This window comes from Phocoena phocoena, chromosome 8 (assembly GCF_963924675.1).
Source record: "Phocoena phocoena chromosome 8, mPhoPho1.1, whole genome shotgun sequence".
NCBI classification, from domain to species: Eukaryota; Metazoa; Chordata; class Mammalia; order Artiodactyla; family Phocoenidae; genus Phocoena; species Phocoena phocoena.
In genome coordinates, this window is record NC_089226.1 from 99,977,560 (window position 1) to 100,037,009 (window position 59,450).

At 48.6% G+C, this 59,450-nt stretch overlaps 2 protein-coding genes across 2 annotated transcripts; both read left to right on the top strand.

Moving 5' to 3' along the window:
- Positions 1 to 16,437: 16,437 nt before the first annotated feature.
- Positions 16,438 to 25,061, top strand: LOC136126354 (pregnancy-associated glycoprotein 2-like). Its single transcript, XM_065881428.1, has 9 exons — positions 16,438 to 16,508; positions 17,619 to 17,769; positions 18,737 to 18,854; positions 18,949 to 19,067; positions 20,272 to 20,465; positions 21,600 to 21,716; positions 23,189 to 23,330; positions 23,418 to 23,516; positions 24,909 to 25,061. The coding sequence occupies exons 1-9, from the start codon at positions 16,456 to 16,458 to the stop codon at positions 25,059 to 25,061; spliced, it is 1,146 nt and encodes a 381-aa protein (XP_065737500.1). The 5' UTR covers positions 16,438 to 16,455.
- A 5,751-nt stretch (positions 25,062 to 30,812) lies between these two features.
- On the top strand, positions 30,813 to 39,494 carry LOC136127656 (pregnancy-associated glycoprotein 2-like). The gene is made up of 9 exons (XM_065883300.1): positions 30,813 to 30,913; positions 32,023 to 32,173; positions 33,141 to 33,258; positions 33,352 to 33,470; positions 34,691 to 34,884; positions 36,020 to 36,136; positions 37,608 to 37,749; positions 37,850 to 37,948; positions 39,342 to 39,494. The coding sequence occupies exons 1-9, from the start codon at positions 30,813 to 30,815 to the stop codon at positions 39,492 to 39,494; spliced, it is 1,194 nt and encodes a 397-aa protein (XP_065739372.1).
- Positions 39,495 to 59,450: the final 19,956 nt, after the last annotated feature.

Consider the following 59,450-nt stretch of genomic DNA (forward strand, 5'->3'; position numbering starts at 1 on the left):
TCCTGAAAAGTAAGCTGTTTCCCGAGGCCCTAGGTTACATTTAGTCCATTCTGTATGGGTAGTGCTTTAAAAATAACAGATGGCCTTAAACATCCTCACGCGCAGAATCAGGAGGGTGGCGCCTTGAAGCAAGGCCCTGATGCTAGCGCTCTCTTCTCTAGGCAGTTTGTACTGGACAACCAGGCCTAGAGATGAAGCCCATTCCCTGTTTGCCTCTCAGCAGCGTCCATAAATTGCAGCTTTGTAAAAATGGGACCCCAGAACGAGAGCTTCTTAGACCAAGGAAACCGTGCCACCCAAATTCAAAACCTTATTTGGATGTTGAATTAAGACCATCGTCTCTAGTAACAGAAACCCAACTCAAACAGCTTCTGCAAAATGAAAATTATTGGGTCACGTAACAATAAAATCCACGGGTGGTGATAGTGCCAGGAACAGCAATATTCTAGGTCTCATTCTTCTTATTTGACTCTGTTCTTTATTCTTTGTGTTAACACTCTTTCAGTAGTCTCAAATTTCTATTTCAAATTCTAGAGAGAGTGGATCTGATTGGCTAAGATAATCACCGTTGCCCCTATTGGGCAGAGTTTACTCTTTCTTGCCTCCTCATAGGCTGCCAGGCCTCCTAAGAATTAACAGCCATTGGGTCAGGTGATCACCCTTCTCCAACGAGAGGTCACCTGTTAGACCACGGAAGGGATCAGTGGGGAAAGCAGTCTCAAGGTACTAACCCTTCTGAGACACCAATAACTCTTTTGAGGGTTGCCATGGCTGGTTTTACAATCATTGCACTTTGAACATAATGTCAGAGTGGCTCCCATTGAGAGCAGCTGCCAGAAAGCTGGGCTGAAACTGTTTCTAGAGGAAGGGGAGGGCCAGGGCAGATGACTTTAACCTTTTGTTATAAACCCTTTTGTGCTATATAATTTTTAATCCTGTATTTGTATTACTTTGTGGGTAAAAAATTAGAAGACCTGCTGATGGATTAGCTTGAGTTTATATTCAGCAGTCCTTTCAATTACTGGTACTATGTTGGACCATGGAATGTGGGTGCAATGGCTGGAGCTAGAGTAGTCATCTTGAACCACGAGGCAACCATGAGACGAGAGGCCATACCTGAGCACACAACAAAATAGAAGGAGCTTGAGTCCTGACACCATGGAACCCCATGCCCCACAACACTGCTGGATGCCCACCTCTGGATTTTTATAGGAAAGGGAAATAAACCACCTTTGTAAGCCACTGTTGTTTTAGGTTTCCAATCACTCACATCCTTTAGGTCTTAGACTCCACTTTTGGAAAGCCTCTCTTGTACCCCCGAGACTAGGTAAGTGTCCGCCCTTGTATGTTCTTCAAACACCCAACATTTTTTTCCTTTCTTAGTATTTGCTACATTTTTCTGTAATTGAACATTCACTCCCTCTAGATAGCAACTTCTATAAGGACAGGCAAAGACTATTTTATACACCTCTTTATGCAGATCCTAGAAACTCCTAAAACAATGAAAATAATAACTTGTGAATGTGACAGACAAAGTGATTCCACTGAGGGTGTTGAGAGGAAATGACAAACTGCTCTCTGAATCAACGGGGTCACTGCCAAGTCATCTTAGGGTGGGGCAGGGGGAGGGTGATGCTGTCCCTTCTGAATAACTAAAGATAGAGAATTAGGGCAAAGGAGGGGGATGGGGGGAATGTGCCAGGAGATTCAAGTCATCTGAGGCAGGTGGCATTAGAAAAAGTTGCTTTTCCTACCTTGTTTCTTCCTATTTTCCACTTCTGGCTCTTTTCAGCTTCCCATGGCTCTAGCCCCACCCCCTTTGATCCTGGTCCCCTATCACTTGCACCTATGTCCCCATATACCATGCCTCGATTATACCCAATGTCATTCATAATTCAGAGTGGCCCTCATACATGCAATAAACGAGAGAGAGAGAAAGAGAAGGCAGCTCCTTACTCTCTTGTTCATTCATTCCACATACATTCACTGAATACCTGTACTGCTAAGACCTGTGGATACAAAAGTAAACACACCATCTCCAGCATCAAGGAAGTTACATTCTTGGTTGGGATTTTAGAGGAAACAAGGGATCTCACTATTCCAAGACATCTCAGTCCTTCAGATGACCTTGATCAGGAACAAAAACTGTTAAAGTAGAAATGGTCATTGTGTTTCTACCCACTTCTAAAAAGTGTTTGTTTAGCTCCTCAGTACTGGATTTTGTTATGCTGGTGGACTGGATGGAGAAGTGATGTGAACAAAAGTAAGGGTGGCAGACAGGTAGGTCAGAATGTGAGGTAACAAAAACAAGATATTTAAGAAGCTAAGATATTGAGAGAGATTTGGGAACTGAGTTGGAAAAGCAGTTTTCGAAAGAAGTTTGGCCATGTGGTATGTATAACCCCCAGTTCAGTCTTTAGCCATTTTTTGGTTTTCCTTAAGAGTCTAATGTATTTTGTTATATAGCAATGTGTCCAGTAGCTTAAAGACTGCACTTCCCAATCTCCTTTGCTGTTAGTCATGACTAGTGACTTTGTGATATTAGCAGATGTATAAGAGGGGTTTCTTGGAAGGCTGCTTTAAAGGAGCTGATTCAGCTGGGAGATGAGTCTCTTTGACTTCCCCGCCTTCTTCTTAAACAGCTGTCTGGATTTCAGATGCGATGGCTGGAACCCCTGCAGTTGTGTTGGACCATGAAGTGACCTTGGAGGTGGAAACCAGTCAAGTTCTGGATGGCCCACCTCCAGATTTGTTTAAGTGGGAGAAAAAAAAAAATCAAGTTTTATCTTGTTAAAGTTATGGTTCTTTTAGGTTTTTTGTAACGTGCATCCAAACTTAAACCTGATACTACTATGTGGTTACTCTGGTACAGTTTTATTATTATTATTTTGTTGGGTTTGATAAATGAAATTATATTTTAAATTTTTCTTTCCTTTATTATTTTATTAAATTTATGCATAAACCACACATACACCTAATCTTGTATAAATGCAGAATTGTGATTACAAACATGCTTTCTTATAGTTTTTGGACTTTTTTTTTTCTTTCTTTCTTGGCTTGGTTTCCCCACTAATTAACAGCCTAGTATATGTCCTCTCATATAATCTCATCCAAATCCGTATCTACAGACCAAAAGAGGCTGAGGAGCAGGGTGGGGAGAAGCAAAGAAGAACAAAATATAGGCACAAGAATGAAGGGTGGTGGCCATTGTTACTTATCATAAATATTCTGATCACACTGCCCCTGCCCTTCCATGTACCCACCACCCCCAGCTTTACCATGACCATGGAATTTACTTTGGCCAATGGAATGTGAGTAGAGGTGATACGTCACTTCCAAGTGGAAGCCTTTAAGAACCAGAGTCCAATATGCCACACACTCACTTCCCCTGCATCCAGAGGGAGCCTCCATCTGCTTTCCTCCCCAAGAGACTGCGATGAGCAGGGTTCCCTGCCCACCCACCCGAGATGTGAGTGAGAAATAAACCTTAGTTATGTTGAGCCATTGAGATTTGGGGGTTTTATGTCTTCATAGTGTAACTCAGCTTATCTTCACTGAAACGGGAGGGTATAACAGGCACTCCTAATTGTCTCCTTCTTCATTTGGTAATTAAACCCCTAGTCTAGGGCCACCCAGCTAAAAAGTCCATTTACTAGCCTCTCTTTCACCTAAAAGTGCCACTGTGACTTCATTGTAGCCAATGACAAATGAGTGGAAGTAATTTTATAACCTCTGGTTGTGCCGTTTAAGGAAAGGGGCACATCCTGCTTCCCCTTCTCTGTCCTGCTAGCTGGAATGCAGATGTAATGACAGGAGCCGGAGCAGCCATATTAGACCAGAGGTGAACATCACATGTTGAAGATGGCAAAGCAACAGGAAAGAACCGGGTCCCCATCACTGTGGAGCGACCTGTACTATTATTACATGAAGGAGAAATGAAATTATATTTAAGACAGTGTTATTTAGACTTTGATTACAGCAGTTGAACCTGTAACCTAATACCCATAACCTAATAACTAACCTGTGTGTTAGCCTTGTTTTGACAATTGGAGTCTGGTGGATAGAGACAAGATCTACTTACATGGACTTACAAGTGAGTCAGGTGAGATTCCTGCCCTCTGAAACACGTGGTCCAGTGTGGGTTTCAGAAAATCAAGCAAGGGCAAAGCCACACGGTAGGGACAGCTTCAAGATGCTCTAGGAACACTTGGGAGGGGAACCTGTATGAGCTGGGGTCTCAGTGGGTTGCCTGAAGAAGGGACCATCTTAGGTCAGCCTCCCAAAGAGCAGTCAAAGGGGCCACTAGAAGCAAAAGCACACCAAAGCTGGGGAGAATGCAATCTCAGATAACGTCAAGGTGTTCTGCACCCACTCTGCCCTCTCCAGCATCACATCAGGAATCCCTCGAGGGGAAAGAGCCCCTTCTGGTCTCTAGAGGAAATCTTTACTTTTTTATTTTTCTAATTAATTAATTAATTTTATTTAGTTTTGGCTGCTTTTGGTCTTCGTTGCTGCGCGCAGGCTTTCTCTAGTTGCAGTGAGCGGGGGCTACTCTTCGTTGCAGTGCGTGGGCTTCTCATTGCGGTGGCTTCTCTTGTAGAGCACAGGCTCTAGGGCGCGCGGGCTTCAGTAGTTGTGGCACGTGGGCTCAGTAGTTGTGGCTCGTGGGCTCCAGAGCGCAGGCTCAGTAGTTGTGGCACACGGGGTTAGTTGCTCCGCAGCATGTGGGATCTTCCTGGACCAGGGCTTGAACCCGTGTCCCCTGCATTGGCAGGCGGATTCTTAACCACTGCGCCACCAGGGAAGCCTTTTCTTTTTCTTAAATTGAATTTTTATTTTATATTGGAGTATAGTTGAGTTACAATATTGTGTTAGTTTCAGATGTACAGCAAAGTGATTCAGTTATACATATACATGTACCCATTCTTTTTTAGATTCTTTTCCTGTAGAGGTTATTACAGAATATTGAGTGTAGTTCCCTGTGCTATACAGTAGGTCCTTGTTGATTATCTATTTTATATATAGTAGTGTGTATATGTTAATCCCAAACTCTCTATTTATCCTCCCCCCACCACCACCTTTCCTCTTTGGTAACCGTAAATTTGTTTTCGAAGACTGTGAATCTGTTTCTGTTTCGAGGAAACCATTTCTGATGAACCAGGGTGAGCCACCAGCTGGAGCAGTGGTGCATTTCACCCCAGTGGAGAGCATCTCACCATGGCATTTAAATCCCTGCCCACCCCACCCCATCCCAACACACACACACACGCACAAGGTTTTTAAGAGCAAGATGCAGGAACTGGTGTGATTGTTGATAAAGCGCTTAGTCAAGACAGGCCAGGCTCCATCTCTAGTTTGGGTCCCCTTTGGTGTCACACCACAGCTGCCCCCCACTTTCATCCCCATTGACCTTGGCATCAGCTGTGATAAGGCTCCAGGAGGTCAGACAAAGCTCCCCAACCCCTCAGGCCAGCTAGATGTCAGAAGGAAAAAACGGCCTTTCCTCCAAGCAGCCTCCAGACCAGCTGGAGGTTAGACAGCCTCCGCTGGCTCCCACTCAGGCCTGGAGGCCCACAAAGCAGCCCATTCATCCCATAGCTGGACAGCCCCGCACAGCGATCCCACAGCCGGCAAGAGGCTGACTCACGACTCCAACTTGCCTGAGCTCCAGTCCCTGTTTTGTCACTAAATTCCTTGGCCTAGAGTGACTTTGGCCAAGTTCCTTCTGCTCTCTAGGCCTTGATTCCTCACCTGCAAAGCCAGAGCTGGAACCAGATGTTCCCTCAAGTCATTACATGACACTGAGGCAGCTGCTAAATCCCGGACGAACTCCCCACATAAAGCAGGTATAACAGGTACGAATTTGAGTCCAAAATACATGCTTACCTTTGCCAACTAAAAATTGTCACTCGCCATCTGGCACTACAAGGATGGCGTCACTAGCCACTGAAGACGTTGACCTTCAACACACCCTGAAAGGAGTTCAGGGTGGAGCTCGGGAATGAGGCCCTCTGTGCTCTGGGAAAATTGACAGAACAAGCCTTCAGATAAATACTTTCGGGAAAAGATCGTACGAGCCCTATTTCTTGCATCTTCCCATGTCTAGAAAAGCACTAAAACCATTCACGGAGACACCTGCTCCTCGTGACAGGCAGCGAGTCTCTGCCAAAATGTGTGCTTGACGGCACGTACCCCCTTCGCCAAAATCACGTATATGCTACCTCCTCCCCCCACACGCGTCTTCGGCAAAATTCCTCAGAGCTCTCTGAGAGGCTGTCTCCCAGGCTGTAGCCCTCACTTTGCCCCCAATAAAACTTAACTCACAACTCTCACATCATGCTTTTTTTCTTCAGTCAACAACTTTATATAAAACTCATATAGCACTTACCATGAATCGAAGCACCCTACACATATTAACTCATTTGGTTCTGTTATTATCCCCTATTTAAATATGGGGAAAGTAAGGCACAGACAGAGTAAGTAACTTGTCAAGGTCACACAGCTAGTAGATGGCCAAGCTGGGGTTTAAACCCAGGCCATCGGGCTGCAGCACTGCATTCTTTTTTTTTTTTTTTTTTTCGGTACGCGGGCCTCTCACTGTTGTGGCCTCTCCCATTGCGGAGCACAGGCTCCGGACGCGCAGGCTCAGCGGCCACGGCTCACGGGCCCAGCTGCTCCGCGGCACGTGGGATCTTCCCGGACCGGGGCACGAACCCGCGTCCCCTGCATCGGCAGGCGGACTCTCAACCGCTGCGCCCCCGGGGAAGCCCAGCACTGCATTCTTAAGTGCTATGTTCTGCTTTTAACGACCACCCTCCTCCTGGCCTAGAGTATTACCTTTCCATTCCTTCTTTCCTGCCCTGTGAGAACAGGAAGGAAATGAACATTTCCAAACATCACACACACACCCCTATCTCTGCAAGGTGCTTGGCAAACCGTTGGAATAACAATGGTAACTTAAAGACGGAAGTTGTTATCAAATTAAAGTTAAATCTGCCTTCTTCCCATTTAACCTTTGTCCTTGTTCTACTCTGAAAGTTCACCATAGAGTAAGTCTAGTCCTTTGTTTTCATGAAAAACTAAAGAGTCTTGAGGTGGTTCCTTATGCCCCCACCAAAGCCTTGACTCTCCAGCACAAACAACCCTCCAAAGTATCTGTCTATGCTCCTTCTTCCCACCAAAATGGAGGGTTGGAAGCTAGCAGCCATGACCTTCACTCAGTGTCCAAATGCTCTCCCTGCCCCATTTCTACAGCTTCTGGGTTTTTTTTTAATGTACTTCCTTCCTCTTAACGTCTTTCATCTCTTGTATCCCTCTGATGTTTTAGTCTCTCTTTCCTTTTTTCTCCTCCATTCTCTGTAGTCTAACATTTCACCCACCTACTCAAAGATCCCCATCGTCCACAGGATAAATCCCATGCTCTCGACAATGGTATTCAAGCCCCCACCCGACCCTGGGACCTGCTCTTTGTTCTCCTTTTCTGTGTATTATTAGTGCATTATTAGTGCCATTTCCAGATTTTCAAGTCTTTGTCCTAAACTCATGCTGTATTACACTTCCATACTCCCTCAAAATTCAGTGTGGCCATGTGGCTTGTTTACACCAGTGAAATGTAGGTAGCAGTGACACAGGTCACTCCTGGCAAATGCTTTGCTTGTGTCAACTGAAAAAAAAAAAAAAAAGCACAGCCTAAAAGTTGAGAATTCTGTTTTATTTGGCAGACTTTCTGAGGACTTCAAACCCAGGAGGCAGCCTCTCAGATGGCTCAGAGGGACCACTCCGGAGAGGTACAGGAGGAGCCAGGATATACAGAAGTTTTTGCAACAAAAGCCAGGTAGTTGGAACATCAAAGGATTACCGTTAATGAAAGGAAACCAAACATCTCAAGTTAAGGAATTTTGTGCTTTTTGATGTCCGGGAAGATGCAGGAGTCTGGACTCATTGAAATCATTCCTTTGATCTGCATCTTAGCTATCTAGGGCAGGTATGCTGTTTTTTCACCTCCTGAGTCCCCTCTAGGTGCACCACTGGGGGCTGGCTGCAGTAGCTGAGGGCTCGATGGTGGCAACCTATTTCCATCCTGAGTTCCCTCAAGACTCACCACTGGGGGCAGCTGTAATGTGATGGCTTGATGGCTGCAGCATCCTTTGTTTACTGATATGGCAGGCAACACTTCTCATTCACGATAGTCAGCACATGAACTGGCACACGCCCTTCCTCCTGCCACAGCAAACAGTGACATGGCAGACGGTGACGTCTTCATCAGTCTGCATCCCTGAGAGAAGATGTCTCCAATCAGAGCCCCAGACAACTTATGATGGACAGAGAGAGTAAGAGAAAAAAGTTATTATTTTTAAATTGGGCATTGCTTGTTACTGCCCATATTGCCCAGACTAATATAATGCACCCCTTAGGGCTAAGCTTGCCAGGTGACTGACAACCCCTGGAGTCCAGTACAATGCCAGTGCCACCCTCTTCGATGGGCATTCCCTCCTCCCCACACCCACTCAGCAAAGTCCCTTTATCCATCGAGACACAGCTCAGTTGCCACCTCCACCAGGAAGCCTTCCTAACTTTCCACCCAAGGCAACATTAGGCATCCGCTTCCCAGGACGCCAGGAGCATTTCTCCGTTACAGCTTGGTCACATTTCTTTTCAGAAGTTTTGTTTCCTAAACTACAAGGTCCCTGCTAGCCCATTCAGAAAAAGCTGGCCCTCCAGATGGACAAGCTCCCAAGGGGACTGGCTCGTGGCAAAAGACCACGACCTAGGCTTCAGGCTACCTTCCCCCTGGGCCCAGCATCTGTGTTCTCGGCACAGTCCACACGCTGTCCCTGCCCTCCAGGCTCCACCTACGCAGCAAGGATTTTCTGGATTTGGCTTAGAGCACTGTGAAGAAGCGTTCACTGAAAGAATGAATATTTCCCAATAGATGAGATCCTTTCCCAGTTACCCCCTCCATCCCCAACACTCTCGTCTCCTCTGCATCAATTCCTGGTCCCCCAAGCCCAGGACTAAAGAGCGGCTGGAATTTGCAGTCAGACAGACCTGGATTCAAATCTTGGCTCTACCACTCACAGGCCCTGTGTGCCCCAGGGAGATGCTTAACCGCCTTCAACCTCAGTTTCCTCATCTGCAAATGGGGGTCACTATCAAGCTCTCAGGTGCCCACATAAAGCACACGGGAAATGCAATCAGTGTCTATGGGCTCCTCAAATGGATCAGGCTCTGTGCACCTGATGGAGAATGGAGTGGCCAGGGAAGGCCTCCCTGCGGGAGGGGGTGGGGGGGGCATATGAAATGACACTAGATGTTGAGAAGGAGCCAGCCATGGAAAGAGCTGGGAGAAGAACATTCCAGATGGGGGAAATAGCCATTGCAAAGGCCCAAAGTAACCAAGCTTAATTAATGGTTACTTTTCCACCTTCAATCTTCCTTCACGGTTGGACCTAGACCACAGGTCACCAACCATGACCTCATCACACACTTCACTTGTGAGTTACCAGCAGCGAGCCTTCTCCCGCCTCTCCAGAAGGGAAACCCCAGAGCTGTCGTGGGGCTGAGTCAGCTCTGGGCCCGGGGGCTGTGTAGACGAGACGGTTATCACCAGGGGCATCAGGTGCCAGGGGTGCCAGCAGTGACTCTGACCCCCTCCGTTTGCTCGTCCTCCTTGGTGGAACCCCCAGGGCACTGAGAGAGCCAAGAGGCAAGTAAACGCTCTTGTCTAACCTTCCCCTGTGTGATCACGGTGTCCCCAGACCACACTGCTCTCTGGGCAAAATCTGTTTCCTCCATTCCTTCTTGAGAGGTGGCCACGGCGACCAGAGCCAGCACCTGACCCTGAAGCCTGAGGGCTGGAACTCAGCTCACAGCCAGCTGGTACCCAGGGATGCCTAGCCTTGCCCTGTGCATCTGTCCTTTTTCTCCAACCAGATCCATATAGCAAAGTCCCCATAGAACAGGAGTGGTTTCATCCCCTGTCAAGGCCTTCGAAGCTCCAAGGTCTTTCTGAGCATCAAAGAGGGAACAAATCCCTTGAATCCAAGCTTGCCTGAGCACGCCCAGCCTCGCTCAGCCAGGTGTTCCCTGAAGAAAGAGTAAGACATTGCATCTAAGTTGCCAAAGGGCTGAGCAGAAAATGTTCCTCACTGTGAACGCAGTTCAATATTATCCAATCTCACAAGGGTCTGTGTTGTGTGAACAAGAAGCGGGAGCTCTAGGACCGCTGAGCTGGGCGTGAGTTGGGCGTTATTTGTACGATTGCCTGCCGGTGCCACTCCAGCTGGGGGTGCCCCCACTCTGCCTGGCACCCAGCAGAGCCAGCTCCCAGCATTGCTTTCCTCCTGCTACAATGGCAGGTCTGGTGATAGAAGTGGAACCAGACTTGAGGAAGCAGGGGAGAGGACTTCCTCTCTGGCACCTGCAGACTTCTGAGAACTTCCCAGCAGTGGATTGCAACTGAGTTTTCTCTGACCTTTCCCTGCTCGGAGCTCTCCCAGCCTGAGAACCAGAGGCCCTGGGTCCCAACGATTCACTAACTTGCCTGCAGCCTTTGGGTAAGTCATACACCCCTGGCTTCAGTTTCCCCATCTCTGGGATTGGGGAGACTAGACTTGCTCCAGAGAAGTTGTTCCAGGCTGAAGGTCAGTGCCAATTAGTGGACAAGTGGCTGAGAGGTGCCCATTGCCAAGGATGCTGAGGCCACATCTGGTAGTCAGGGTGCCGTGATTGCCTGACGATGTCCGGCAATGCTGGACTCAGAATGGGGAGTGGCAGACCAGTTGGCACACAGCTGCTGTGAGCCGGAGGACCTTAGGGGCCATGCCCACTGGAACACTCTGCCACTCAGGTTCTGTGGGATGAGAAGGTTGTAGATTTCAGTAGAAACCCAAGTCAGGCTGATGAATTGCCTCTCCTAAAGGAACTCTGGGTACAAGACATGCCAGGAAGGTTAGATAAATTAGACATTATTTTAAATGCTTTGGATGAGCTTCCGTTTTGCTGTCCAGCTTGGGATGATGCCAACAGCTAGAGTGTAATCAAAGGGCCCCTGGGTGTGGCTGTCCCTCTTTCCGGGGCTCACCAGCAGGGAGTATGGCTCTATCACCTCCATGTCCACAGCAGGAATTCCAGCAGGAAGATCGTGACCTCCAACAAGTTTTACCGGAAGACCCAGGTGGATCTGGACCTCTGGTAGGTACCATTCTTTTCTCAGTGCTTCTTCCTTCCTGGGTCCTAAGCAAGCTGTCTTCCTCTCGGTTACTTGGTTGTGAATCCCTCCTTCCTTCCCTTCCAAATATCCCCACAGCCTCGCTCCTTGTCTCCCTCCTTACCTAAGCTCCATCCTTCACCTGCAGATGGCACCCCCCGCCCCAGGGAGGGAGATGACCAGTCCATTTTTTCTAAAAATGTCTTCATTCCTTCTACCTCCAGGTCCTGACCTGGCTCATCAAAGTGTCCAGCTGGATGACCCAGAGTGTGGGGTGGGGGGCTGGTGATGGTCAGATCACACAAGAAGAACTGGAGTAATGAGCAGGTGGGACTCCCACCACTCAGCCAGTGGGAGCCCGTCCAAGTCTGCTTTTCTTGGGCCCCTCAGGGTATCACTAAAGACAGAAACTTCCAAATGGAAGTTTTTTAAACTTATTACAAAAAGATTTCAAACATAACAAAAATTAAAAAGACTAGTATCATGAACCCTGTGTTTCATCACTCGGCACGAAGAATTACATTACTGTCTTAGTCGGCCCAGGCTGTCATAGACTGGAGGCTAGAAGTCCAGATCAAGGTGCCAGCCAATTGGGTTCCTGGTGAGGATCCTCTTCTTGGCTAGCAGACAGCTCTCTTCTTGCTGTGTCCTCACATGTGGTAGGGGAGGGGGAGGAAGAATGAGAGAGAGAAAGAGAGAGAGGAAGCTCTTCTTTTTTTTTTTTTTTACATCTTTATTGGAGTATAATTGCTTTACAATGGTGTGTTACTTTCTGCTTTATAACAAAGTGAATCAGTTATACATATACATATGTTCCCATATCTCTTCCCTCTTGCGTCTCCCCCCCCCCACCCTCCATATCCCACCCCTCCAGGCGGTCACAAAGCACCCAGATGATCTCCCTGTGCTATGCGGCTGCTTCCCACTAGCTATCTACCTTACGTTCTTCTTATAAAGGCACTAATCCCATCACGAGGACCGAACCCTCAATACCCCATCTCAACCTAAGTACCTCCCAAAGGCCCTACCTTCTAATTCCATCACATTGGGAGTTAGGGATTCAACTTATGAATTTGGGGGTGGACACAATTCAATCCATAGCAACTACACAAATCTTTTTTTTTTTATCTAAACCTTCACTTTAACATTTTTTTTTACGATTTATTCATTTTTGCTGAAGTATTTTAAGGAAGAGATTACCGTGTCACAAAATATATATAACCACAATGCTATTTTGTTCCAAACAAAAGTAACGTCTAATAATCAGTCCATATTAAAATTTCCCCGATCCTCTCAAAAAAATACCTTTTAACAGTTTATTTATCAAATCAGGATCTAGAGAATGCACACACATGTTGCATTTGGTTGTTGTCTTTTAATAAATAACAGTCTCTCCCCCCCATTTTTATGCCATTTATTTGTTTAAAAAGCAGAAGGATGTGGAGTTGTTTGTCCTATAGAATTCCCAAGTATTGGGTTTAGAGCATTGCTTCTCTGTTCCTTTATCTATGTATTTCCCTGAAAACTGGTAGTTAAATCTAGACTTGAGTTCAAAACTTTTTATTCAAATATTTCATATGTAATTCGATATATTTCTTATGGCATCACATCAAGAGGCTCATAATTTCTCGTTGCCCCACTTTGATAGACGTTGAGATTGATCAGTGGGTCCTGATGTTGCCAAACTCATCCATCCATTATAAACTTCCCCTTCGACCTTTCATCTTATGGTTTTAGCATCCATTGATGATCTTTGCCTAGATCCATTTTTTCATTAGGATGTTACAAAACAGTGGTTTCCTGATTCTACCATTTCTTCTGAATTTAATTACTGGAATTCTTCGATTAAAATGAATAGTCCTTCATCGACTATTTGTAGTTACATGAAATATGCTTCATACAAAAATAGCATACATATTGATGATTATTTCCCTCCTTCAGTGTTCAGAATAGTGAGTTGGTGCATTGGCAATCTGTCACAGTGACAAATTAGGTGTTGTATATTACCACTTGGAACTCAGGGCTATTTTTTTTTTAATATTTATTATTTGTTTATTTGGTGGCACAGGGTCTTAGTTGTGGGAGGCAGGATCCTCAGTTGTGGCGTGTGGGCTCCTTAGTTGTGACGTGCATGTGGGCTCCAGTTCCCTGACCAGGAATCGAACCCAGGCCCCCTGCATTGGGAGCACGGAGTCTTATCCACTGCGCCACTAGTCATGGCTTTTTATGTATTTAATTTGTTTCAATCAATTTGATTTGATGTTAAAATTATCCCACTTTTGGCCTCTTCATATGGATTCCTAAACTTTTGCGCGGCTCCTGGTGGTCTTTGAAGGCCCTCAACTTTCTGGTCCTTCAAGATTCCCAGGCTTACCTTGTGCATTTCTTGGCCCAGCCCTGAAATCAACCATCTCTTCAAGAATGTCTGTATCTTCTGGTGGGAAATGGTGTTTAGAGGCCACAGGCTAGGCCTCAGGATAGCCACTGTTATCAAGCTGCCATTGCTTCTCGGCTTTTCAGTGGTCAGACCCAGAAAGTAGAGATTTTCTTTAAAAAAAAAAGAAAATAATTAATTGGTACAAACGTATACTTCCAATTCAAGTTTTCAGACCGCAAGGTTTTACTTAAGCTTTTGTTTTATACGTAAACATCTCTTCTCTCTTCCACTGGAAGTCATGCTTCATGACAACATTAGCATCAGTTACTTACTTGCTTTAACCTGTAACATACATAAGATACTCTCGAAATAACTAGCAATATCACCAACAAGAAGGTGCTGGATATAGTTGCAGATTTCTTTGGTTTTTCGTTTTGGGTTTGGTTTTGGAGGGAGGATGTGTTTGTGTGTTTGTCTTTGTTCTTAGAAGATATCCCACTCTGAATGTAGGTCAAAATTCTGCATTTTAAAGCCACTTAAGTAATGTTTTGTTGTGTGCGGCTGGGTCACCAACTTGATAGAATTAGGCTCATTTGCCTTAGTTCTCAATCTCGACAGATGTGTTTATTTACGTATTTTTAAATTCTGGAACACATTTACATGGTTGCAAAGTCAAATTATAAAACAAGAAAAATCTCACTTCCGTCCCTGCCCCTCCCCCATAAATTACAGGGTTTTTTTAGTTTTATTGAAAATAGACATATATGTGTATGTAAAAATAACAAACTATAAGCACTTTTTTGGTCCCTCCTTTTTAAAAACTAAACAGTACACCCTGAAGATCTCACCCATTCCACTCCTCTCTCTAGTTGTTCAGATGCCCTATGCCTTATTGAACACTCCCTCGTGGATGGTCACTACAGGTAAGTTTCTAATCTTTTCATTTTACAATGTTGCAGTGAATGGCTTGTACATATGTCTTTTTTTTTTTTTTGCAGTTCGCGGGCCCCTCACTGCTGTGGCCTCTCCCATTGCGGACCACAGGCTCCGGACGCACAGGCTCAGCGGCCATGGCTCACGGGCCCAGCCGCTCTGTGGCATGTGGGATCTTCCTGGACCAGGGCAGAACCCGTGTCCCCTGAATCGGCAGGTGGACTCTCAACCGCTGCGCCACCAGGGAAGCCCACCACTGTATCTTTGGGATAGTTCCCTAGAAGTAGAATTGCTGAGCTAAATGGTATAGTATGTGTCACTTGCTAGTTGCCCTCAGATCCCCTGCGTAGGGACTGAAACATCAAAACTGAATTTTAACAATGTGCAAAAATGAGTAGGAAGACGCAGCTCCCAATCTATCACCCACCTGGTGACCAGGCCAGCCTCCCGTTGTTCTACCCAAGGGACAGGCCTGGATAGATCTCACGCAGGAACACCCACGTCCTGGGAATCCTGGAAGGAACCATAAAACTCCATCATCTTTACTTTGGCTGGAATAACAGTTTAACAGGTAGCCCTGTTCACCTCAGGCTGAGCAGGAGCTCTGAGTGATCTGTTTTGTCTTCTTTGACTGATAAGACACTTAGAAATTATTTCTTTGCATGCTTGGTTTGGTAGAGAAAAGGTTTCAAGGCATGGACCCTAGTGGGGAATGATACCAGATGCTCAGCAAGTGGACATTATTAAATTCATTGGTTTATATGACCCTGGTAATCTTTCCTTACAAAAGGAAGGAAAATTAACATGGTTAAGATGCATTCCGTCTCTTACTCATTCGACCAACATGAATTGAACCCCCTCTCTGTCCCCTCTCTACTCCCACCTCTAGCCAGAAATAAAAACCTGCACAGCCTGCAGGCTGAATCCAGCACACAGTTAGTTGTTTGAGGTTTGGCTCACACTATGTTTTTTGAAAAACACACAAAAAATTAGTCGCTAACATTTAAAATCAGGGGATTTGACATAAATATCCAGACTTCTAACTTCTCTTGAAAATTTGCCAACCAGCCGCTGGTGGGAGCTGAGGAGCGACTGCCCCCAGTGGTAGGGCATGTGCTGCCCTGTGTCCCTGATGCACGCCCAGCCCTTCCATTCATTTCTCTTGCCTCCTGGGTCGTGAGTTTGTGAGAACTGCCCTAGACTGCTAGCTCCCTGAAGATAAGGACCTCCTGTGTCTTACTTGACTTTGACTTTCCAGCATCTGACCTAGATCCCAGCACACAGGGTCCTCCGTGTATGTTTGTTGGACGATATAAAGGATCTTGTGGACGCGTGCACCACATTTCTCCCAATAGTGAAACTGTGCGACTGTGGTACTACTCTAGCCCAGACCTCTGATGCAGACTGGCATCACAGGTGCCCCTGATCTGTGCCATCTGTCCCACTACCTAAAACCACTCGCATGTCACTGGGCTGCCCCTAAAGTCTTCACTTTGCCATTTGAACTCTTTTCCTCCTAGCGATCTCTTCTCCACCTGAGGACAGCAACGCACCCTTCATGACCACATGAGATCACGAATGTCAAGCATTCCTCTAGTAGTATTTACTTTTATCACGTTGTTAGCAGTGTTTCATCTCCAAGTCGGAAACAGTCTCCCCACTCTTAGTCCATGCGGTTCAGTTGGTTTTTCAGCCAAGCCCCAAAGAAGAGATTACAGTAGAAATCTCTGTATTCTGAGAATTTTCCAAGTCCACTCCCCACAGACACTGATGGAGGTAAAGATTTTATCGAGAGCTTCATATTTCTGATCAGATCCATTAATGGCCTAAAGGGGACAATTAGGGCATGTCAGAGCGTATATAACTAGGAGCCCCTGGCCACCACTGCATGCTCAGAACTCACTCTTTCCTGAGTACTTGGACCCAGGAAAGAAGCATGAAGTGGCTTGGGATCCTTGGGCTGGTGGCCCTCTCAGAGTGCCTAGTCATGTAAGTGCGGGGACTGTAAGCGGCATCATCTCTCTTTCTGGAGTCTTCCTTGTCCTCTTATTCTTCTACCCATCAGGGTTAGAAGGGAATGTAATCATTCCCTGACACTCTTGAAGTTCAACTCTCACTTATTGATGAGTACCGTGCCATGGGCAACATGGGGCCCAAGGGTCTTGGGGTAGGCCTGCAGGGCTGCACAACTCTGGGGGTGCCAGTCACATCATGACTTATGTGAAAATGGCACTCCTTGAGATTGCTCAGTGCACAACTTGTGCAACTGTAAGTGTGGCCCTATGGAACAGCAGTTCTCCTATATTGGTTTCTAGGATTTCTCTCTGCTCTCTCTGCATTTCTGTGTGTATGTGTCTGTGTCTTCTTCTCTGTATCTCTCTCCTTTATCTCTCCACCCCCTTTGGATGTCTCTGTGCATGCAAAACTCTGAGTTTTCAGTTTTTTGTTTTGTTTTTTCTACTTTGACTCTTCCTTGTTTCTCTAGCTTCTTAATTTCCCTAATTTATTCCCCATCTCCTGGCTTCCTCTCTCACCCCTCTCTTCTGCTTGAGCCCTGGAGAAAGATCTGGAAGGCGACTTCTAGGCTGATTTACCTCTAACAAGCAGTGTGACCACAGCCAAGTCACAAACTCCCTGCATTTCAAATTCCTCCCCTGTAAAAAGAGGGTAATGATCCCGCTTCGGACTCCTTCCCAGAACTTCTTAGAAAAAGATACAGTGGGATGGCAATAGCAATGGGAATGGCTGTCATTGCTGACACTTCTTACATACCAGGTACATTATATACATCATCTCACTTAACACCCAAAACATTCTATACGGATGATAGGAGTTATATTCTACCTTTTTACCTACCGAGGGGGAAACTGAGATTCCAAATGGTCATATGGCTTACCCAAGTTTACACAACAGTACCTGTATTCAGACCTAGGTCTTTGTCATGGTCTTTTCATGGCATCCTGATAATGAGAGGACACTCATAAAAATGCTTGGAAAATACACAGTGCCATTACAATGCAAGGTATGACAGTCATACTATAACACAGACAGCTGATTGCTGACCCTTCTTTGTTTCCTTTTCCCAATCCTCGGTGAAAGGATCCCTCTAACAAAGATGAAGACCATGCGAGAAACCCTCAGGGAAAAAAGCTTGCTGACAAACTTCCTGGAGAGGAACACTGGTAACAGGTCCCAGAATCGCGCCTATTACCCGAAAATGACTTTTCATCCCCTGAGGAACTACCTGGATGTGAGTGTGTTGGGCGGATGGCACTCTACAGCGCCTCCTGGTTCTCTGGCCTGGCACTGGGGTTCATCTGGAGGCGCCAGGCGGTGTGGTGGGGCTAGGGCTCCTGCAGGAAGCAGAAACGCTGGGGAATACGGACCCCATTCCCAGAGAAGAGGGCACTCTCATCCTCAACTCTTGGTCGGTGGTAACTGGGCTCAGCAATGACCGGGTGGCAGGTAAACGCCCATTTCTTGCCAAAGATATGTCATTAGTTTGAGGGAGATTGTTCCTCCTGAACTAAGGGAGCCACTGAGCCACAGATAAAAGGTGAGCCGTGTCTGATCGAAAGATAAAGCCAACTGCAAATCAAGATTGAAACCCCAGGCAGACAAAGGTCAGCCTCCACAGATCCAAGAAGGACACCAGTAAAAAGTTACTGAGCCCCTATGGCCTGTGACGCCATAAAAATCTAACACTATGGTTATTGTTATTGATCTTAAAAAAAGGTCTCGTCCCTTCCTCAAGAATGCATAGGACAGGCTGAGTGATAGGCACAGAGTAAATACATGTCAATGAAAGGGCCAGCAGCGTCGTGGTGATAGGACGTGGTCTCAGTTTAGAGGAAGTGGCCTGGGGTGACCTAGGAGGGCCAACTGGAGAAAGAAACAGGCTGGGCCTGAAAGGGGAGACCGGAGAGCTTCTCAAATGAACGCAGCAGGACTCGCCTGGAGGTCCAGTGCTTAAGACTCTGCGCTTCCACTGCAGGGGGACCGGGTTCGATCCCTGGTCAGGGAACTAAGAGCCCGCATGGAGGAAAAAAAAGAAAAAAATTAAATGAAGGCACCGGTCTGAGCAGAGGCTGTGAGGTGGGGCGGTTGGAAAGTGATCTCAGGAGACACGGGACACCTCGAGGGAAGCAGTACTCCGGGAATCGAGGGCGGCCAGGGCAGCCAGGTCTGACCACACCACCCCTCCCCGGCCCCTGTAGCTAGCCTATGTCGGCAACATCAGCATTGGAACGCCCCCTCAGCAGTTCAAGGTCCTCTTTGACACCGGCTCAGGTGACCTGTGGGTGCCTTCCATCTACTGCTACAGTCGCCCCTGCCGTGAGTACCTGCCCCCCTGCCCATCTTGTACTCCCCTTCCCACCCCCTTCTCCGTCCTTGGCACCTGACGGACACACATCTCTTGTGTCCGCAGGTACACACAAGCTTTACAACCCTCACACGTCCACCACCTTCCGGCTCTGGGGCCAGCCCGTCGACCTCATCTACGGCTCCGGGAGGATCATTGGATTTCTTAGCTACGATACTGTTCGGGTAACTGGAAACCAGAAGCCGAGTCAGGGCTGGCCCTGGGATCAACCGCAGCTTACAAAACAGATGCAGGGCCAACTGGGAGGGCCCGTCTTTCCCAAAGTCCCCTAGTGGCTGGCCGCCCACCCCACAGTGTTGTGTCGCTGGGGAGACAGTGGCCCTGCTGACACACAAACTCCCAGAATGGCTGAGCCAGAGAGTGGCTTGGGGTGTGGATTTGCAGCTCCTTTGCCCATGAGCAGCTCAGGGTTCATTTTGCTGGGAGCAGGGAGAGAGGGGAAAAAAGCACCCACTCTTATATCCTCAGGCTGTGCCAGGTACTTTCACGGTAATAACTCGTTTACTCCTGCAGCAACCCCACATAGCAAATGCTATGATTAGCTCTACTATACAGATGAGGGAACTGAGGTGCAGAAAGCCAGGGCCTTGCCAAGGTCAGGCATCAGGTAAGCGGTGGAGCTGGGCTGGCCAGTCAGGATTCATGCAGGTGTGCGGTATTTGGAGAGAGGATAAAACTGATCTTGGGCGGTTGAGGGGAACTGAGGGCTTCGGAAATCCAGACAGGGAAAGCAGGGGGCCACAGATGTGGGAAGGGCCTGATAAATGTGGGCCCCTAAGAGGGGGCCTTTGAGTGTCTTATAAAACGTATTGCCTGCATCCCCCAAAGGGCCTGAGTTCTCTCTCTCTCTCTCTGTCTCCACCTCTCTCTCTCACACACACACACACACACACACACACATGCACACACACATCCCCAAAGCGTGTTTCCCAGGCAGAATTTTCATAAGTACCCTGGCAGCGACATTGTAAAATGGGCTTCTGTCTTCCTGGGCGGATGCAAATTCCACGATGCACTGCCATGAATTCAGTCCATTTCTGTCATCAGATCATAGTGATGCCAAAGACAAGACCATCCTGCTCTCTGCTCGTTGCGCTCCAGTGGGAACCATTTGGTCCTGTTGGAAGCATGTGGCCAGTTTCACTCACTTCGCATGGTGTTTGCAGGACGGGCAGCGATGGTTAAAAGCCACAGCCCAGCACAAAGGGAGCCCAAATGCCAGTCCCAGCTTGGTCTAACTATCTGAGGTCAACCCAGGGCACAGCCAGGCCGCAGTTCTTTTCTGCGGTGCTCATGGCGTCTCCATCCCAGCCCAGTCCCAGCCCCACTTCCCAAACCTTTATGTGGGAACACTCTCCTCTCCCACAGATCGGGAAACTTATTGACATGGGCCAGCCGTTTGTCCTGAGCAAGGCACAGTATGGGATGGAGCATGCACCCTTTGATGGCATCCTGGGCTTGGGCTACCCCAGCCTCGCCACCCAAGGGACCACCCCCATCTTCGACACCCTGAAGAGACGAAGTCTCATTCCTCAGGCAGTCTTTGCCTTCTACTTGAGCAGGTAAGTCCAAACTGCACAAGCCCTCTCTCTAAGTCAGCTGTAAGATGCTTTCAGTTGCATCAAAACTTGTAGCCCACCTGATTCAGAAGTTTCCTGAGAGACAGTCTAGCCCGGGATAACTATGGCCCCAGGGCCACATCTGGCCCTGCCACTGGTTTTTGTAAATAAAGTTTTATGGGAACACAAGCATGCTCATGGGCTCAGGGGCAGCAGCTTGGTCCAGGGGATGTGAAGGGAAGAGGGAGAGCCGTGGAAGGTGTCAGGATACAGGTTGGAGGAAAAGGCAACAACAGGATGTGCTGATGGATTTCATATGGGAGGAAGGAGAGGGATGGCGGGAACATTTTACCAGGAGCCCAGAAGCAGCTACACAATTCGCAGGCACCAGCGCAAAATGAAAACGTGGGACGTCTTGTTCCAAAAGGATCAGGAGGGGCTTCCCTGGTGGCACAGTGGTTGCAAGTCCGCCTGCCGATGCAGGGGACGCAGGTTCATGCCCCGGTCCGGGAAGATCCCACATGGCGCGGAGTGGCTGGGCCCGTGAGCCATGGCCGCTGAGCCTGTGCGTCCGGAGCCTGTGCTCCACAATGGGAGAGGCCACAACAGTGAGAGGCCCGCGTACCGAAAAAAATTAAAAAAAAAAAAAGTATTAGGAATTTCAAGACAGGGATAGCAGAGGCTCAGGGCCCTGCTGAGTGTGAGGCCCCATGGATGGCACAGGTCACACACGCTGGTGAAGCCAACCCTGGGTGAGCCTGAGCCCACACCCTTGGCACCCTCAGACCTCGGTTTTTCTGAACAATGACAGGCTAGGCAAGGGGGCAGCCAGACCCCTCCGGCACGGTGTCCTCTGAGGGTATCTCTGAGCACTCTGGTTGCTGGGGGGGACCGGGCTCTCTTCAGATGGGTGGGTGGTCGGAACCCAGCCAGGCTGCCCAGCTTCGAACCCCTTCTGTGCCACTCACTAGTCGGTGACCCACCTCGGACAGGTCCTCAATCCCTCCGGGCCTCAATTTCCGTCTCTGTAAAATGGGGACCCTAATAGTGCCTCGGATGGGTGGAGAAGCACAGCCCTCAGTCAGTGTCTGCCGTTATTCTCCTACAACGAGCCCTCCGTCTTCCTTCTCTCCTCAGCCGAAAGGAGAATGGCAGCGTGTTGATGTTGGGTGGGGTGGACCACAGATACCACAAAGGAAAGCTCCAGTGGATACCAGTGTCCCAAACCCACTACTGGCAGATAACCATGAACCGGTAAGCCTCTCCCTCTGAGGGCCACCCCAAGTGATGCTCCCACACGCGCACACGGACACACGCAGACACACAAATAAACGCACAGACACACAGTCACACACACAGATATACGCTCCACCTCCAAAGACACACGTATAAACACACGCACAGGCACACAGATACACACAAAAACACACACAGATACACACACCACCCGTGTGTTCATAATCACCCCAGACCCCTGACCAGGGCTCTGACCAGGGTCCTGAACAGGGTTCAGAGAGACGTGTACAGCCCAAGAGGGCTGCACCCACTACGCTGTAAGGCCGGGAGCACGGTTTGAAGACCCTAAAGTGCAGTGAAAAGAGGATCGGGGAGGATTTCACCAGCCTGAACAGCGTTGTGATAAGTTGACCAGCTGTCTAGGGCTACCCGGGACCCAGGGAGCTCTCACTACACAAAACTACCAGTTTCAAAACAGGGAAAGTCCTGGACAAACCAGGAAAACTGGTTTCCTTAGGGAGAAACTCCCCAGCAGTGGAGAGAGGTTGGCTGCATTCTTGAGACCTGAAAGCAACTCATACAAAGAGACACTCCCCCCACCCATAGCCACCCCCCATCCCGGGCACAGAGTGGGGCGGGGGCTGTGACAGAGAGAATCAGGAAGCCGGGATCCAGGAGTGGCCTGAGAACAAGGGGCTATAATTGACGGGATTCTGAGTGATACCCTCAGACAAAAGCTTACGTGTCCTTTGGAGGCCCCCTGGGCTAGCTCAGGCATCGCCTGGCTGGGGCCCTCAGTGTCTGAGCTGTGTGAGTGGGCCATGCTGGGAGACAACCTCTCCCAGGGCAGCCTGTGTCTCCGACACCCCTGCTGTCAGCATCTGCTGCCCCGGGGAACCCCCATCTTCACTGTGTGGGTTGACCCGTTATCGGTCACACAGCACATACAGGGCTCTGGTTGTTCCTCATCCACTTTTTCATTCATTCATTCATTCAACAAACATACATGGTGCATCCACTGTGTGCTAGGCACTTGAGAGAGGCACTGAGGCTACTTGCCCTTACGTGTAGTAAGGCAGACGTACATGAAACGAGTCACACACATAATAATGAATTTCCACTTCGGGACATGCTAGAAATGAGGAGGAGTCTACAGAGAGTGACCAAGACAGGAGCCTGATCTAGCCTGGGGGGGAAGACTTCCCTGAAAAAGAGACAAGTAAGCTGGAACCTGGAAGATGAGGAGAAATTAGCTAGACAAAGGGGATGGGGGTCTTCTAGGAAGGGCGACCAGCACATGCCAAGGCCCTGAGGCACCAAAGAGCCTGACGCACTCAGGAGCTGAAAGGAAGTCAGCGAAGGTTAGGTGACCAGAGCAAAGGAAAACAGAGCCAGGGCGTGAGCTGAAGGGAGACAGTCAGGGAGGGGGGCGGTCATGGGGGGAGACTTCACAGTGATCCTGGTGTCCACTCTGTCCCACTGTCTCCCAGAGTCACCGTGAACGGTGTGGCTTTTGGTTGTTCCCGCGGCTGCCAGGCCATTGTGGATACCGGGACCTCGTTCCTAGTTGGCCCAAGTAGAGTGGTCACCGCCCTCCGACGGCTCATCGGCGCCCGCCTTGTCGATAATGAGGTGAAGGGTCACGCCACGGGGTCACTCCGGGGCTCTCCACGCACCAGGGATCACCTGGGCCAACCTCTCTCCCTCTTCCTCTGACAGTATACAGTTTCATGCAGCTACGTGCCTCGCCTGCCTACCATCATCTTCAGCATCAACGGCAACAACTACCCGGTGCCCCCGCAAGCCTACATCAGAAAGGTGAAGGGCCAGCCCTGGTGCAATTGCAGGAACCCTTGGGCTCCTGCTTGCGGGAGGGCGCCCTCTGCAGGCCAAGCCACACCATTGCAGATGCCACGGAGCCCCTGTGGCTGGGCCAGTGCCTCCCACAAACCCAACCACTTGAGAGTAAGGGGCAGTCTGGGACTTCCATCATCCTGAAATAAATGGAACACTACCGCGTGCCGGCCTGCTGCGAGGCACAAGGAGAAGGGAACACTAAGGGCCTCTGCCCTCAAAGAGCTTCAGTTCAACCTGAGCCCTCAGATAGATGAACACGGAAAGTCAGCTCTAGCAATCCCTGCAATAGGCCAAGTGACGAGTGGGGTGGGTGGGCACAGTCTCAGTGTGTTGTCCCACCATAATGGTTAACGGTCTCCCTCCCACCTCGAAGGTGTCCTGGTTTGGATGACAAATTACATGGCGACCCTCGTCCTCACCTGCAACTTCCCCTTGCTAAGCCCCAGTTCCCACTCCGTGAGTTGGGGTACCAGACCCCTCTGTGGGGAGGCTGCATGCCCCCGTGAATTAAGGGGTGCACAGTGACCGCACAGCCCTCGCACAGGCTTGAGGCTTAATGTCAGCTCCCTATGGGAGTTCAGAGGAGGCTGATGGGCTCAAAGACGGCTTTGAGGAAGAAAGGGAATTTCAGTCATTCTAAACCCCCAGCCTTATGGAGGCTCGAGGAGGCCTGCATGGGTCCAGGCGAATCTCCACTGGACTGATGAGGGCTGTACACAAGGGAGCACCAGGGTGAGTCACCCAACCCGGCCTGGAGTGGCCAGGGAGGGCGAGCGTGGGGCCCGGAAGCCTTCCTAGAGGGGCTGAGCGCAGCCTCTAAGAACGGGTCGTGGGGAAGAGGGAGAAGCAAAGGCATTCCCTGCAGAGGAAACGGCGAGCAGGGTCAGAAGGAATGAGGGGAATTACAGGCCATCCTTGCTCTTGTTTAACATTTTATTCAAGTATAGTTGATATACAGTGTTGTGTTAATTTCTGCTGTACAGCAAACTGACTCAGTTATACATGTATTTGTATCCTTTTTCTTCTTCTTTGCCACTACAGTTTATCACGGGATCTTGAATTGAGCTCCCTGGGCTCTACAGTAGGGCCTTGTTTACCCATCCTCTCTATAGTGCTTTGCATATGCTAATCCCAAACTCCCGTCCTCCCCTCCCCTAGCCCATCTCCCTCATGGCAACCACATGCCTTGGCCGTTCTTGGTCCTGGATGGGCACCCCACTTCCGCAGCTGCTGAGAGAGCCCCTTGGTTCTTACCAAAGGAGGGAAATAAAACCGAGAAGCTGCCGGCTCCGGGTGCTGAGAGGGTGGCAGGTAAGGGCTCATGCTGACTGGTGTGCATTTCGTCTCCCCCAGAGCCTTCGGGGCATATGTCTCAGCAGCTTGGCAGGGGGCACAGAGTACCTGAGCCGCTCGGAGACTTGGATCCTGGGCGACGTCTTCCTGAGGCTGTATTTCTCGGTTTACGATCGGAGAAACAACAGGGTTGGCCTGGCTCCCGCAGTGTAAAGGCTGGGGCCGCTTCAGCAGTCAGGCCCCCTCCAAACACACACTCACTCACACGTAGGGCACTCCCACCCACGGATGGCGGTGGACTGTGGTGCTCTGCAAAGCCCCATTCTCAGCAAAGAATAAAAGTTTCCATTCTCAACGGTGCTAAAACAAATGAGTGCCTCTCTTTGGGTCGGGGAGGTACATCATGATCGGGCAGGATCTGAACCACAAGTGAGAGGAGCCCAACTGCAACTGGCTTCAAGGAAAGGGGAGACTGACTGGAAGGACACTGGGGATCCGGGACACAGGAACCACAGCAGATGCGAAGATCTCAGTGACTGGACCCAAGAAATCAGCTCCCTCTTTCTCTCCCTCACTCTTTCCCGTCTCTCATCTTTGATTCTCTTAGCCTGACCACTTTCTTCCCTCACACTTCTACACATATATCCCTAACGCGTCTAATCCCTAAGGAAAGAAGCTCAGAAAAACCTCAGGCTACCAAGGAGGGCTCTGATTGGGCCACCTCAGATCACGGGTCCAGCCCTGGAGCAACAATCCTGGCGGGGGGGCTTGGGGCTACTATGATTGGCTTTCCTTGATCACGTGGCCCTGCCCAACGTGATTGACAGTCTCCTCCAGCACCACGTGACTGCAGCTGGGGCGAGGCAGCCCCCAAGGAAGTGGCCGGGAGTGTTCTAGACAGTGGAAGAGTTTGTGATGGCCCCCACCAACTCCGCCCCCTCCTCTTTCAGAGGGATGGTAACGGGTAATAAAAATACCTTCTACCCTTCCCATCTCACAGGACCTTTGGCAGTGGCCTGCTCCAGGGGGGTTCTGGGTGAGGCCCTTCAAGCTGAGATGGTTCCCGTTTGTCCCCCCACCCCAGTAACCGGCTCTCTGCCACCCACACCTGCAGTGTCCGTTCTAGTCTAGTCTAGGCTTCAGGGGGGTGAAAGAGGACTGGTTGCAGAGCTGATAAAGGGGGAAAAGGTGAGAGCAGAAATGGCATTTTTTTTTAAACAGCAAATATCATGCACTGGGCTTAATGGAGACTCAAGTGAACAGTTTGTCAAACTCATTTCCCAAGTGGTCTTCATGGAACCATAAGCAATGTCTGTGTGGGGGAGAAACTACCAATAAGAGTAAGAATAATAGCTCTGGTTAATTACATACGCATTTCACTGTCTCCCCATGAGCCCCTGCGGGGCATGACCCCCACTGTACAGATGAAGGAAGTCTCCTCCAATCTTCTGGCTCCAGTAGTGGTTACAGGCACATCGTAGGGCCTCAATAAATACATGTTGAATAAATGAATGGATGAATTAGTAGATGCTTCCACTAGAACGCACTGCTGCATCCATGTCGGGAGACATATGGTGTCAGCGTGGCTTACTGCCGTAATATCAAGCAGAAAAAGTCAGGCTTTGCCTCCCTAGATGAGCCTAAGGCCAGGGCTGGGGCTGTGTCGGTTAATGAGCCCACTGTTCCTGAGGCTCTGTATTTGTAGCCTGTGCTACCAACATGAGGAGAAATCCCGACCTTCATCAACTTTTCTTTTTTTTTTTTGACCAAGCTGCATGGCATGTGGCATCTTAGTTCCCTGACAATGGATCAAACCCACATTGCCTGCATTGGAATCGTGGACTCTTAACCACTGAACCGCCAAGGGAAGTCCCAAAGTCTGATCTTCAAAGCAGCAATCTTCTCCCACCTTCCACTTTTATCCTTTACCCAATGCAGACCAAAGAGATTTATAGCCTCCGGTGAGAGAAAAGGTAGAAAAAACAGGGAAAGATAGATCCTAAATACTTCTTGAAAGACTGTAAATTGGTACAATCTTTTTGGAATGACTTGTTCTTAAAATATGTATAGTCTTGTCCCAGTAATTTTGCTTCTAAGGTTTATGTTAAAGCGATGATCAGAAGCACCCGCAAACGTAAATAAGCAGGATGTAGTCCTCAGAGTCTCCTGCAAAAGGGAAAATCTGGGACGTCCCAGGCCCAGCAAACATAAAGTGTCCACAGCATAGATAGGTCATCACGCAACCAACCGCCTTAAAACTGTGTTTCAGCTGAACATTTAATGTTGTGAGAAATCATTCCAATGTGACATTGAGAGAAAAGAACAGAATACAAAACAGCATGATCCCAGGTTTGCTAAGCACATGGAAGACAATGCAGCGTACTCGCCAGGCACGTACATCCTGGAGCTCTTCTGCCTGGGTTCAAATCCCACCTCTGACCCTTACCAGTCATGTGACCTTGGTAAGTTCATCTCTGGACATCAGTTTCCTATTCTGTAAATTTGGGATAAGCTCAGTTCCTCCCTCACTAATCATCAAGAAAATGCAAATCCAATGACAATGAGATACCATCTCCCATCAGTTAGGATGGTCATTATCAAAAAACAAAAGATAACAAGTGTTGACGAGGATGTGGAACCCTGTACACTGTTGGCGGGGATGTAAAATGGTATAGCCGCTGGAAAACAGAATGGAGCCTCCTCAAAAACTTAAAAAGAGAATTACTATTTGATCCAGCAATCCCACTTCTGGGTATGTATTCCAAAAAATTAACACCATGATCCTAAAGGGATATTTGTCCTGTCATGTACGTTTCAACATCATTCACAATAGCCAAGATGTAGAAACAACTTAGCTCCATCAACAGTTGAATGGATAAAGGAAATGTGGAAGAGACATAGAATGGAATATTATTCGGCCTTTAAAAAAATATACTTATAATTTATTTGGCTGTGCCAGGTCTTCGTTGCGGCACTCGGGATTCTCACTTGCAGCATGCAGGATCTTTAGCTGCATCATGCAAACTCTTAGTTGTGGCATGTGGGACCTAGTTCCTTGACCAGGGATCAAACCCAGGCCCCCTGCACTGGGAGCCCAGAGTCTTATACACTGCGCCACCAGGGAAGTCCCGGTCATGGTTTTTTATATATTTAATATTGTTTCAGTCGATTTGATGTGAAGTTAAAATTGTCCCACTTTGGCCTTTTTATATGGATTCCTAAACTTTTTGTCCAGCCCCCGGTGATCTTTGAAGGCCCTCACCTTTCTGGTCCTTCAAGATTCCCAGGCTTAATCTTGTGCATTTCTTGGCCCAGCCCTGAAATCAACCATCTCTTCAAGAATGTCCGTATCTTCTGGTGGGAAATGGTGTTTAGAGGCCACAGGCAAGGCCTCAGGATAGCCACTGTTATCAAGTTGCCATTGCTTCTCGGCTTTTCAGTGGTCAGACCCAGAAAGTAGAGATTTTCTTTAAAAAAAAAAGAAAATAATTAATTGGTACAAACGTATACTTCCAATTCAAGTTTTCAGACCGCAAGGTTTTACTTAAGCTTTTGTTTTATACGTAAACATCTCTTCTCTCTTCCACTGGAAGTCGTGCTTCATGACAACATTAGCATCAGTTACTTACTTGCTTTAACCTGTAACATACATAAGATACTCTCGAAATAACTAGCAATATCACCAACAAGAAGGTGCTGGATATAGTTGCAGATTTCTTTGGTTTTTCGTTTTGGGTTTGGTTTTGGAGGGAGGATGTGTTTGTGTGTTTGTCTTTGTTCTTAGAAGATATCCCACTCTGAATGTAGGTCAAAATTCTGCATTTTAAAGCCACTTAAGTAATGTTTTGCTGTGTGTGGCTGGGTCACCAACTTGATAGAATTAGGCTCATTTGTCTTAGTTCTCAATTTCGACAGATGTGTTTATTTATGTATTTTGAAATTCTGGAACACATTTACATGGTTGCAAAGTCAAACTATAAGACGAAAAATCACACTTCTGTCCCTGCCCCTCCCCCATAAATTACCATTTTTTTCCTTTAGTTTTTGGCTTATTCTTCCACTCTTTCTTATTGAAAATAGACACACGTATGTAAAAGTAACAAACTATAAGCACTTTTCTGGTTCCCCTTTTTGAAAAACTAAACAGTACACCCTGAAGATCTCACCCATTCCATGCCTCCCTCCATCTGCATTATGCCCAGTTGTTCGGATGCCCTATGCCTTATTCAACACTCCCCCACGGATGGTCACTACAGGTAAGTTTCTAATCTTCTGCTTTTACAAACAGTGTTGCTGTGAATGGCTTGTACATGTGTCTTTTTGTATTTTTGCCACTGTATCTTTGGGATAGTTCCCTAGAAGTAGAATTGCTGAGCTAAATGGTATAGTGTGTGTCACTTGCTAGTTGCCGTCAGATCCCCTGCGTAGGGACTGAAACACCAAAACTGAATTTTAACAATGTGCAAAAATGAGTAGGAAGACGCAGCTCCCAATCTATCACCCACCTGGTGACCAGGCCAGCCTCCCGTTGTTCTACCCAAGGGACAGGCCTGGATAGATCTCACGCAGGAACACCCACGTCCTGGGAATCCTGGAAGGAACCATAAAACTCCATCATCTTTACTTTGGCTGGAATAACAGTTTAACAGGTAGCCCTGTTCACCTCAGGCTGAGCAGGAGCTCTGAGTGATCTGTTTTGTCTTCTTTGACTGATAAGACACTTAGAAATTATTTCTTTGCATGCTTGGTTTGGTAGAGAAAAGGTTTCAAGGCATGGACCCTAGTGGGGAATGATACCAGATGCTCAGCAAGTGGACATTATTAAATTCATTGGTTTATATGACCCTGGTAATCTTTCCTTACAAAAGGAAGGAAAATTAACATGGTTAAGATGCATTCCGTCTCTTACTCATTCGACCAACATGAATTGAACCCCCTCTCTGTCCCCTCTCTACTCCCACCTCTAGCCAGAAATAAAAACCTGCACAGCCTGCAGGCTGAATCCAGCACACAGTTAGTTGTTTGAGGTTTGGCTCACACTATGTTTTTTGAAAAACACACAAAAAATTAGTTGCTAACATTTAAAATCAGGGGATTTGACATAAATATCCAGACTTCTAACTTCTCTTGAAAATTTGCCAACCAGCCACTGGTGGGAGCTGAGGAGCGACTGCCCCCAGTGGTAGGGCATGTGCTGCCCTGTGTCCCTGATGCACGCCCAGCCCTTCCATTCATTTCTCTTGCCTCCTGGGTCGTGAGTTTGTGAGAACTGCCCTAGACTGCTAGCTCCCTGAAGATAAGGACCTCCTGTGTCTTACTTGACTTTGACTTTCCAGCATCTGACCTAGATCCCAGCACACAGGGTCCTCCGTGTATGTTTGTTGGACGATATAAAGGATCTTGTGGACGCGTGCACCACATTTCTCCCAATAGTGAAACTGTGCGACTGTGGTACTACTCTAGCCCAGACCTCTGATGCAGACTGGCATCACAGGTGCCCCTGATCTGTGCCATCTGTCCCACTACCTAAAACCACTCGCATGTCACTGGGCTGCCCCTAAAGTCTTCACTTTGCCATTTGAACTCTTTTCCTCCTAGCGATCTCTTCTCCACCTGAGGACAGCAACGCACCCTTCATGACCACATGAGATCACGAATGTCAAGCATGGCCCCTAGCATTGACTTTTATCACGTTGTTAGCAGTGTTTTATCTCCAAGTTGGCAACAGTCTCCCCACTCTTAGTCCATGCGGTTCAGTTGGTTTTTCAGCCAAGCCCCAAAGAAGAGATTACAGTAGAAATCTCTGTATTCTGAGAATTTTCCAAGTCCACTCCCCACAGACACTGATGGAGGTAAAGATTTTATCGAGAGGTTCGTATTTCTAATCAGATCCATTAGTGGCCTAAGGGGGACAATTAGGGCATGTCAGAGCGTATATAACTAGGAGCCCCTGGCCACCACTGCATGCTCAGAACTCACTCTTTCCTGAGTACTTGGACCCAGGAAAGAAGCATGAAGTGGCTTGGGATCCTTGGGCTGGTGGCCCTCTCAGAGTGCCTAGTCATGTAAGTGCGGGGACTGTAAGTGGCATCATCTCTCTTTCTGGGGTCTTCCTTGTTCTCTTATTCTTCCACCCATCAGGGTTAGAAGGGAATGTAATCATCCCTGACACTCTTGAAGTTCAACTCTCACTTATTGATGAGTACCGTGCCATGGGCAACATGGGGCCCAAGGGTCGTGGGGTAGGCCTGCAGGGCTGCACAACTCTGGGGGTGCCAGTCACATCATGACTTATGTGAAAATGGCACTCCTTGAGATAGCTCAGTGCACAACCTGTGCAACTGTAAATGTGGTCTGATGAACAGCATTTCTCCTGTGATTGCTTCTAGGACTTCTCTCTGCTCTCTCTGCATTTCTGTGTGTATGTGTCTGTGTCTTCATCTCTGTATCTCTCTCCTTTATCTCTCCTTCCCCTTTGGATGTCTCTGTGCCTGCAGAACTCTCTGAGTTTTCAGTTTTTGTTTTGTTTTTTGTACTTTGACTCTTCCTTGTTTCTCTAGCTTCTTAATTTCCCTAATTTATTCCCCATCTCCTGGCTTCCTCTCTCACCCCTCTCTTCTGCTTGAGCCCTGGAGAAAGATCTGGAAGGCGACTTCTAGGCTGATTTACCTCTAACAAGCAGTGTGACCACAGCCAAGTCACAAACTCCCTGCATTTCAAATTCCTCCCCTGTAAAAAGAGGATAATGATGCCGCTTCGGACTCCTTCCCAGAACTTCTTAGAAAAAGATACAGTGGGATGGCAATAGCAATGGGAATGGCTGTCATTGTTGACACTTCTTACATATCAGGTACATTATATACACTATCTCACTTAACACCCAAAACATTCTATATGGGCGATGGGGGTTATTATATTCCATGTTTTTACCTACGCATGGGGAAACTGACTCCAAATGGTCATACGGCTTACCCAAGATTACAGAACAGAACCTGTAGTCAAACCTAGGCATTTGCCATCGCCTTTGCATAAGTCCTGATATGAGAGAACACTCATAAAAAATGCTTGGAATATACACAGTGCCATTACAATGCAAGGTATGACAGTCATACTATAACACAGACAGCTGATTGCTGACCCTTCTTTGTTTCCTTTTCCCAATCCTCGGTGAAAGGATCCCTCTAACAAAGATGAAGACCATGCGAGAAACCCTCAGGGAAAAAAATTTGCTGACAAACTTCCTGTTGAATAACAATGACGACAGGTCCCAGAATGTCGCTCATGACCCAAAATTGTCTCTTCATCCCCTGAGGAACTACCTGGATGTGAGTGTGTTGGGCGGATGGCCCTCTACAGCGCCCCCTGGTGCTCTGGCCTGGCACTGGGGTTCATCTGGAGGCGCCAGGTGGTGTAGTGGGGCTAGGGCTCCTGCAGGAAGCAGAAACACTGGGGAATACGGACCCCATTCCCAGAGAAGAGGGCACTCTCATCCTCAACTCTTGGTCGGTGGTAACTGGGCTCAGCAATGACCGGGTGGCAGGTAAACGCCCATTTCTTGCCAAAGATATGTCATTAGTTTGAGGGAGATTGTTCCTCCTGAACTAAGGGAGCCACTGAGCCACAGATGAAAGGTGAGCCGTGTCTGATCGAAAGATAAAGCCAACTGCAAATCAAGATTGAAACCCCAGGCAGACAAAGGTCAACCTCCACAGATCCAAGAAGGACACCAGTAAAAAGATACTGAGCCCCTATGGCCTGTGACGCCATAAAAATCTAACACTATGGTTATTGTTATTGATCTTAAAAAAAGGTCTCGTCTCTTCCTCAAGAATGCATAGGACAGGCTGAGTGATAGGCACAGAGTAAATACATGTCAATGAAAGGGCCAGCAGCGTCGTGGTGATAGGACGTGGTCTCAGTTTAGAGGAAGTGGCCTGGGGTGACCTAGGAGGGCCAACTGGAGAAAGAAACAGGCTGGGCCTGAAAGGGGAGACCGGAGAGCTTCTCAAATGAACGCAGCAGGACTCGCCTGGAGGTCCAGTGCTTAAGACTCTGCGCTTCCACTGCAGGGGGACCGGGTTCGATCCCTGGTCAGGGAACTAAGAGCCCGCATGGAGGAAAAAAAAGAAAAAAATCAAATGAAGGCACCGGTCTGAGCAGAGGCTGTGAGGTGGGGCGGTTGGGAAGTGATCTCAGGAGACACGGGACACCTCGAGGGAAGCAGTACTCCGGGAATCGAGGGCGGCCAGGGCAGCCAGGTCTGACCACACCACCCCTCCCCGGCCCCTGTAGGTAGCCTATGTCGGCAACATCAGCATTGGAACGCCCCCTCAGCAGTTCAAGGTCATCTTTGACACCGGCTCAGCTGACTTGTGGGTGCCTTCCACCTACTGCGACAGTCGCCCCTGCTGTGAGTACCTGCCCCCCGCCCATCTTGTACTCCCCCTCCCACCCCCATCTCCATCCTTGGCACCTGACGGACACACATCTCTTGTGTCCGCAGATACACACAATGTCTTCAACCCTCACGTGTCCACCACCTTCCGGCTCTCGGGCATGCCCGTCGACCTCACCTATGGCTCCGGGAGGATGGTTGGATTTCTTGGCTACGACACTGTTCGGGTAACTGGAAACCAGAAGCCGAGTCAGGGCTGGCCCTGGGATCAACCGCAGCTTACAAAACAGATGCAGGGCCAACTGGGAGGGCCCGTCTTTCCCAAAGTCCCCTAGTGGCTGGCCGCCCACCCCACAGTGTTGTGTCCCTGGGGAGACAGTGTCCCTGCTGACACACAAACTCCCAGAAAGGCTGAGCCAGAGAGTGGCTTGGGGTGTGGATTTGCAGCTCCTTTGCCCATGAGCAGCTCAGGGTTCATTTTGCTGGGAGCAGGGAGAGAGGGGAAAAAAGCACCCACTCTTATATCCTCAGGCTGTGCCAGGTACTTTCACGGTAATAACTCGTTTACTCCTGCAGCAACCCCACATAGCAAGTGCTATGATTAGCTCCACTATACAGATGAGGGAACTGAGGTGCAGAAAGCCAGGGCCTTGCCAAGGTCAGGCATCAGGTAAGCGGTGGAGCTGGGCTGGCCAGTCAGGATTCATGCAGGTGTGCGGTATTTGGAGAGAGGATAAAACTGATCTTGGGCGGTTGGGGGGAACTGAGGGCTTCGGAAATCCAGACAGGGAAAGCAGGGGGCCACAGATGTGGGAAGGGCCTGATAAATGTGGGCCCCTAAGAGGGGGCCTTTGAGTGTCTTATAAAACGTATTGCCTGCATCCCCCAAAGGGCCTGAGTTCTCTCTCTCTCTCTCTGTCTCTCTCTCTCTCTCTCTCACACACACACACACACACACACACACACACACACACACATGCACACACACATCCCCAAAGCGTGTTTCCCAGGCAGAATTTTCATAAGTACCCTGGCAGCGACATTGTAAAATGGGCTTCTGTCTTCCTGGGCGGATGCAAATTCCACCATGCACTGCCATGAATTCAGTCCGTTTCTGTCATCAGATCATAGTGATGCCAAAGACAAGACCATCCTGCTCTCTGCTTGTTTTGTGCTCCAGTGGGAACCATTTGGTCCTGCTGGAGGCACGAGGCCAGTTTCACTCACTTCGCATGGTGTTTGCAGGACGGGCAGCGATGGTTAAAAGCCACAGCCCAGCACAAAGGGAACCCAAATGCCAGTCCCAGCTTGGTCTAACTATCTGAGGTCAACCCAGGGCACAGCCAGGCCGCAGTTCTTTTCTGCGGTGCTCATGGCGTCTCCATCCCAGCCCAGTCCCAGCCCCACTTCCCAAACCTTTATGTGGGAACACTCTCCTCTCCCACAGATCGGGAAACTTGTCGATGTGGTCCAGCCGTTTGCCCTGAGCAAGGCACAGTATGGGTTGGAGCATGCACCCTTTGATGGCATCCTAGGCTTGGGCTACCGCAGCCTCGCCATCCAAGGGACCACCCCCGTCTTCGACAACCTGAAGAGACGAGGCGTCATTTCTCAGGCAGTCTTTGCCTTCTACTTGAGCAGGTAAGTCCAAACTGCACAAGCCCTCTCTCTAAGTCAGCTGTAAGATGCTTTCAGTTGCATCAAAACTTGTAGCCCAGCTGATCCAGAAGTTTCCTGAGAGACAGTCTAGCCCGGGATAACTATGGCCCCAGGGCCACATCTGGCCCTGCCACTGGTTTTTGTAAATAAAGTTTTATGGGAACACAAGCATGCTCATGGGCTCAGGGGCAGCAGCTTGGTCCAGGGGGTGTGAAGGGAAGAGGGAGAGCCGTGGAAGGTGTCAGGATACAGGTTGGAGGAAAAGGCAACAACAGGATGTGCTGATGGATTTCATATGGGAGGAAGGAGAGGGATGGCGGGAACATTTTACCAGGAGCCCAGAAGCAGCTACACAATTCACAGGCACCAGCGCAAAATGAAAACGTGGGACGTCTTGTTCCAAAAGGATCAGGAGGGGCTTCCCTGGTGGCACAGTGGTTGCGAGTCCGCCTGCCGATGCAGGGGACGCGGGTTCATGCCCCGGTCCGGGAAGATCCCACATGGCGCGGAGTGGCTGGGCCCGTGAGCCATGGCCGCTGAGCCTGTGCGTCCGGAGCCTGTGCTCCGCAACGGGAGAGGCCACAACAGTGAGAGGCCCGCGTACCGAAATAAATTAAAAAAAAAAAAAAGTATTAGGAATTTCAAGACAGGGATAGCAGAGGCTCAGGGCCCTGCTGAGTGTGAGGCCCCATGGATGGCACAGGTCACACACGCTGGTGAAGCCAACCCTGGGTGAGCCTGAACCCACACCCTTGGCACCCTCGGGCCTCGGCTTTTCTGAACAATGACAGGCTAGGCGAGGGGGCAGCCAGACCCCTCCGGCACGGTGTCCTCTGAGGGTATCTCTGAGCACTCTGGTTGCTGGAGGGGACCAGGCCCTCTTCAGAAGGGTGGGTGGTCGGAGCCCAGCCAGGCTGCCCAGCTTCGAACCCCTTCTGTGCCACTCACTAGTCGGTGACCCACCTCGGACAGGTCCTCAATCCCTCCGGGCCTCAATTTCCGTCTCTGTAAAATGGGGACCCTAATAGTGCCTCGGATGGGTGGAGAAGCACAGCCCTCAGACAGTGTCTGCCGTTATTCTCCTACAACGAGCCCTCCGTCTTCCTTCTCTCCTCAGCCAGAAGGAGAGTGGCAGCATTATGATGTTGGGTGGGGTGGACCACAGATACCACAAAGGAAAGCTCCAGTGGATACCAGTGTCCCAACCCCACTACTGGCAGATAACCATGAACCGGTAAGCCTCTCCCTCTGAGGGCCACCCCAAGTGATGCTCCCACACGCGCACACGGACACACGCAGACACACAAATAAACGCACAGACACACAGTCACACACACAGATATACGCTCCACCTCCAAAGACACACGTATAAACACACGCACAGGCACACAGATACACACAAAAACACACACAGATACACACACCACCCATGGGTTCATAATCACCCCAGACCCCTGACCAGGGCTCTGACCAGGGTCCTGAACAGGGTTCAGAGAGACGTGTACAGCCCAAGAGGGCTGCACCCACTACGCTGTAAGGCCGGGAGCACGGTTTGAAGACCCTAAAGTGCAGTGAAAAGAGGATCAGGGAGGATTTCACCAGCCTGAACAGCGTTGTGATAAGTTGACCAGCTGTCTAGGGCTACCCGGGACCCAGGGAGCTCTCACTACACAAAACTACCAGTTTCAAAACAGGGAAAGTCCTGGACAAACCAGGAAAACTGGTTTCCTTAGGGAGAAACTCCCCAGCAGTGGAGAGAGGTTGGCTGCATTCTTGAGACCTGAAAGCAACTCATACAAAGAGACACTCCCCCCACCCATAGCCACCCCCCATCCCAGGCACAGAGTGGGGCGGGGGCTGTGACAGAGAGAATCAGGAAGCCGGGATCCAGGAGTGGCCTGAGAACAAGGGGCTATAATTGACGGGATTCTGAGTGATACCCTCAGACAAAAGCTTATGTGTCCTTTGGAGGCCCCCTGGGCTAGCTCAGGCATCGCCTGGCTGGGGCCCTCAGTGTCTGAGCTGTGTGAGTGGGCCATGCTGGGAGACAACCTCTCCCAGGGCAGCCTGTGTCTCCGACACCCCTGCTGTCAGCATCTGCTGCCCCGGGGAACCCCCATCTTCACTGTGTGGGTTGACCCGTTATCGGTCACACAGCACATACAGGGCTCTGGTTGTTCCTCATCCACTTTTTCATTCATTCATTCATTCAACAAACATACATTGTGCATCCACTGTGTGCTAGGCACTTGAGAGAGGCACTGAGGCTACTTGCCCTTACGTCTAGTAAGGCAGACGTACATGAAACGAGTCACACACATAATAATGAATTTCCACTTCGGGACATGCTAGAAATGAGGAGGAGTCTACAGAGAGTGACCAAGACAGGAGCCTGATCTAGCCTGGGGGGAAGACTTCCCTGAAAAAGAGACAAGTAAGCTGGAACCTGGAAGATGAGGAGAAATTAGCTAGACAAAGGGGATGGGGGTCTTCTAGGAAGGGCGACCAGCACATGCCAAGGCCCTGAGGCACCAAAGAGCCTGACGCACTCAGGAGCTGAAAGGAAGTCAGCGAAGGTTAGGTGACCAGAGCAAAGGAAAACAGAGCCAGGGCGTGAGCTGAAGGGAGACAGTCAGGGAGGGGGGCGGTCATGGGGGGAGACTTCACAGTGATCCTGGTGTCCACTCTGTCCCACTGTCTCCCAGCATCACCATGAACGGTGTGGTTTTTGGTTGTTCCGGCGGCTGCCAGGCCATTTTGGATACCGGGACCTCGTTGGTGCTCGGCCCGAGCCGACTGGTCACCGCCATCCAGATGCTCATCAGCGCCAGCCCTGTTGGTCACGAGGTGACGGGTCACGCCACGGGGTCACGAGGTGAAGGGTCACGCCACAGGGTCACACACCAGGGATCACCTGGGCCAACCTCTCTCCCTCTTCCTCTGACAGTATGCAGTTTCATGCAGCTACGTGCCTCGCCTGCCTACCATCATCTTCAGCATCAACGGCAACGACTACCCGGTGCCCCCGCAAGCCTACATCAGAAAGGTGAAGGGCCAGTCCTGGTGCAATTGCAGGAACCCTTGGGCTCCTGCTTGCGGGAGGGCGCCCTCTGCAGGCCAAGCCACACCATTGCAGATGCCACGGAGCCCCTGTGGCTGGGCCAGTGCCTCCCACAAACCCAACCACTTGAGAGTAAGGGGCAGTCTGGGACTTCCATCATCCTGAAATAAATGGAACACTACCGCGTGCCGGCCTGCTGCGAGGCACAAGGAGAAGGGAACACTAAGGGCCTCTGCCCTCAAAGAGCTTCAGTTCAACCTGAGCCCTCAGATAGATGAACACGGAAAGTCAGCTCTAGCAATCCCTGCAATAGGCCAAGTGACGAGTGGGGTGGGTGGGCACAGTCTCAGTGTGTTGTCCCACCATAATGGTTAACGGTCTCCCTCCCACCTCGAAGGTGTCCTGGTTTGGATGACAAATTACATGGCGACCCTCATCCTCACCTGCAACTTCCCCTTGCTAAGCCCCAGTTCCCACTCCGTGAGTTGGGGTACCAGACCCCTCTGTGGGGAGGCTGCATGCCCCCGTGAATTAAGGGGTGCACAGTGACCGCACGGCCCTCGCACAGGCTTGAGGCTTAATGTCAGCTCCCTATGGGAGTTCAGAGGAGGCTGATGGGCTCAAAGACGGCTTTGAGGAAGAAAGGGAATTTCAGTCATTCTAAACCCCCAGCCTTATGGAGGCTCGAGGAGGCCTGCATGGGTCCAGGCGAATCTCCACTGGACTGATGAGGGCTGTACACAAGGGAGCACCAGGGTGAGTCACCCAACCCAGCCTGGAGTGGCCAGGGAGGGCGAGCGTGGGGCCCGGAAGCCTTCCTAGAGGGGCTGAGCGCAGCCTCTAAGAACGGGTCGTGGGGAAGAGGGAGAAGCAAAGGGATTCCCTGCAGAGGAAACGGCGAGCAGGGTCAGAAGGAATGAGGGGAATTACAGGCCATCCTTGCTCTTGTTTAACATTTTATTCAAGTATAGTTGATATACAGTGTTGTGTTAATTTCTGCTGTACAGCAAACTGACTCAGTTATACATGTATTTGTATCCTTTTTCTTCTTCTTTGCCACTACAGTTTATCACGGGATCTTGAATTGAGCTCCCTGGGCTCTACAGTAGGGCCTTGTTTACCCATCCTCTCTATAGTGCTTTGCATCTGCTAATCCCAAATTCCCGTCCTCCCCTCCCCTAGCCCATCTCCCTCATGGCAACCACATGCCTTGGCCGTTCTTGGTCTTGGATGGGCACCCCACTTCCGCAGCTGCTGAGAGAGCCCCTTGGTCCTTACCAAAGGAGGGAAATAAAACCGAGAAGCTGCCGGCTCCGGGTGCTGAGAGGGTGGCAGGTAAGGGCTCAGGCTGACTGGTGTGCATTTCCGTCTCCCCCAGAACCTTCAGGGCCAATGCCTCAGCAACTTTGGAGGGGGCACAGAGAACATGAGCCACTCGGAGACCTGGATCCTGGGCGACGTCTTCCTGAGGCTGTATTTCTCGGTTTACGATCGGGGAAACAACAGGGTTGGCCTGGCTCCCGCAGTGTAAAGGCTGGGGCCGCTTCAGCAGTCAGGCCCCCTCCAAACACACACTCACTCACACGTAGGGCACTCCCACCCACGGATGGCGGTGGACTGTGGTGCTCTGCAAAGCCCCATTCTCAGCAAAGAATAAAAGTTTCCATTCTCAACGGTGCTAATACAAATGAGTGCCTCTCTTTGGGTCGGGGAGGTACATCATGATCGGGCAGGATCTGAACCACAAGTGAGAGGAGCCCAACTGCAACTGGCTTCAAGGAAAGGGGAGACCGACTGGAAGGACACTGGGGATCCGGGACACAGGAACCACAGCAGATGCGAAGACCTCAGTGACTGGACCCAAGAAATCAGCTCCCTCTTTCTCTCCCTCACTCTTTCCCGTCTCTCATCTTTGATTCTCTTAGCCTGACCACTTTCTTCCCTCACACTTCTACACATATATCCCTAACGCGTCTAATCCCTAAGGAAAGAAGCTCAGAAAAACCTCAGGCTACCAAGGAGGGCTCTGATTGGGCCACCTCAGATCACGGGTCCAGCCCTGGAGCAACAATCCTGGCGGGGGGGCTTGGGGCTACTATGATTGGCTTTCCTTGATCACGTGGCCCTGCCCAACGTGATTGACAGTCTCCTCCAGCACCACGTGACTGCAGCTGGGGCGAGGCAGCCCCCAAGGAAGTGGCCGGGAGTGTTCTAGACAGTGGAAGAGTTTGTGATGGCCCCCACCAACTCCGCCCCCTCCTCTTTCAGAGGGATGGTAACGGGTAATAAAAATACCTTCTACCCTTCCCATCTCACAGGACCTTTGGCAGTGGCCTGCTCCAGGGGGGTTCTGGGTGAGGCCCTTCAAGCTGAGATGGTTCCCGTTTGTCCCCCCACCCCAGTCACCAGCTCTCTGCCACCCACACCTGCAGTGTCCTTTCTAGTCCCACGTTCCAAGTGATGGGCCGTGTGGATCCCTGAGCCATGCCCACCCCTCCAGGGCCCAGCACGCTCCTTCCCTTGGCCTCCAAGGCTGCTGGCGAGGATGCCACGCATGTAAAGGGGCCCCAGGGTGCCCTAAGCCTTCAGCGTTTCTGAGCTTCCTCCAGGGGCAGAGCTACAAACCACTGGTTCGAGCTGCCATGGTTTGGCACATTTGGAGTGGAAGCATCACTTCTTCCCACCTGGAAGCAGAGGCCCAGGCTGGGGACAGCAGGGGTCAGAGGTGGAGGGAGACCCACGTGAGAGAAGGAGCAGGGAAGAATAAACAAGGTGGAAAACACAGCCGACGCAACGCACGGTATGGGCCTTTACTCAGGCAAGACAAACCAGCGAAAGGGACGACGCCCTTCCTTCCTCATCTCTCCATTCAGGACAAATTTACTGAGCACCTACTATGTGCCAGGTGCTGTGGTGGACCCCAGGGATAGAGGGCTGGGTTAGGAACCCACCACCGATTCATGGAGACAGATAAAGAGACAACCCCCAATGGGGAGGGCCAGATGGAGAAAGCAACACAGGTGTGGGTAGGGGGCCAGAGGAGTGAGGGGCTTCCTCTTCAGGGACCAGGGAAAGGCTGCAGTCGGGCGAGAGGGGGGCATTAACTTCAGTCTTGTCACCCCACCCTGAAACACACCCCTAAGCCTTGCAGTTACCTTCTCTGTGCACACCTGCCGTATGTCCACGGTTACGTGGGCCTGGTCCCTCTGGGGTGGCACTGGATTATGCTCGGCTTCAGGGGGGTGAAAGAGGACTGGTTGCAGAGCTGATAAAGGGGGAAAAGGTGAGAGCAGAAATGGCATTTTTTTTTAAACAGCAAATATCATGCACTGGGCTTAATGGAGACTCAAGTGAACAGTTTGTCAAACTCATTTTCCAAGTGGTCTTCATGGAACCATAAGCAATGTCTGTGTGGGGGAGAAACTACCAATAAGAGTAAGAATAATAGCTCTGGTTAATTACATATGCATTTCACTGTCTCCCCATGAGCCCCTGCGGGGCATGACCCCCACTGTACAGATGAAGGAAGTCTCCTCCAATCTTCTGGCTCCAGTAGTGGTTACAGGCACATCGTAGGGCCTCAATAAATACATGTTGAATAAATGAATGGATGAATTAGTAGATGCTTCCACTAGAACGCACTGCTGCATCCATGTCGGGAGACATATGGTGTCAGCGTGGCTTACTGCCGTAATATCAAGCAGAAAAAGTCAGGCTTTGCCTCCCTAGATGAGCCTAAGGCCAGGGCTGGGGCTGTGTCGGTTAATGAGCCCACTGTTCCTGAGGCTCTGTATTTGTAGCCTGTGCTACCAACATGAGGAGAAATCCCGACCTTCATCAACTTTTCTTTTTTTTTTTTGACCAAGCTGCATGGCATGTGGCATCTTAGTTCCCTGACAATGGATCAAACCCACATTGCCTGCATTGGAATCGTGGACTCTTAACCACTGAACCGCCAAGGGAAGTCCCAAAGTCTGATCTTCAAAGCAGCAATCTTCTCCCACCTTCCACTTTTATCCTTTACCCAATGCAGACCAAAGAGATTTATAGCCTCCGGTGAGAGAAAAGGTAGAAAAAACAGGGAAAGATAGATCCTAAATACTTCTTGAAAGACTGTAAATTGGTACAATCTTTTTGGAATGACTTGTTCTTAAAATATGTATAGTCTTGTCCCAGTAATTTTGCTTCTAAGGTTTATGTTAAAGCGATGATCAGAAGCACCCGCAAACATAAATAAGCAGGATGTAGTCCTCAGAGTCTCCTGCAAAAGGGAAAATCTGGGACGTCCCAGGCCCAGCAAACATAAAGTGTCCACAGCATAGATAGGTCATCATGCAACCAACCGCCTTAAAACTGTGTTTCAGCTGAACATTTAATGTTGTGAGAAATCATTCCAATGTGACATTGAGAGAAAAGAACAGAATACAAAACAGCATGATCCCAGGTTTGCTAAGCACATGGAAGACAATGCAGCGTACTCGCCAGGCACGTACATCCTGGAGCTCTTCTGCCTGGGTTCAAATCCCACCTCTGACCCTTACCAGTCATGTGACCTTGGTAAGTTCATCTCTGGACATCAGTTTCCTATTCTGTAAATTTGGGATAAGCTCAGTTCCTCCCTCACTAATCATCAAGAAAATGCAAATCCAATGACAATGAGATACCATCTCCCATCAGTTAGGATGGTCATTATCAAAAAACAAAAGATAACAAGTGTTGACGAGGATGTGGAACCCTGTACACTGTTGGCGGGGATGTAAAATGGTATAGCCGCTGGAAAACAGAACGGAGCCTCCTCAAAAACTTAAAAAGAGAATTACTATTTGATCCAGCAATCCCACTTCTGGGTATGTATTCCAAAAAATTAACACCATGATCCTAAAGGGATATTTGTCCTGTCATGTACGGTGCAGCATCATTCACAATAGCCAAGATGCAGAAACCGCTTAGCTCCATCAACAGTTGAATGGATAAAGGAAATGTGGAAGAGACATAGAATGGAATATTATTGAGCCTTTAAAAAAGAAGGAAATCTTGCCATTTTCAACCACATAGCTGAAACTTGAGGATGTTACGCTAAGTGAAATAAGCAGGACAAATCCAGAAGGACGAATACAGTATGATTCCACCCATATAAGTTATCTAAAATAGTCAAACTCATAGAAGCAGAGAGTAAAATGATGGTTGTCAGGGGTCAGGGAGGGGGAAAATGAGGAGTTGCTGTTCATCTGATACGAAGTTTCAGTTACACAAGCTGAGTAGGTTCTAGAGATCTGTCGTACGGCTTGGTGCTCATCGTTCACAGTAGTGTATTGTGCCCTTGACATTTTGTTAAGATAGTAGATCTCACGTGAAATGTTATGACTACAATAAATAAATAAACACATAAATACCTTGTAAAAAATGAATAGTCCTTTTTTTAATCCGAGAAATGCAATTTGTTTATTTTATTTTTATAAATTCATTTCTTTATGTACTTATTTATGGCTGTGTTGGGTCTTCCTTGCTGCACGTGGGCTTTCTCTAGTTGTGGTGAGTGGGGGCTACTCTTCGTTGTGGGCTTCTCATTGCAGTGGCTTCCCTTGTTGCAGAGTACGGGCCCTAGGCACACGGGCTCAGTAGTTGTGGCGCACGGGCTTAGTTGCTCCGCGGCATGTGGGATCTTCCTGGGCCAGGGCTTGAACCTGTGTCCCCTGCATTGGCAGGCGGATTCTTAACCACTGCGCCACCAGGGAAGCCCTGAATAGTCTTTTCTAATTGGAGGGAAGGGAGTAGAGTTTTGCTGCCAATATGTGCAGAGTTTCTTTCTGGGGTGTTGAAAATGTTCTAAATTTAAATCATGATGATGGATGTACAACTTCATGAATATATGAAAAACCACTAAACTGTACACCTTAAATGGTAGAAATTATGATATTTGAAATACAACTCAATCAGACAGATATATAGATATACAGGAAAGAATAGTCCCTAACCCTTCTAGAGCTATAGTGAGGATTACGTTAATATCTGTAGAAAACCTTTAGGACAGTGCCTGACACACAGTAGCATGAGCTGTTTGTTATTCTTTCACTCGTACCCCAGAGAAGGACCAAATGTGTGTAACAGTGGTTACATAAAGATGGTAGCAATATGGGCAGTTTTTCCCCTTATCTTATGCTTGTCTTAGGTTTTTCAGGAATGGCGTTTAAGATCAGGGGAAAGCTGAGCATTATTCTATAAAAGACAGAGGCTTCCGACAAAGAGAGGACCTTCTCTTTGCTGGAGTTGCCTGAGGGAGCAAATTGATTCCCATAGAAAAAGCATCCTGGAACGGGTGGTGAAGCACTGACATCTAGTGGCCAAGATGGATATTGCAGGCACATTCTGCATGGTCTTACCACTCTGCCGGGGGACCTGCCTATTGTTTCCAACTACTGATACTTGTAAGGGCTATTTAGCAACATGAAACCACTGTCACATCAACTCTCCCACATTTAGACCTGATAATCACACTTTGACAAATGGATTCCAAATATATATATTTAGCTATAAATATTGTCCCAGGGATTTGATTTATACCAGTAAAAGTTGGAAACCACCCTAGATTCTAACATCAGGGAAATTATCACCCAGAAGGAATCAGCTCCTGGCTCTTAAAGTGATGAGTGTGGACTATGGCCACAGATTTGCAGCCTGAATCCCGGGTCACAAACACACTTACACTCCCTTCCTCACCTCCTTCAGATCTATAGGCAAATGACCCCTCCTCTATCTAAAATGTCAACCCTCCCTGTCCCCTCCCTTGCTTTCACTCTCCTCCCACATCACCATTTCACACACTATATCATTTATTTTTTGTTTGTTTGTTTGTTTTTGTTTTTGTTTTTTTGCAGTACGCGGGCCTCTCACTGTTGTGGCCTCTCCCGTTGCGGAGCACAGGCTCTGGATGCGCAGGCTCAGCGGCCATGGCTCACGGGCCTAGCCGCTCCGTGGCATGTGGGTTCTTCCCAGACCGGGGCACAAACGCGTGTCCCCTGCATCGGCAGGCAGACTCTCAACCATTGCGCCACCAGGGAAGCCCTATCATTTATTTCTTTATCTTTGATTATCTGTGTCCTTCCCTGGAGTATAAACTCATGAGGGCAGGGATTTGGGTTTGTCTTGATCATTGATGAATCTCCAGTGCCTCAACTAGAGCCTGGGACACCATAGATGGTCAATAAACATTTTGGTGACAAATTTATGTGAAATCAATGTTAAGGAAACACCATGTCATTGGCTCGTGCTGAGTACAACTCTGCAAAAGCAAGAGGTATAAACATTGCCAACTGTATCAGTCTGCATGGGCCGATACCAGATACCACAGACCGGGTGCCTTAAACAGCAGACATTTATGTCCTCACAGTTCTGGAGGCTGGAAGTCCGAGATCAGGGTGTCTGCAGGGTTGTTTCTTCTAAGGTCTCTCTCCTTGGCATGTAGGCAGCAGTCTTCTCCCTGTGTTTTCATAGGGTGTTTCCTCCGTGTGTGTCTGTGTCTTAATCTCCTCTTCTTATGACACCTGTCAGATTGGATTAGGGTCCACCCTGGTGACCTCATTTAATCTTAATCATCTCTACCTCCAAATACAGTCATTCAGAAGTACTGGGGGTTAGGACTTCAACAAATGAATTTGTTGGGGGTTGGGGGACATGATTCAGCCGATAACACCAATAAACACACACAAAAAAACCTGGGACGTGTCAAGAGAATACAGGAGTCAGTTTAAGGGACTCCCGTGGGCCAGATATGGGAAATTTAAGCATGAAAATAAATAATGATAATAATGGATTATAACTCACTGACTAAAACAAGAACCTGTGAGTCCATACCAATAAATAAATATAAACAGATAAATAAATAAATAAGATGAAAGGAAATCTCTTCCTTACCAAAGAATGACAATGTGAAAAATGTATGGACTTCCCTGGAGGTCCAGTGGTTAAGACTCCATGCTTCCACTGAAGGGGGCATGGGTTTAATCCCTGGTCAGAGAACTAAGATCCCACATGCTGCATGGCACAGCCAAAATAAATAAATAACTGAAATGTAAAAGAAACAACAGAAAATTACAACTCTACAAGCATCGTTTCAATCATTGATTCAGGCAGAAATCCTCAATGGTTGCTTAAACTTCGGGTGAAGATTAAATGGGCCACAGGTTACTTATACATTCTCATAGTATCTCCCTGCTGAATACCTTCATAATCACAGCCCAATAACTGCGGTGGAGAAGTTTGGTGGGAGACACCACCTTCACCAGGTAATCAAAGTTAATGTCACCAGTAAAGGGACAAATCACGTGCCTCCTGATACGGTGCACTGAGGACACAGCATTGCTTCTATGATGTTCCTGCTAAAAATCACATGACCTGAACCTAACGGTAAGACGACATCAGACAACCCCAGATCAAGCGACGTTCTACAAAACTGGCCTGCACTTTTCAAAACTGTCAGCATCAGGAACAAATGCAGGCTGAGGAGCCATTCCAGACTGAAGGGGAGTGAAGTGACGAGATGACCAAAAATAATATGGGAACCTGGGTAAAATCCTGGAGCTGAAAAATCACTAAAAGGGGCAATTTTAGGACAGTTGACGGAATCTGAACATTGCCATGTATCAGATAATAGCGTTGCATCGGTGTTAAGTTTCCCGAATCTATGGTTCTGTAAGCAAATGTCTTTGTTCTTTGGAGAATCACACTAAAGATCAGGAGGAAAGGTCATGATGTCTACAACTGACTCAGATTATCTGAGCAAAATGTAGTAACTGTGTGTGTGTGTGTGTGTGTGTGTGTGTGTGTGTGCGTGCAGAGACAGAGTAAATATGGTAAAATGTCAATAATGGGTGAATCTGGGTGAAGTATATATGGGAGTGTGTGGCCCTGTTCTTGTAATTTTTCCATAGATTTGTAATATTTTCAAAACAAAAAGTTTGTTTTAGGCACGTCCCTGGAGGCCCAGTGGTTAAGACTCCACGCTGCCACTGCAGAGGGCACGCGTTCGATCCCTGGTCGGGGAACTAGGATCCTGCATGCCACGCAGTATGGCCAAAAAACTTAAAAAAATAAAAAGTTTTTCTAAAATTTTAGATGTTTCCTGCCAACAAAAAGATAATGAAGGGAATATTCAAAAAAGAAAAGATTTACCTTAACAGAAAGACAAATACCATATGATATCACTTATATGTGGAATCTAAAAGACAACACAAGTGAACCTATCCACAAAACAGAAACAGACTCACAGGCACAGAGACTTGTGGTTGCCGGGGGGGAGGGGGGTGGGGGAGGGAAAGACTGGGAGTGTGGGATTAGCAGATGCCAACTATTATATATGGGATGGATAAACAACAAGGTCCTACTGTATAGCACAGGGGACCTATTCAATACCTGTGATAAACCATAATGGAAAAGAATATGAAAAAGAATATGTATATATATATATATATATATATATATATAGGCCACTTTGCTGTACGGCAGAAATTAACACAACATTGTAAATCAACTACTTGTCAAGAAAAATTTTTTAATTTAAAAATTAAAAAAGAAAAAAGACTTACCTTAGGAAGGGGAAGTTATGAATGATTTCGTCTCTCATAATGTTGTTCTAGGGCTTTGACCATAACAAGGTCACATTTCTTTCCTTCCCACAACAGAAGTGAGGAGAGAAGGGCCCTACATTTTTCTGTTGCCGACTATGGACCTATTTCATTCTATCAATGACCCAACAGGCTAGGTTTTAATGCCCATTTTAGAAATGAGGACCGTGAGGCTCACAGAAAGGTCACTCAAGGTCACTGACAAGGAGGCAGGAGCTGAACCAAGGCCCGACCCCTGTTTATCAGCTCCGTCTTTCCATTCTCCACGCTCTGGGCCAGGCCGGAGCAGGTGCTGCCATGAAAAGCTGGGAAGACCCTGTCCTTGTCCTGGGTTCACAGTCCACCGCGTGTGGTCAGGCCACAAGTTCTTAGTGCTGGGGGACAGGACAGCAGAGGGGGATGGTGCTAAACCCTAAGGGAGATGGGAGCTACCAGGGGCCCTTTTTCTTCCTTGGCCTCCAGATTCTTTCTCAGGGATCTGCCCTGCTCAGAGCCCAGGAGGCTGCCCACAGGCCCCTAGGGTGGGCCTAGAAGCCCTAGCGGAGATCGGAAGGTGGGGAGGGCACAGACACTCACTGCTGTGCTCTGTGATCCCAGCCCCTGCATCCCTCTGCCTTCAGAACGCCAGGTTCTGGGACTTCCCTGGTGGTTCAGTGTTCAAGACTCCACGCTCCTAATGCAGGGGGCCTGGGTTTTATCCCTGCTCGGGGAACTAGATCCCACATGCTGCCACTAAGACCCGGTGCAACCAAATAAATAAATAGATGTTTAAGAACCCCAGGTTCTGGTGGTGCTGCTTCCTCCCTGGCCTCTCCCCACTCCCAGTGCCGCTGGCTCCTGTGCCTCCCAGCATCCCTCTTTGGGGTCACCCTGCTCCCCACCCCTGTACACAGCCCCTCCCTAAGCCTTTTCAATCAAACCTCTGGGTGGCCATCTGTTTCCTGCAAGGACTCTGACCCCTATACCAGGTGAGGAGAGAGAAGCACATTCAGAGGAAACAGCATGTGTGAAGGCCCAGAGGCCAGGGAGGGTGCCGCCCACTAGAAGTCAAATGGCCCCGGCTGACCTGCGGGAAGACCGGAAGGCAAGCTATTCCAGCCCAAGTCACAGCTCTCAGCATTGAACTGGGACTGTGACACCTCCCCTCCCCACCCCCGCCCATATGACCCATTGGTAGCGGTCTGCCTACAGCCTTACCTGAGCCAACCATGGGGACCGTGGCCTGGGCCAAAGGGGCCAGAGGAGGCAGGCCTAGGGCTCCACTCCCCATAACACAGGTCCGCCTCCTGCTGCGAAAACTTGCGAGGCTGCTGTTGCTTGTACACCAGCAATGTGATTTCGGAGCCTCCAGCCAGTCTCGGAACCCTCCTCTACCTTTCCTAGCGGTCCAAAGCTCATTCCACAGGGTCAGCTGGTGTGTTTGATGCTCAACCATTAGCCCAACGTGTGCCAAGTCCAGATCCCTGTGAAAATGTGATTCCCCCTGGGGGATTTTAACTTCCAATCCAAACATTATTAAGATAGATCAAATGCCTCCTCCTCCATGGCGGCCTCCTGAATGCACCCTGGAAGTGAGCTCCTTTTTCTAAATGAGCCATAGCACTTTGTCTCTTTTCAGTATCCTGCTCTAGTTAACTATTACTGTCATTTTCTGTCTTACAATGATTTTTAAATGGGTCTTATTCCTCCCATTCAGACGTGAACCCATTAAGAGTAAAATTCACAGCTGATTCACCTCTATTGCGCCCCACCCACCAGCAGGCATATGCCTCGCTGGTGGAAGGAAGGAAGGAAAAGATGAACAAGGCAAAGGAATCACGAGGTGTCTGGGTGCTCAGGAACCCAGCCACGGTGGGTGGTGCAAGGCATGCAGGAGGGCGTGAGAAGATGGCAAAGCCTTCCATGGCAACTGCGGCCTCATCCCCCAAATCAGCCAAGGCATGAAGTCGCCTGAAGCTGCTGCTGCCGCAGGCCCTTTGGGCAGGGAGGGCTGGGTCCCCCGGCTGCTTTAAGAATGGCTTTGTCCATCTGGAGCAGGAACGCATTAAATACACCCCTCCACACCCCCGTCACACCCAGCTCCCTCCGCTGTAACCAAACATGATAAAGATACCAGTCAGAAGCCAGGACCCAGGTCATCGCAAGAAAGAACAGGGCCTCCATCAAATCAGATTGGATCAGAAAATGCATAGAGGATCGGGTCCAGAGCTGTGCTCACCAGGGAGCAATGTGGCGTTAGAGATATGGAGAACAAAGGAGATGGGGGCCGGTGGGGTGAGATCCATTATCAGCAGAACGAACCTTGACCTCCGTCCCCAAGTGGGGTTCACCCAGGCCACCATCTCCAGTAGGTTCGTGCTGCAGCCCTGGGCAGGTCCAGATCAGAGGAGGCACAATGAGGAGGAGTGAGGGGCTGCGAGGGGCAGCAGGGGCCTTCTGAGAATCCCTTTGTCCCTGCTGTGGGACTTCAAGCCAATTCCTTGGTTACGCTCCAGTTCTCAGGAATTTTCCGTACCCTGGTTAATAACTCCATCCCCCGCCAGCCCACTCCCAGGTTCCAAACATTTCCTTGTCTGCTTCCAGTTAACCCTTGCTCGGACCAGTTTCAAATTTCTGCCTCCCCCAAGGTCTTCTCTTGCATTTTACCCAAAGCAAATGTCAGAACCCTTTCTGAAGGCCGACCAGCCTGGTCGTGGGAGGTTGGGGTTAAGGCTCTGGCTATGCCTTTCCCTTCCCTGGACTCTGCGTGGGTATATTCCTGCCCCAGGAACTACTGCCTCCTCTCTGCTTCCTGCCTGTCCTCAAGAGCTTGGACCACAGTGCCCCGCACCCCCCTAGTCAAGGACCCACAGAGTTGGGGTTATCAAAGTCCAGGATGGCTCTCACTCCCCATGGTCCTTGCCCCTGAAGGCGAGCAGGCTCCTGCTGTCCCCAGGGGGAAACTCATTCATTCATTCATTCATTCACTTAATTAATCTGTATGGAATATCTATTCTGCACCAGCTGCTAGATGGCATCTCAGCCTCTGCTTACATATCTCTCACAGAGCAGAGCTCACTACCTGTATGTCGCCTTATCCACGGTCAACAACTCTATTTGCTCAAGGCTGGACCCCAGGGATGGGCTTTGGGAGCTCTGAAACTGGGCGTGTGTGTGTGTGTGTGTGTGTGTGTGTGTGTGTGTATGTGTGTGTCTTCCTGGGATGCCACATTCTAAGAGGCAGCAAAAGAGGCACAAGTGTGGACTCAGGAACCAGACAGCCTGGGTTTGAACCCCAGCTCTGCCCCCTGCCAGCTGTGTAACCCTTTAACAAGTTACTGAACCTCTCTGGACCCCATCATTAAAACCGGAGTACCTACTTCCTAGTGTTGTTGAAATGAGACTTAATTCACATCACACGGGTGCCTTTGTAAATGTTAGCCATTATCGTGCTCCCGGGCACCTGTGCCTTACTGCCACTGGCTCTCATCTGCCTCCCTGCCCTGGTGACTTGCCTGGGTGGAAGGGGCTTTGTTCCATCTGCCCCAGGGAGATGGACTGCGCTGGGGTTTTCAAACTGTGTTCCTTTAATTCCCAAGGGTTCGATTAGAGACGTCTTGTGGGGCCGGTGGGTCTTCATCCCCTCTGCTGCCTGAGTGACTCAGTTGTCCTCCTTTTTCTGTAATGGCATCACGTGCACGTAATGTTTTAGGAAAAGTTATTTTGCTCCTAACAAATTAAATTTCTGTTGTAAAACTCCTACAAATTGTAATAAAAGACAAACACCCTAATTTTTTTCATGGGCAGAAGACTTGAGCAGGTACTTCCTAAAAGAAGACATACAAAGAGTCGATAGGCACGTGACAAGGTGCTCAATGTTCATCAGGAAACGCAAATCAAAAGTACGAGAGGATACCTCCTTATACCCACCAGAGCAGACGTGGAGCAGGTGGGACCTTCATATGCTGCTGGTGGGGGTACGAAATGATAGAACTTTGGAAGACTGTTTAGCAGTTCCTGCTAAAGCTAAACATCTGCCTACCCTGTGCTCCCACAGGTCCACTCCTGGGTCTGTACCCAACAGAAATGCATGCACATGTTCACCAAAAGGCATGTACTAGAATGTTCATAGCAGCACTATTCCTAAGAACTCCACACTGGAAGCTACCCAAATGCCCATCAACTAGAGGAGAGATAAATATAGTGTATATTTACACAGTGGAAAAATATATACAGCAATGAAAATAACCGATCTGTACCTATACACAATACTGGTGTGTATCCCACAAACATAATTTTGAGCAAACAAGCTGGACACACAAGCACGCTCGCTACATGGTGCCGTTTATCTCAGGTACAAAAACGGGCCAAAGTAATCTTTGCTGTTTGAAGTTAGAGCAGTATTACACTTGGTTCTGGGGGCTGGGTTTGTAACTGGAAGGGAGCCCGGGGGAGCTTTGGGGGTACTTGTAACATTCTGTTTCTTGATCTGGATAGTGGTTACATGGATATATTTGCGGAAATTCATCAAGCTATTCCCTATGACATGCATTGTTCTGTGTGCATATTATATTTTAAGTTTAAAAAATAATGATGTAAACTTTTAAGAAATCACTTGGAAAATACATGAACACTTAGTTTTTCTTTTAAAATCAGGTTGCACTAGCCAGTTGGAGACACAGCCCCACCCACCAGCAGGCACGCTGCCTTGAGACCCTCTGAGCCTACAGCCACCCTGGGACACAGCCCTGTCCACCTGAGGGGCCAGGACCTGGCCCTGCACACCAGTATGCTAGCACTAGCCCCAGGACCCCCAGGGCCCTGCAGCCAGAGACCCTGGGACCCAGCTTTGCCCACCGGTGAGCCAGCATTAGCCCCTGGACCCCCTGGGCCTCAGCTCCACCCACCAGCAGGCTGACGCCAGCCCTGGAACCCCCTGACCTTATAGGCAGAAACTCCAAGACCCAGCTTCACCCACCACTGGGCTGGCATTAGCCCCAGGTCCCAGCCTCACCTACCAGTGGGTGGGTACCAGCCCTAGGATCCCCTGGGCCTTGACCCTGCCCACCGGTTCTGGGACACCTTGGGTCCCTCAACCAGCTGCCCCAGGATCCAGCCCCACCCACCAGCGGGCTGATATCAGCTCTGGGACCCCCAGGCCGCTGCCACCAGAGACCCAGGAACCTGGCTCTGACCACCAGCAGGCCAGCACTGGCCCTGGGACCTCCAGGGCCCTGCAACCAGCAGCTTTGTGACCTGGCCCTGCCTACCAGGGGCCAGCAGTCTCTGCACAAGGCAGGGCCAGGCAACCAACTAGACTGGGGGCCATCCACACCTACCAGACCACCCACAGTGGTCAGCTCACCACAACAGAAGGACCCACACAGCCCAAATAGAGGGCATCCCTAGAGCATATAACTCTGGGACTATAGGGCAGTGCACTGCTGGGACGCATAGGACGTCTTCAACAGATGGCCACTTCTCCAAAGTTGGAAAATGTAACCAACCTACCAAATACATAGAAATAAAAATAGCAAATTAGGCCAAATGAAGAGACAGGAGAATACATTCCAAACAAAGGAACAAGATAAAGCCCCAGAAGAAGAACTAAGTGAAGAGGAGATAGGCAACCTACCCAATAAAGAGTTCAAAGTAGTGACCATAACGATAATCAAAGAAACTGAGAGAAGATTGGATGGACAGACTGAGAAGTTAGACGTTTGTAGCAAAGAGTTAGAAAATATAAAGAAGAACCAAACAGAGGTGAAGAATTCAATAACTGAAATGAAAAATACACGAGAAGGAATCAACAGTAAACGATACAGAGGAGCAGACCAGGGAGCTGGAAGACAGAGTAGTGGAAATCACGGAAGCTTAACAGAAAAAAAGAATGAAAAGAAATGAGGAGGGGCTTCCCTGGGGTGCAGTGGTTAAGAATCCGCCTGCCAATGCAGGGCACACGGGTTCAAGCCCTGGTCTGGGAAGATCCCACATGCCGCAGAGCAACTAAGCCCACGCACCTAGAGCCCGTGCTCCGCAACAAGAGAAGCCACCGCAGTGAGAAGCCCACACACCGCAACAAAGAGTAGCCCCTGCTCGCCACAACTAGAGAAAGCCCACATGCAGCAACGAACACCCAATGCAGCCAAAAATAAATAAATAAATAAAAAATAAAAAATTTTAAATAAATAAGGAGAGTTAAAGGGACAATATCAAGCACACTAATATTCCCATTATAGGGGTCCCAGAAGGAGAAGAGAGAGAGAAAGGGGCAGAGAACATATTTAAAGACATAATAGGGACTTCCCTGGTGGGTAGTGGTCAATAATCTGCCTGCCAATGCAGAGGACACCGGTTTGATCCCTGGTTCTGGAAGATCCCACATGCGGAGCAATTAAGCCTGTGTGCCACAACTACTGAGCCCGTGCACCACAGCTACTGAAGCTTGCATGCCCTAGAGCCCGCGTGCCATGACAACTGACCCCATACACCAAAACTACTGAAGCCTGTGCACTCTAGGGCCCACATGCTGGAACTACTGAGCCTGTGTGCTGCAACTACTGAAGCCTGTGCGCTTAGAACCCATGCTCCGCAACAAGAGAAGCCACAGCAATGAGAAGCCCACACACCACAACGAAGAGTAGCCTCCGCTTGCTGCAACTAGAGGAAGCCTGTGCACAGCTCCGAAGACCCAACACAGACCAAAAAAAAAAAAAAAAGGCATAATAGCTGAAAACTTCCTTAACCTGGCAAAGGAAACAGTCATCCAAGTCCAGGAAGCACAGAGAGTCTCAAACAGAATCAACCCAAAGAGGACCACACCAATACACACTGTAATTAAAATGTCAAAGATTGAAGATAAAGAGAGAACATTAAAAGCAGCAAAGGAAAAGCAACAACTTAACATACAAGGGAACTCCCATAAGGCTATCAACTGAGATTTCAGCAGAAACTGCAGCAGAAGGGAGTGGTATGATATATTTAAAGTGATGGAAGGGGAAAACCTACAACCAAGAATACTCTACTTGGCAAGGCTTTCATTCAGATTCGATGGGGAGATCAAAAGTTTTACAGACAAGCAAGAGCTAAGAGAGTTCAACACCACCAAACCAGCTTTACAAGAAATGCTAAAGGGACTTCTCTAAGCGAAAAAGGCCACAACTAGAAACATGAAAATTACACAAGGAAAAATCTCATTGGTAAAGGCATTTATACAGTAAAGGTAGTAAATCAATCACATTTAAAACTAGTAGGAAGGTTAAAAGACAAAAGTAATAAAACCATCTATAGCTGCAATAAGTAATTAAGGGCTACACAAAACAAAAAGATGTAAAGTATGATGTCAAAAACCGTAGACACGTGGTGGGGAGTAAAATGCATGGTTGTTAAAATGCATTTGAATTTAAGAAATTAGTAAATATATGCACCCCTATGTTCACTTCAGCATTATTTACAATCACCAAGACATGGAAGCAGTCTAAGGGACCATCAATAGATGAATGGATAAAGAAGATGTGACATATATATATTTGCAATATATATATACACACACACATACAATGGAATGTTACTCCACTATAAAAAAGAAGGAAATCTTGCCATTTGCAACAACATGGACAGACCTAGAGGGTATTATACTTAATGAAATAAGTGAAACAGAGACAGACAAGTATTATATGATTTCATTTATATGTGGAATCTAAAAAATGAAACAAATGAACAAACATAACAAAACAGAAGTAGAGTCATAGATACAGAGAACAAACAGGTAGTCACCAGACAGGAGCAGGGTGGGAGAAGGAAAGATACAGGTGAAAGAGATTAACAGGTACAAGCTTCCAGTTACAAAATAAATGAGTCACAGGTGTGAAATGTACAGTGTGGGAAATACAGTCAATAATTATATAATATATTTGTATGGTGACGTATTGTAACCAGACTTATTGCGCTGATCATTTTGAAATGTATAGAAATACCAAAGCACCCTGTGGAACAGGAAATAACATAGTGCTGTAGATCAATTATACTTCAAAAACAAAGACACAAACTCATAGAAAAAGAGATCAGATTTGTGGTTATCAGAGGTACAAACTTCCAGTTATAAGATAAATAAGTACTAAGGATGTAATGTACAACTTGATAAATTTAATTAGCACTGCTGTATGTTATATATGAAAGCTGTTAACAGAGTAAATCCCAAGGGCTCTCATCACAAGAAAACTAATTTTTTTCTATTTCTTGAATTTTCTATCTATCTGAGAAAATGGATGTTCACTAAGCTTATCGTGGTCATCATTCCGTGATGTACGTAAAGTCAAATCACTATGCTGTACACCTTACACTTACACAGGGCTGTATGTCAATTACATCTCAATAAAACTGGAATATAAATAAATAAAGATCAGGTTGTAAAACAATGTGTACGGTATCGTATGGCCTCATTTTTGTAAGTAAGTAAATATATTCATTTACAACATCAATGGTGGATAGCTCTGGGTAGTGGAGTTGAGTCATTTAAAAATTTTTATTAACCTATAAATATCTGCAATGAACATACATTATTTGCAATAACTGGGCCCAAAAATGTTCTTAATTAAAATTTTCATTTTTAAAACCTGGAGAAACTCCACAGATCTGGGACTGGGGAGTGGAAAAATGTTCTCTGTATTGTTGGATGACCACGTGCCTGGGGTGAGACCCTGACTGAAAGATCCCAGGGGACCAGCCATCCCAAGGCCTCTCAGACCCGCTCAGTAACACTTATCATGCTTAATATTCCATGCCAGCCTTGCCATAATTCACTTCTTTAGATTTCCTTCCATTGCTTGATTTGATATGTTCACGGAACATTTCTGAACACCTGTGCCCTTGGCAGGGGGTACCATGCATTAGCGGTGCAGTTCCCAAGGCCCCTCAAAGCCAAGTGTCAGGTAAGGCTAATGGCAAAGTAAATGTTGCTATCTAATCTTTCTGCCAAGCCAGTCTGGCACAATGAGATTACGTGGTTTCCCTGCTGGCAGTCACGGATCAGCCCTGGCCGACATCAGACTTCATGAAGAATGCTCAGTCCTAGAGTCAGGATTCCACCTTCCCTCCCAAGAGTTCCTCTGGGGACTGGATAGGATGGCTTCTCTGAGTGCCCCTGGGCTGTGATGGGCGGCAGCCATCACGGAATGTCCACTGTACACTCTAACCAATGGACAGAAACCAGGTGGATGTGTGTGGCTACAGAGCCCGGCCCGGGACGAGAGCCTCCCAAGACCAGAGCCTTCTAAGACCCGGGTTCTAGTCCTGCCTGTGTCACTACTTAGCTATGTGAACCTGCACTGATCGCTTAACTCTTCTGAACTGTGTCAATGGGGATAATGCAGGAAGAATACGTTTTCAAAAGAGCATGTATCTCAAAGCACTCAGAAAAGCATGAAGAGCCACAGAAATGCAGTCCTGGTTGTATTGATGGGGGTTTGCAGATAAGCAGACCAATGATGTTAACTCCCTCCTTCTCAGGTCACTTGTATTGCCTGAGCAGAAAACCACCTTGCAGAACACTGAAATGGCCCCCAAACGGAGAAAAGCGTGAGGCAGCCAGGTGGACCTTTGTGGAATTTTCTAGGAGGTTTCTAGCCCTGTATTAGCTTTCCATTGCTGGTGACAAATTAACACAAACTTAGCAACTTAAAACACCTCACATTTATTATCTCAGCGTTTTTGTGGGTCAGGAATCCAACTCACATTTATTATCTCAGTGTCTTTGTGAGTCAGGAATCCAGGCCTTGTTTGGCTGGGTCCTCTGTTTCAGGGCCTCTGATAAGGCTGCAGTCAAGGTGTCAGCCAGGGATGTGGTATCTTCTGAAGCTCGAATGGAGAAGGTCATCTTCTAGGCTCACAGGGTCATTGGCAAGATTCAGTTTCTCGGGGGTTGTCAGACTGGGGCCGTCAGTTCCTTGCTGGCTGGAGGCTGGAGGTCACCCTCCGTTCCTTGCCATGTGGGCCTCCTTATGGGGCAGCTTGCTTATTCAGAGCCAGCAAGGGAGAAAGTCGACACAAAGAGTCTGCTGGCAAGACCCAAGTAACAATCTCACATAATGTAATCACAAAAGTGACACCCCATCCGCTTTGCCATAGCTTATTGATGAGAAGCAAGTCATAGGTCTTGCGTACGTTCAAGGGGAGGGGATTACAAGAGGCATGAATACCAGGAGGTGAGGATAATTGGGGGCCATCACAGAGTCTACCATATATTGGGAATTGGTGACATCAAGCGTGTCAGCCTCCCACTTATGAAGTGTTCCCCAAACTTCAGTATCTTCACCAGTCCCATTAGTGTGATCCAAAGGCCTCTCCAGGTGGAAAGGAAAGGGGCCTCCCCCTCTGTCCTCTCCTGACCTGACCTCAAACTCCTCGAAGGCATGGCCTAGTTCCACCTTCCTCGTGGATGCACCCCCAGCAACTAGAACATGCATACCCAGAACAGAGCAGGTACAAAATAAACACGTGTTGAACGAACGTGTGCATGTGTCCTGCAGGTTACTGCCTGAGGAGTCTGCTTGGGAGTCTGCTTCCCAAATGTATTTCTCCTCTATCCAAAATTCCCATGTGGGTCCCACAGACAAGCAGTTCCCCACAAACTGTCGCCTAATCTTGGGCTCCAAGCACTGCAAGCCAGCTCCAGGATGCGCAGGGGAGCATCCCCCTAGATGGACTCTGGTCACCCCACCCTTACTGCCTGGATAGAATGAAAGAGCCCTTCTGGACGGCCCAGCAACCAGGGGTCTGAGAAATATTCACAGTCCCCACCCAGCTCCTTGGAGCTTCGCCTCAGCCTGCCAACCTTGTCACCCCTGCCATAAGACATGGAGCGTGGACAGATTTTACTCATGGTTCAAAGGACCAAAATGGAAGCAGGGATGATGACTGGTTGTTCTTTTCTTTTTCGTTTTCTTTAGTCGGATTACATCATTTTACTTGAAATGAATCCAGTGTGTCCCCTCCAAGGCCTCCACAGCCTTGGGCAGAGCCTACGACACAATTCTGCCTTCGCTCCTACTGTGTGGCCATCAGTGGCTGAGCACTTCACCTGCTGTAAAGTCAGGTGTGTCTGGGCTATTGTCACCGAGTGAAATTTACCTCTTCAGGTGTTCAATCTAGAGATAGACTATTTTTATCCCCCGACAAAGTTCCCCCGTCCCCCCTTGTAGTCAGTCTCCTACTCTGACCCCAGCCCCTAGAAACCACTGACCTGTTTTCTGTTCCCATTATTTTGCCTTTTCCAGAATGGCATATAAATAGAATCCTACAAATGTAGCCTTTGCGTCTGGCCTCTTTCACTCAGCATAACACCCATGAGATTCATCCCGTAGTTCATCTGTTTCTATGGCTGACGGTCCTCCATCGTTGGCCATACACTGCTCACTTATCCAGGGACCAGCTGAAGGACATCAAGTTGTTTCCAGTTTGGGGCAATTATGAAAAAAGCTGTTATAAACATTTGGGTCCAGGTCTTTGTGGGGACATACGTTTTTCATTTCTTTTCAGTAAATACCAAGAAGGGGGAGTTTCTGGGCCAAATGGTAGGTACATGTTGACTTTATAAGAAACTGCTAAAAAGAAAATAAATTAGATAATTTTTAAAATAAATAAAACATTTAATATATATATATATATATATTTTTTTTTTTTTTTTTTTTTGCGGTACGCGGACCTCTCACTATTGTGGTCTCTCCCGTTGCGGAGCACAGGCTCCGGACGCGCAGGCTCAGCGGTCATGGCTCACGGGCCCAGCCACTCCGCGGCATGTGGGATCTTCCCGGACCGGGGCACGAACCCGCGTCCCCTGCATCGGCAGGCGGACTCTCAAACACTGCGCCACCAGGGAAGCCCCATAAAAA

What these genes read in the sequence shown, in the direction of transcription:
- LOC136127656 (XM_065883300.1), top strand. Translation starts at nt 30,813, where the DNA reads ATGCTCAGAACTCACTCTTTCCTGAGTACTTGGACCCAGGAAAGAAGC. An exon ending in TTTGCCTTCTACTTGAGCAG is followed by an intron (nt 34,885 to 36,019) that starts GTAAGTCCAAAC and finishes TTCTCTCCTCAG; the next exon opens with CCAGAAGGAGAGTGGCAGCA. An exon ending in CCAGCCCTGTTGGTCACGAG is followed by an intron (nt 37,750 to 37,849) that starts GTGACGGGTCAC and finishes TTCCTCTGACAG; the next exon opens with TATGCAGTTTCATGCAGCTA.
- LOC136126354 (XM_065881428.1), top strand. Translation starts at nt 16,456, where the DNA reads ATGAAGTGGCTTGGGATCCTTGGGCTGGTGGCCCTCTCAGAGTGCCTA. An exon ending in CTCTCAGAGTGCCTAGTCAT is followed by an intron (nt 16,509 to 17,618) that starts GTAAGTGCGGGG and finishes CCTCGGTGAAAG; the next exon opens with GATCCCTCTAACAAAGATGA. An exon ending in CTGCTACAGTCGCCCCTGCC is followed by an intron (nt 18,855 to 18,948) that starts GTGAGTACCTGC and finishes TTGTGTCCGCAG; the next exon opens with GTACACACAAGCTTTACAAC.